This window comes from Arachis hypogaea, chromosome 15 (assembly GCF_003086295.3).
Source record: "Arachis hypogaea cultivar Tifrunner chromosome 15, arahy.Tifrunner.gnm2.J5K5, whole genome shotgun sequence".
Taxonomy (NCBI): domain Eukaryota; kingdom Viridiplantae; phylum Streptophyta; class Magnoliopsida; order Fabales; family Fabaceae; genus Arachis; species Arachis hypogaea.
Window position 1 is genome coordinate 20867444 of NC_092050.1, and position 72089 is coordinate 20939532.

At 31.9% G+C, this 72089-nt stretch overlaps 4 protein-coding genes and 1 long non-coding RNA gene across 5 annotated transcripts; all 5 read right to left on the minus strand.

Moving 5' to 3' along the window:
* Nucleotides 1–9915: 9915 nt before the first annotated feature.
* LOC112746922 (uncharacterized) lies at nt 9916–12139 on the minus strand. The gene is made up of 4 exons (XR_003174671.2): nt 11969–12139; nt 11823–11877; nt 11606–11734; nt 9916–10207 (listed from the first exon to the last, which is right to left on the minus strand). It is a non-coding gene; the product is annotated as an uncharacterized lncRNA (long non-coding RNA).
* A 17647-nt stretch (nt 12140–29786) lies between these two features.
* Nucleotides 29787–33837, minus strand: LOC112749908 (homeobox-leucine zipper protein MERISTEM L1). Its single transcript, XM_025798339.3, has 8 exons — nt 33551–33837; nt 32661–32963; nt 32237–32543; nt 31676–32137; nt 31482–31583; nt 30677–31396; nt 30220–30601; nt 29787–30125 (listed from the first exon to the last, which is right to left on the minus strand). Exons 2-7 carry the CDS (start codon nt 32897–32899, stop codon nt 30239–30241), a joined length of 2193 nt encoding a protein of 730 aa, XP_025654124.1. The 5' UTR covers nt 32900–32963; nt 33551–33837; the 3' UTR covers nt 29787–30125; nt 30220–30238.
* A 10629-nt stretch (nt 33838–44466) lies between these two features.
* LOC112748071 (COBRA-like protein 10) lies at nt 44467–47332 on the minus strand. The gene is made up of 2 exons (XM_025796272.2): nt 46239–47332; nt 44467–45878 (listed from the first exon to the last, which is right to left on the minus strand). The coding sequence occupies exons 1-2, from the start codon at nt 46864–46866 to the stop codon at nt 44467–44469; spliced, it is 2040 nt and encodes a 679-aa protein (XP_025652057.1). The 5' UTR covers nt 46867–47332.
* Nucleotides 47333–55892: 8560 nt separating this feature from the next.
* LOC112749909 (CRIB domain-containing protein RIC3) lies at nt 55893–57553 on the minus strand. Its single transcript, XM_025798341.3, has 5 exons — nt 57174–57553; nt 56820–56951; nt 56619–56728; nt 56437–56515; nt 55893–56350 (listed from the first exon to the last, which is right to left on the minus strand). The coding sequence occupies exons 2-5, from the start codon at nt 56866–56868 to the stop codon at nt 56172–56174; spliced, it is 417 nt and encodes a 138-aa protein (XP_025654126.1). The 5' UTR covers nt 56869–56951; nt 57174–57553; the 3' UTR covers nt 55893–56171.
* Nucleotides 57554–62042: 4489 nt separating this feature from the next.
* LOC112749910 (pectinesterase) lies at nt 62043–65284 on the minus strand. The gene is made up of 2 exons (XM_025798342.3): nt 64083–65284; nt 62043–62885 (listed from the first exon to the last, which is right to left on the minus strand). The coding sequence occupies exons 1-2, from the start codon at nt 65059–65061 to the stop codon at nt 62188–62190; spliced, it is 1677 nt and encodes a 558-aa protein (XP_025654127.1). The 5' UTR covers nt 65062–65284; the 3' UTR covers nt 62043–62187.
* Nucleotides 65285–72089: the final 6805 nt, after the last annotated feature.

Sequence of the window (72089 nt, forward strand, 5' to 3'; positions counted from 1 at the left end):
AATATAAAATTATGACTAAACTAAAATTAAATATTAAAAGAATAAATTTTATTTTTATTTTTAAATTATTATTTATAATATATAATTTTATAAATATTTATGTGTCATTTTGTAAAATTTAAAATAAAATTAAAATTATATCTAAAATTAGAGATTATTATCTAAAATATACTTTTTAAATGTTTAAGGTGAAAACCAAAGATTTGGATAATATTAATTATATTTTCGCAATAACGGGGGATGAAAAATAAAAGTAAACGTGGAATTCAACAATAAACATTGGAAAAAGGTGAAATAAATGTGTTGAATGAAACCACTATATATATATATAGTACAATTATTTTAACTATGAGTGAAAAATAATTGTTGTTCCTACGTGGATAATGAGAGATAACGTGAGAGATAACTGTTTTTTTTTTTTTTTATTATTTCCATCGATCTCTTTTAACAATAGACAAATAATTATTTTTATTTTTAAATTTAAATCAATTCAATTGAATCATAATTTAATTTAAATTTTTTTATGTATTCTGCCTGAGTACTAATTAATTAAATATATCTATTTTAAAAATTTTAAATTAAATTATGATCTAATTGGATTGATTTAAATTTTAAAAATAAAAATAAAAATAACTATTAAGAGAGATTGATAGGATAGTAGGGAGAGAATTGAAATGGTTATCTCTTACGTGGATAGTGGGTGGAAAATAACGTGAGAGATAACCGTTTCAATTCTCTTTTCATTATCTCATCAACCTTTTTGAGTACTAATTGATCAAATATATTTATTTTAATCTCTTTCATCAATCTTTTCATGTACTAATTGTATGCTAAAGTTTGGATTATTGATAATATTAATATTTTTTATTATTTTTAAATTTAAAAAGAATACATGTATCTCGTTTACATTGTAAACGAGATATACACATTTTGCGTTCATCAGTTTTATCTTGTTTACATAAATACATGCAAAATTATAAACGAGATAAGAGAGGAATATTTATTTAGGTAAATATTTTTTAAATTATTTATTTCGGTAATTATTATAATTTATTTATTTATTAAAATAAAAAATCCTGATGCATGTGATAATAATAAGCATACGTATGAGAAATTTCAAATCTGTGGTCCAAATTGACAGATTCTCTGTATGCACTCGGGATGCATTCCAGGTGGAGAGAATCTATCTAGCGCTTGCAAGTTGACAAAATTGATAAGCAAGATACATAATGTGCATTTCACATTTTATCAACGTTTTTCTCAAGAATTTTGCGATTGTTGAGAAATACAAAAAGCACGTTTTAACTCCCAAGTGACAAACGTCAACCGCGTTTGAACTTTAAAGTATTCTTTAATTTCTTATATTTAATCTAGTAAATAAAAAGAAGAAAACAAAAATAAAAGTCTATCTGAATAAGACGTTTAACTCATACCAGGTAATAGGTTAGTATCTTTTTAATTCACTGTTTATCTTTTTGCTTTTTATAATTAATTAACGTGTTAGTAATTAATTTGTCTAATTTGTTTTTATTTAACTAACTTTATCACTTATCAGTATATTTGTTCAATGAATTTAGAGATAAATTTAGAGTGACCGTAAATCTCCTGCTAAATTTCAGAGAAGATGTAAACGAGAGTTAGTTATGTTGGTTAGGAAAGTATAGAAATTCTGTTTTTGTCAATTAGTATTTATTTTATATTTTAATTTAATACTGATTAGCACTTAGGAAAGTATTAAACGGATTAATTCGAAAACTCAGATTTGTGAGTTACGTAATCGTTTTCGTGGCTGTGCTAACCTACTTTTGTATGTGAATTGATGTAGATTTTATTCTATCTATGGATTCCGCTGTCCAATTCGTGTCATCAGTATTGAATTCCCTTCTTGAGACTTGAGAGAACAAATTTGCCACAAGTAAGATTGACAATGAAATGAAGGCCATACTAATAGATATATCAGTAGGTCTATTATTGTGTTACGTGGCCCTCATCTACTTATCTCTGATTTTTTTTTTGTCATATTCGGATTAGTTTTTGTTTGATAGAATTTTCTCTGATATTTTTTGTTTGAGTTGGCTCTGTCCAGTTTTGTTTGGTTGTAATGTCTCTTTTGTTTGTGGTTGTGTTTGGTACTGACCCAAGACATGAGCCTAATTTTGTTCATAGGGACCATTGGGCTTCCGAAATTGAAGAAAAACATCCAGAGACCATGGGGTGAAAAGTTTTACGGAATCCTACAGCAGCTTCATTTTGTTTTTTGTTCTAGCATTAGTTTATTGTTTCCCTAAGAAAATGTGCTATCTAGTATTTACACCAAAAAAAAAAAAAAGTAAAGAAAAATGTGCTTATTCATTACTACCCTAAACAAATGAATATGCATCCGCAAAACTGCAAAAGCTTGTTTCAGATCGGCTGTAAATTCCTGGCTAGCTAGATTTCCACAGCAGGCAGGTGTATGTGCAGTAAAAAAAAATCATTGGAGGTTCAGTTTCACCCACAGATTCACCTGCAACTTATTTCATCTTTCACTGAATTGCTGTATGTGCAGAGTACCGGAGTGTATCTTTCATGAGGTTCTAGCTCTAGCCTCTAGTTGAAAAAGGAGCTACAGACTAAAGAGGCAGCGGCAGGGTTAATAATGTTTTATCATTAATTAATACTGCGCTGAGTGCTGAGTGCTGATGGCATACCACCAACTGCTGCCTCCTCTGTCATGGAAAAAGGATTCGAGATTAAATTTATATTTTGATTGCAGCACACACCAAATTAATTATTTCCGGCAAACGCTATAAATGACTCAGCTGCTGATATGCTACACTGAGCTCCATCCATCCATGCTTATCTATCTAATCATATCTTCCTCTCCGCTCCTCAGCATCTCTCCCACGCACTGCTTGCTCTCTTCCTCGCCATTAAAACATTGTCGTCCTCTCCTTATCATACCCCCTATTATTATTATTATTATTATTATTATTATTATTTAAAGAAAGTGACACTTCTCTTTTTGAGTGAAATTCTATTTTTCTCTCTTCTAAAAAAATTATAAAAAATGTTTGTTAACACAATTTTTTTTTGGTAAAATGTACATTTTTTTTTTCATAACGAAAAATATTAAAAGACTATTTGAATTTATTATTTTTGGTCATCAATTAACCAGCATCAATATTTAAAAATATGAATTAAAATATATTATTGAATTACTCAACTAAAGAAAATAGACTAAAAAAATTGAGTTAATAGTTAAATAATGATGGCAAAAATAATAAATTTTAATAGTCTTCTAATATTTCTCTTCATGTTTAAATAATCTTTTTTTTAATCCATTTTAGAATATTGATATTAACTTTAACTACATCAATGTTAATTTTTTTGAATATCATTAAAAAATTATTTAAGAGTAAAATATCATTTTGTCCTCAAAATTTGGGATAAGTCCTGTTTGTGTCCCTAAAATATCATTCTATTTGTATCCCAAATGTTTATAAAAGTGATTCAATGTTATCCTGTCGTCAATATTATTCTCCGTGCTCTCCGTCCTCTGTTCCACCGATTCGCCATCCTCCTTTTAGCGATTCAACATTCTCTCCTTTTAGGTATTTTTTTTCTGAATATCGTTTAAATTTTGTGATTAATCTTCTGTAACTATTTTTTTAAAAAGAATTACGTTGTTGTTATTGTTATATGAAATGCTGTTGTTCTGAGGTTCTAATTTTGAGGTATTGGTATGGATTATTTGTTTATAAGATTGTCTTGTCTAAAATGGATGATAAGCAAGTGGTTACAAATAACACAAGTAGGTCTGAGGTGTGGGGACATTCCTACTCCAACAAGTGTTATTGCATCGACACCTTCTAAATCAGCAAAGGGAGAAAAATCAGTTACTAATCCAGCCTCAAATGATGCTCCTACTTTGAGGATAAAGAACAAACAGGCTAGCCAGGTAAAAAAAAGGCTAATAGGCTCTCTCTTATTATTTGGGATCAGTTTAAAAAAAATGTGAAAAAAACTAAGATTCAGTGTAAACATTGCTTAAAATGGTTACAATGTCATAGTCGTAGAGATGAGACCTCTAACCCAAAAATTACATTGAAATTTGTGCGAAGAACCTGGATAATCATGTTGATAAAAAATAAAAAATCCTTGTCTACAAATTCTAATTTAGATGAGTCACCAACGTTAAAGGCAATAGACTTTAACTAGGAGCAGTGTAGGCTTTCACTTTGTAAGATGATAATAATTGATGAACTTCCATTTAAGTTTGTGAAAAATATTGGGCAGACTTTTGTGGTAAGATGTAATCTCAATTTAAAATCCTGAGTTGTATGATAGTTGTTAGAGATTGTATACAATTGTATGTAGAGAAAAAGACCAAACTTAAGTCTCTTTTGGAGTTGAACCATCAAATAGTTTCCTTAACTACTGATATTTGGATATATGTTCAAAACATGAATTATATGTGTGTAACTGCTCATTATATTGATAATGAATGGACATTGAATAAGAAAATATTGTCTTTTAGCTTGATTGCTGATCATACTAGTATTACCATAGAAACAGCTTTAGAGAAATATTTGAAAGATTAGGATACTTGAAAGTTTTGTACGGTAACTATAGATAATGCTAGTTCAAACATTATTGTTGTGAATACTTTGATTAAAATCATGCAAGAATGGAATGGTTGTACTATGTTGGGTGAAAAATTTATCCATTTGAGATGTACTATTCATATCTTGAACTTAATTGTCTGTGATGGTTTAAAAGATTTAAACTCTTCTATTGTTAAATAAGAACTTCCTGTAAGTTTATAAAATCCTATCCATCTAGATTAGCAACTTTTAGGAGGTGTGCACTTGAGGTAAGTATTTTTTCTACCTATATGATATTGGAAGTGGTTGAAAAGTTTGAAAAGGCATTTGCTCGCCTTGTGAGAGAAGATGCTCGTATTTTCATGCGGTTTTTACAAATTTTTTATTATGCAACTCTTTTATTCTCTAATTCTTTGAATATCACTTTAAATATTTTTTTCCACGTGTTGGGTAAGATATTATGCACTTTGAATAAATGAATTGTGAGTGATGATTTAATATTGTACGAGATGATATCAATTATGAATGCTAAATTTGATAAGTATTGAGATGATTCTAATCACCGTTACACTTCTATTCCTTTGACTTCAAGTGACAAAGTTAATAAACTATCTCTAAATTACCTATTGCTTGTTATTTTTCTTGATTTCCGATATAAATTGGAATATATTAAATTTATTTTGTCTGAGATGTATGGTAAATGTGAAAAGGCTTCAAGGATCTTTAGAAGAATGAAGGATATTATAGTTAAATTATTTGAGTAATATAGCATATGGAATCTGTTTCCCCCACCCCGCGCAAAGATACTCAAGATGCTCACTTTTCTTTCTATACTACGTCAAATCTTAGTTTAGACACGAGTGACAATAATAATAACATTATGATTGAAGACTTTATGAGCAAGTGAAAACAAACACAAAGGATAAAGCTAAGTGAGATTAAAAAGAATGAGATGAATAGGTATTTGGAAGATGAAGTGGTGGAAGATTTTAGTGAATTTTATATATTGAGGTGGTGGAGAAAAAAGATTGAGGTATCGTGTTTTCTCTTGCATGGCTAGAGATATATTAGTTATTCCTATTTCTACTGTGGCATCTAAGTTAGTTTTTAGCACCAGAGATCATATTCTTGACTTTTATCGTAGTGTTTTGAGTCTTACCACTGTAGAAGATTTAATTTGTATTTAAAATTGGTTGAAGTTGACTAAGATTGTGGTTGAGTTTAATGAAGGAGATGCTGCGATTAATTTAAGTATATAATAAATTGGTTCATTTATTTTTTTTATCATTTTTTATTCTTTATTTTAAACTATTGACTTTCACATATTTTGTTATTATATTAATTGAATAGAATTTTCTAAAATTATTAGTGTTAAAGTTTCTGAAGTTCAAAATCCATTACAATTTTATGTACCATTTTAGGTATTCTCATTAGGTACTTGTATTAGTACATAATATTTAGATTGCTTTTTTTAAATTATTCTAACGTGTTTTATTAATTTTTTTTCAATTGGTATTTGCGAATATATGGCTGCTGAAATATTGAAAGGCTTCGCTAAATGACTTGATGGCTGTTGATTTAAGGAGAAGGGATCAACTTGTTTTAATATTGTTTTATTTGAAGCATTTGCGACTGTTTTAGACAATTAGACTTTTAGTTTGTTTTTAATATTGCTGTTTGATTTTGAGACATTTTAGTGTTTGTTTTTCTCACTTATTGAAATGCTTGTTGAATGGTTTGGTATTATATTTATTTATTTGTATGTTTTAGTAATTATTATTATGTTTAATTATTTTATTGATCCCTATAGTTTCGTGAAATTTTTAATTAGATTCCTATATTTTTTTTCTTTTAATTGGGTCTTTGTACCTAATTTTTTTTAATTGAGTCCCTACACTTTTTTTTTTCTTTTATTTGAGTCCTTGCACCAATTTTTTTTAGTTGGGTCCCTATATAGTTAAACCAATTACTACCAAAAGGAGCCTAATTGAAAAAGAAATTGAGAACAACTAGGGAACCAAAAACATATCAGCCAAAAATCAGCCAACATGTGTTTGGGTTCCATGAAAAATCGGGTTTTGGTTTGTGCTCCGTGATCTCAGGAGCGGTTTTCAAGCATATTATTCAAAAAGTGATTTTAATTAAACGGTTTTGTTTACTTTTTGGCTGGTCACGTTTTGGTTCCATATACTTTTCCAAAGAAATTTGGTGCAGAGACCCAATTAAAAGAAAAAAAAAGTATAGAGACCTAATTAAAAATTTCGCAAAACTATAGAGACCAACAGAATAATTAACCCTTATTATTATTATTATTTATATTATTTTATTTTTATTATTTAAAAAAAATTGTTTAAAATATTTTAAGAATAATAAATAGGTTTAAAAGTGTGAAATAAACATTTTTATTAAATTTTTACATAAAAATATGCTTTAAAAAAAAGGTTTAAGTTATGCGAAATATTTATTTGATATCCTATCCGATATACGAATCGAATCCGACATTAGAAAATACGGATATAATATCTGATTCGATCCTCGTATACTCCTATCTAGTACCCATTATTTATTACGTATTGCTTTAGCTTTGCTTAAGCCTTTAATATATAAGGATGTACATGGTCAAGGTTAATACAAAAACGAAATCTATTTTAGAAATTTAATTTAAGTTAAAACCAAATTGATTTAAAATGATAAAATCGGTTACAAATTTATTAAACTGGTTTTAAAAATAAAAATCAATTTAAAAAAAAAAAAAAACCTTTTTTTTATGAAAACACCGATTTTTGCATGTAAAATCCAGTTTTTCAGTTTTTAACTTTTTACACAAAAATCAATTATTTTTAAAAATCAATTTATTTCAGAACCGGTTTTTTTTTTAAAAGCCAATTTAAAAAAAATAATTTTATACAAAGTCAATTTTAATTTAGAAACTAAATTTTAACATTTTAAAAAATTAATTTTAATTTATATAATATTATTTTATTGATGAATTAAGAGTCTAATTACATTATGAGTATTACGGAGTTAATAAATATGGTTTTAGTTTTTATAAAATATTATTTTATTTAATCAGTTTTTAGAATTTGGTTTTGTTAATTAAAATTCAAATAAATATGATTATGATTTTTGAAACCATTTTAAAAAACTGATTATCCAAAATATAAACCACATCTTAATTAGATTTAAAATGTACAGCACTATTGATATACAATATAGTACTATACCATCTCCATCCATCGACTTCAATATATAATTCATCATTGCTTTTAGCGTGCTTTAACATTGGCACGATACCAGTATAGTAGTGTACAATACCTGAAGCAGCCATTCATTGTTATGTTGTACTAGTAGTCCACTGCCATCAATGGCCTATGTTCCTGAGTTATTTACTACTGTGTTTTTTCTCATGTGTATATAGCTAATAATCTCTAAGCTTAGTATTAATTTTGTAAAACCTATATATGGTTAAATTATCACTTCTATATATCGATAAAATTTCAAGTGCAATGTGTTTTGCCCTTTGTCCTTTTACTTCCAATTATATCTTACCCCTGAGATTTATTTGCATTATATACCTTCATAAGTTGAGACTTTGACCACTACGTCAAATTAAACCAAATATTCAGGACAAGTACACCACTAAGAATTTGTATTTATCTTAAAAGACACAATTTTGTATATGCTGTTTGTTTTTCAAATTAAAGGAACCATAAATTTTCAGCCTCCCTTTCCTCTTGTCGTAAAGAGACTAATTACCTGCATGATTTCACCTATCTCTTACAATTAATATCTCATGCAATTGGTAGCCCACACCTCTTAAAGAGACATCACCAACTTAAGGGCCCTCTGCATCTTCATTTTTACATTCATTCATTCGTTTCACCAACTCCCTGAGGTAATTTTATTAATTTATTGTACAGTTTTGTAGTCTTAATTAATTTTAACAAAAGGCATTTTCAATTCTTATGTTTATTATAGCTCGTATTCGGTTGGCCATTTGCTTCATTCTTTTAAAATTTTGAAACTTTGCGCGGTTTAAGAACCAATTTTTTCGTCCATATATCAATCAATTTTTATTGTTTAAGAAAACAATTTTGTTAGATAATCAATCATGATACTACCAGTAAATTCCAGCTAACTACAATATGATTTGCAACAAAAGTCTCAATAACACAAAAATAGATTCCACAATCTCTTAACTCTATTTCACTTTTTATTATTACTCACACTAAATTTGAAAAAAAAAAAAAAAAAAAAACACACCACTCTCCTCTTCCTCTTCCACTACCACCTCACCTTCTCCTTCCTCTCCCACTCCGATTGCCATGCAGGGATCAGTTACAGTGAATGATGTGGTGGCATGCGACGGTAGCTAGACATTGCAGAATTCTCAAAATCTTATTTTTTGAAAAATTGTTTAAAGTTGGTTGATAGTGAAGTTGCTTCCATACTTTTTCTAAAGCAAAATAAAGTCTAAGGAACCAATTTAACTCTATATACAGCCAAACAACCATCTTTTCAAAAAACACTGATTTTAAAATTTGAAAAATTAGTTTTATGCTCAAAAAATGCTCGCCCTCCCACCCCTCATCTCTCTTCTCCTCTCCCTCCGCGTCTCTTCTTCTTTTTTCCCTTCGCGCCTCTCTCTCAGTGTCTCTCCCTTCGCGCCGCCTCTGCCTCCACGTTCTTCTTCTCGGATTACTTTTGGAAGTTCTTGTACAATGAATTTAATTAGATACTCACCTTTAAAAATTTTTGTACAATGGTTTTAATTAAATATTTCTTTTTGTTAGATTTTAGATATTTTTTTCAATTAGTTTGAAATTATTTTTGTTAGGTCTTGGATTTAGATATTTTTCTGTTAAGTTTTAGATGTTATGTTTTAAAATATATAAAAAAACAAATATTTAAAATTAAAAAATATCTAAAATAAAAAAAACACATCCAAAATAGAAGAAGAAAAAGAGATATGGAATTGACTCTAAACGGCCGGCGGGGCTAGGTGACGTGGGAAGAGGGGCTATAGTGCTATACGTACATGAAGGAAAATTTTTTTGTAGTTTTTCTTTTACTGTAAATAAGAACAAAAATGGCATTAGAATTACTCTTGTAACACCCTACCACACAAAACTTTACGCTTAAGTCGTAAAACGGAGGTGGTGTGGTATTACGACCTCTAAAATAAAATGAGTACATATAATAGCCGAAGAATTATAATATGCTAGGAGCCTTGAAGAATAGAGGAAATAAAAATCTTAAAATAAAAGCACAACGCTCAAGGAATGAGTTAACTTGCATGCTAAGAAAACTATAACTACTAAACATAAGATGACAGAAGTAGGAGTAGAGTGCCAAAGATACAAAATAACAAGCTCCTAACTCAGCCTGCGAAGTCAAGACTGGCCGGAGAATATTTACACATATATACATACATATCCAAAACCCAAAAGTACATATACACAATCATACCTCTCCATAAACCTCTAAGAGGATCCAAAAAGAACAAGTTATGCGAAGAGAAAACTAAGTACATATATATACATCACTGTACATCAAAATTACCCAGTAACCACTCCGCTTCAAGATCCCAGACGCCTAACGAGATGCCTCTCGACCTGCATCTGAAAAACAACAACATAGTATGGAATGAGAACCGGAGATTCTCAGTATGGTAAAAGTGCCACACACATAATATATAAGGTCCTGGGAATGCCAGAGGCAATCCTAGAACGCCGACATTCAGATTATAGAGCTTAAAGTATTAAACAGGAGCCATAAAAGGTGGTTTTCTAAGCATATTTAAACCTAACTTAACTTAACCTTAAATCTAAGTCCCATACTGCCATCCTTCCATACCTCCAACTCCATCATGCATTTTCACAGACAAATAAACAGGTAAAGGCAAGCACAAGAAGGTTACAAATACTGCAGGTAACAAATACACATTTAACATGACAAATACATATAGGCACAGCCAATTAAAGCACAAGCAAGTAATTCAAGTAATGTGCATATGATGCATGCCTATCCTATGACTGATGAGGCTCATCTGTCGGTTATCCAGCCAACTCGACAAGTCTGAATTGAACTTAGACTGTCCTCCGACGTGCATCCCCAAGAGTCTATTCATAGCTTTTTCTCAAACAATCAATATTGCTCAATGGGGTAACATTCCCGAGAATTTATATAGTACCCGGTCACACTTACGTCGTAGGGTCAACAGAGTATCGAGTTTTCTACCTGGTACACGTGGTGGCAAGCCACGGCACTTCATCCAGGGAATCTCGTATCTCAGATTATTCAAATTCATAAGCCTTATAAATAATTCAATTATAATTCATCAACATCCACATCATTCTCAATCGCATCTCATTCATCATCATACATCAATCATATTCAATCCTTACCCTTCATTATCACACCTCCCATTCTGTCCATCAATAGTTCCAATTCAAAACATAATTCATTCTTTTCTAAATGAATCAAACTTAAAACATGCTCATTTTCTTAATAACTCAAAATCAAACCATATAACCTTTGAATCTAAATCTTTTTAAATAATCACATAAACAAAATCTCTAATTTTTATAAAATTTCGGCAGCATCTCCTCTAAAACTCGGACTTTGCCACCCTTTTCGGGTCCAAACCTGCATTCTTTTCAATTCAACATACCCTTCCTCATCATCATAACAATCACCACAATAAATCTACCTCAGATCAACAATTAAACTCCTACAATATTCAAATCCAACAATCAAAATTCAACTAAGAATCATAGTTCACAAATCTTAGGCTTTTAACACAAAGTACCACATTATCACAACAACCTCCACAATAGTTATACCTCAAATCAATAATTCACCAAATCACCAGTTAATCAACAAGCACCCAACCAACCATGTTCATCAACAGGATACTAAGTATTAAATATACACATGCAATCCAACTTATCCTATGGTCATCTAGCCTAAGTTTTCACAAAACATTATATATTAAATGCAAGAAACCTAAAACATACCTTAGCCGATTCCCAAGTATTATTCCAAGATAATTTTTTCTAAAGAACACAGCCCTCAAAACCTTAACTAATCAGCTTCCTCCAAGTTCCAGTATTCACAATTTCAAGTTCCAATTATTTATTCACAACCTAATACACATTCATAACACATATATATCCAATTTAATACTCAAAGCTTAAATTCAATGAAATTAAAATAGAATTATCCTATCCTCACCTTACCCAAGTCTCACATAAGTAAGAGTGAACATTTTCCTCAAGCTAATTGGATCCTAAAATATCAGAAATAAAAAAAATTCAACCTTCCTATTCATAATTCGAAAATTGGGGGAAAGAAGAGACTGAGGTGAAATAGCAAATTACCTATGAAATTGTTCCGGTAGAAACGTAGAGCTCGATGCGGTGAATGCGTGGCCACAAACGGTGCGGCAATCGGAGCTCGGACGGAGAAGTTACGGCGTACGGAAGTTTGTCGTAAGGGTTCGGCACTACTTCTCTTCCCTGGGTGCTTCACGCTGCTATCGGGTGAAATGTGGGAGAGAGAAGAGCTATTGGGCTCATTTAATGTGATGGCCCGGTTGGACCGATGGTCCGGTTTGGGTCCGGTTCAATCGGTTCGGCCTGTTCGGTCTAATCTTGGACTGTTTTCTTCGAAATTAGTGTCAAAATTCTCGTTTTGATGAGCTCTATTCTAATTTGATATAATATTCGCATTTTTAGTCTTCCTTATTAAAAACTAATTTACTGACTAATTATCTACTAATTTAACCGGGGTTTACAACTCTTGAGTTAAATTCTTTTTTTGTTAGACATTTTTTATTATTCATACACTAATTAACATCCTAATTAATTATAATTTTATTTTTAAAAATATTTTATTTATTTTAAATTTTAAATTATAAATCATTTGTCAAACTCCAAACTCAAGTGGGTACCAGCACATTTTCACCCTTTATTTACAATTTGCACGGTTAGGGGGTGAGTTAACATACCTCTCACTTTTATGCATGGGCCACGACACGTCAAGTTCACAAAGTTAGGGTTTAGGCATTTAGCGAGATTTACGTAATTAGATATACCTAGAGTACCAGGTAAAGTGTACTTGGGAAATGTATATATGTTTATCATTCTTGATACGTACGTCATATCTCGGTCACAAGACGCTATAAGTTTGGACATGTGAGCCATAAATCGCGTAACAAACAACATAACGACAAAATCTCAAAACCAACAACACGATGAGGGCAGAACTTACCGAGAATATTGACTGGCTACGAGCCCAGCACAACGAACTCTCTCTCTTTAAAAAGGAAAGAGAACAGCAAAAAGTTCATCAGGGTCATATCCGTTTACTTTTGCTTAGTCATCTTCTCATCACACTCTGATTCGCTTGTTTCATTTGTTTTTCTTTATTATTGTTGACACTCTCCTCTAACTTGAGTGTCGGAGTATCTTTTGCAGATGTTTCCGCTCGAGGTGTTCAACACAAATCGATGTATAGCTCTCCCAGTGAAAGCAGTTTGTCGCTCTACAAGGAATCACTATAGCTTGGCAAGACCATCACGAACAGAACATTTGGCGCCTATCGTGGGGGCCAGAATACTAACCCCACCATATTAGCTCTCTTTTATAATACACTCTTTTCACAGGGTCTTCAACAATGGTCGACAATAGGATTCGACAACTGTCACAAGCCGAGTTGTCGGTGAAAAATGCAAAACTCCAAGCAGAGATTCAGAGAATGACTGACTTAATAGCCCAAAATGAAAAGCAAGACAAAGAGGATCCTAAGAACACAAACTCAAACGACGAGCCTATGCTAGAAGTTTGTCCAGAGGAGGCAACTCCTTCGAAAGAAAAGAAAACTGTAAGACCCTAGAATTTCATAAATTAAATTATGAGTTAATTGAAATTATTGATATTTATTTATGATTTATATTTTCTGAAAATTATCTTATAAAAAGGTAATTAAGACTAAGTTACGAGGTTTTGAGTTTTAAATCAATTAGCACTCATGTAATTTTTATAGTAATTGAGTATTTTTTATTTATATATTTAAAGTTTTAGTAATTGAAAAACAATGAGAATTTTATATGCTATATTTTGAATATTTAGACTTTGAAACTTATTTATGAATAAAGGAGAATGAATTTGATTATCTCCAATTTTTATTGAATTAGCATTTATTTGAAAATAATTTACAAGTTGATAATTAAATGGTACTTCAAAGATAATTATTTTGTATTTAATTTGATTTTAAAATTATTACTCTACCTTTTTATTTTTATTAAAATTCTTGCTCTACAAAATCCCAAAATCCCCAAAACAAACCCTAATTTACACTACTCCTAATCCTAACACAATACAACATACTCACCTCACTAGGTGGAGGGCGAAGAAGGCCTCCTTCCGGGGGGCCTGGGCCATCAGTGAGATACCACTCTGGAAGAGCTAGAATTCTAACCTTGTGCCAAGACCTACGGGCCAAGGGACAATTTCAGGTAGACAATTTCTATGGGGCGTAGGGGCAATGGCTTGACAGGCGCGGAAGCCTCTTCGTACCTATATAGTGAAACTCATTTTGTTCTTCTGCACAAGCGCAGAGTCACTTCGTACCTCTTTGAGCGACCCCTATTAAGTTAAGGGCCTCCCTAGCCACAACCCCTTACCCACGAAAAGAAAGAAAGGAAAAGAGATAAAGAGAGAGAATCGGCGAAGAAGAAGAGAGAAAGAGAGGGGAGAATGTAAACGGCAGGGCTTGGTGCCACCGCCGTCGTGTCGCTGTCAAGCCCGCGTCGAAGAGAGGGAGGCGTTGCCGCTGTTGGGGAAGCGTCACCGTCGCAGAGGGAGCCAGAGGAGACAGAGAGAGAGCTCGTGAGAGAACCACCGTCGCCGAGCTTCCATCTCGCCGCCGCCGTTCGTGTCGTCACCATTGTTGGAGCCGCGACAAGATGCTGCCGAGGTCTTCACCATTGCCATCAATGGAGGTCCGTGAAGAGATAGAAGATGTGTGAGGGAGAGAGAGTCGCGGCCAGCTTCATCGCCACCGCCGTTGGGCCTGTCGCCGTCACTGCCGGAGCTTTCTCCGCCGCTGCTACTCGCTGTTTTGAGCTGCGCTGCTGTAGCTTTCGTAGTCAGAACCACCGTCGGAGCTACTGCTATTCGGTTTAGCCGATCCTCTTTAGTTATGGTAGCCGTTTTCATTCTGGAACCCTTGACATCAGTATTTTGTTATATCTGTTAGAGATTCTTAGGTGTTTGTGATGTAGGATCGAGTTTCGATTCTTGCATGTTGGGTTCAATGGTTATTGCATGCAACATCAAGCTGCTGCATCGCCGCCGGAGCTCACTACTGCTGTTCTGTTCGCCGGAAGTCATCATTGGAGCTACTGTTGCTCCATTATCTTGCTTATTCGTAAGTTTGGTAAGCTGTTCCTTATTCTAAATCCCTATAGTCATTGTTCTGTTATATATTATTGAGTTTTACGTGACGTTAATATCTCAGGGTTGAGTTACTGTTGTCGCATGGTCCTTTTGTGGCTGTCTGCTGCAAAAGATAGTCGAATTTGATGCTGCTGATTGCAGGCCGAGAGAAAAGGGTTTTTAGGCGCGCTTGGTTTTATGGGTTTCTACTATTCGAGGTAGGTATTTTTCTTAAAACATATTTTATATTATAGAATTGTTATAAATCGATATTGATGCGAGAAATACATTTTTGGTGATTATGTGAGTCTTATAGATTGAATAAGTTATTTTGGATGAACGTGATTGTTTACTTGACTGAATTCTTGAATTGATTGGGTTGGCATTGTGGTAGTTAATGAAAGATTGATTTGAAAATCTGATTTGTATATTTATATTGAGAAATGGTTTTATATTGGAAATCTGATTTATATATTTATATTGAGAAATGATTTTGTATTAAAAATCTGATTTATACGTTTATATTGAGGAATAGTTTGGTTTTAAAACTGTTGAAAAGGGTTGAGAAGTGTGATTTGGATGGACCCTTGAAGGGTGGTAAAGTCCAGATTTTAGGGGAGGTGTTGTCGAAATTTTTATAAGTTTGGACTTAATTAAATGATTGATTTAAGAATAAATAATTTTTGAGTCTTTTGAAAGAAGTTTAAACTTCAAATGGTTTTGAAGTTAGTTCGAGGATTTTGGTTAAGTGAAAATGAGTTTTTATAAAAGAGAAATAATTTTAAGTGAAGTTGCTTTGGAGGTTCCGAAAAATGTTACAAAAGAGGTATTGGTTTTAAAGGAAAATGATTGGAGAAAAAGTGTTAAATGATGTAATGTAAAGAAAGTGGGTTTTGTGAAGAATGAATTTAGACAAAGGTCTATTTTGAATGTGCTAAGTTTTTGGATAAAAAGTGATTCTAACTAGATTCGATGGGTCATAACTTGGCCCCCGAACCTCGAAAGTTTATGAAACTTATTTTAAACGAAAATGGGGTTTGTCTATTATATGCCGTTCAAAGGACGGACGGAAAAATGATTTTGATCTTGATTTGGAGTATGAATAAGTTTGACTATACTTATGAGTAGAATTCTAAAGTGTGCCGAGCACCATGTCTCAAGAGTGTGCATGGGCACTATATCCCAGTTAGTTTGTGATTATTATTGAAATGTGATTGTGAATTGGCAAGGACGGTGGTTAATCCCGCTTACTCGTGATTTTTCTCGGAGGAAAGATATACAGGGCACTCAACCCTGCGAGGTGCATAGGGCACTCTCCTTGCGATATGTTAGGTTCAGCAATTTAACCAACACGTGAGCTCATGGCCAGTAGGACAGGCATACATCATATGCATCTATGTGATATTGTTTGGATGTGCATATTGTATTTGGTTTGTCTATGTGAATATTTCTGATTATTTGCTAATTGCTATGCTTGCTGTAATTGCTCTTGATTATGTTTGAACTTTATTACTTGTGATTATGACTGGTTGGTTCGGATTATGGTGGTTTGAGTGTTGATTTGATTTTGTGTTAGGCCGGAGGCTATGATTTGATTTGTGTTGGGGCTGAGGCCTTGATTTGATTTGTGTTAACCGAATGCCGTGATTTGGTTATGTTTGGGCCGGAGGTCGTGATTGGATGAATCAATGGTAAGTTTGGTTAGTATGGTCCTTTGATAAGTAGTGAAATGTTATAGAATGTTATGTTTGATTGGAATTTTTATAATTGAAATATGAATTAGGATTTTTGATAAGTAATTGTTGATTTTCGAAAGGATTCATAAGACGAGCGATGATCACTGAGGTTGAAAATAACTTTCTTTTATATATCTTCTTATGACAATCTAAAACTCCTCTAGTGAGACCGTGTGGTTAGGTTCTCACCCTCTACAGCCTTATCTTTTCAGGAAACGGATGAAAAAGCTTATGAAGAGATTAATACGCTTTTGGTTATGCGATATTGTTGTATTAGCTTAGTTATTACTTTTCCCTCGCCATTATTATTATATCTTTGTAAAGAGGGATAGGAGTTCTGATTTTGTGATAAGACTTTGTATATATTTATATGTTTTGATGTAGATGTAATTGTGTTGTATGTCTCTCTCTCTGTGTGTGTATGTATATATATATATATATATATATATATATATATACGTTTGTTAAAAAGAAAGAAAAAGTATCAGAGTGGCATTCTGGTAGCGTGACATTCTGGTAGTAAGGGAGTTATATTATGGTATCAGAGCAGTCTTTCTTGTAGAGCATGAGAAATGGACTGACTATGCTTCAATTGCATATTTTGAGCGTCTGTCATGCTGTAGGTCTCTTCTAGATGATGAGAGTTAGAGTTTTATGCACATGACGGTCTAATGATTAGTGTCGTTAGTCTATCATTACATACTTCATGGTATTAAGTTTGGCCAGTTTAACACTAATGGGAATATAATGGATTATTATAAACGATATATGATTTATTATATTTATAGGTAATGCGAATCATGGGTTTTGAGAAATGTTAGAAGTTGCGTCTCAAGTTTACTCGGTTACGTATCTTGAACTCTGTTAGTGTCATGTGACTTATTCTTTCATATGGTTTGCCTTGAGGTTCTTGTTTGAGATTTCTTTCTTAAAAAGTAGTTTGATTATTTTCCAATACTATTCTTTAATTCATATGCATTCTTGTTTGATCTTAATTGTGTATGTCTACCTAAATTCCTTAAGATATCTATTTTTATTTGTTTAAACTCCTCTTCTTGACTCATGTAATCTTTGATGTAATTTTGAACTATTTGATGCATTAGAGTCACCATTAAAATCTTTGAGAATTTGCTATTGAATTGAGTTGTCTTTCTTTACAATCTTTGTAATTCCTTCGGATCAGCTGAAAACTTGTTGGATTTGACATGCTTTGTGAATTCTATCCGAACTCCTTTGATTTAAGCTTCTTTCTCGAAATGTAAATTTATTTCCTTCTCTAGCATATCTTAATATTCTTGAATATCCTTATAAGGTTATAATTTCAAGTAATCTTTCAGAGTTTTATTTTAAACCTTTTTAAAGAAGTTTTGGTTTATTCTTATGCAAGGTTCTCCTTAACTTTGCATTCCTCTACTTGAGTTGTGCAACTCATTGTTGTGATTTGAATTCGTTTGGGTGCGACCCATCATTCCTTGTAATTTCCTTCTAAAGCTCTTGTTTCAGATTCTTTTTGAAAAAATATTAGTTCAATTCTTCTCTAGCCTATTTATGTTCACAACTATTTGAATTTTTGATAAGATTATTTTTAGCTTTTGCATACACTTCTTTATATGAACTTTGAAAACTTATGTATTTTGAAACCTTACCTCAGATTTTCTTTTCTGAACAAAATTTGATTTTCTTCCAACCTTATAAGATTATTTTTAGCTTTTACTACATGCTTTTATTTGATTAAATACCTAAGTATCTCTCAAGATTTTTGAGAAATTATTTTTGGCCTTTAACCCAATTAATTTTCATTTTTCAAACCTCACATATTTTATCTTTAATTTAAAAGTTGTTTTGACGTAATACAACATTTATGCTTTTAAGACTTCTTTTGGAAAAATATGTCTCACATCTTTTCTTTGAGAAGGTAGAATGATTTTTTCAATTTCATCCATTGTTAATGGATGCCTATTTAATTACGTTCCATAACATCCTCTTAAAAATTTTGTGGACATAGCCTCGACTTCAGTTATCTTCTCCTTGTAACCTTTATATATCTTTGATTCAACTTGAGCTTGTTCTAACATGACACAATGTTTATGCTTTTATCGTTATTGCAAAATGATCGTTGCGTACCTTTTCTTTTAAAACGTGAAATAATTTTCCTTAAGTTTTTCATCTTTTTATGAATAATGTATTCAAAGGTATTTCTAATCATACCCTTAGATTTTATGAACGTTACCATTGGCTTTAGTTATACTTCTTCTATAAATCTCATACTTCTTTGAATCAGCTTGAATTCATTTCTAACTACTGCACTATTTTTTCTCTTATGGTTCCTATCAGATTTCTTTGATTCGGGAGTTATCATTAAAGTTGTTAATTGATTTTCTTTCCAAAAATCTTCATTTCTTATACATCCTCGATTGATTTTGATTTCAACCATTTTTTCAAACTCTTATGAACTCCTTGTTACTTGTCCTCCTTTTCTAAGGGGTCGTATTCTTCTGAGTAAACTCGAAGTTTGTTTTGGGGATACGTGCGACCTTTAGACATAGCAAGCGATATGTTAGTTCTTTAGACATGTGGTGGACGCAGATGATGAAACTTGTAAGTGTGCAACGTCACAAAAAGTTGTGGAGCTTTGGTTCTCGTGAGAGAGTTTTGTGGATGAGACTTATGACCGGTAATAGGTTTGCAAAGTGATTGATGAGGTTGAGAACTTTCGGATGAGTCGTTCGATGAAGTATAGTTGGGAGAGGATTGCGAGAGGTTATTCCTAGAGCTAAAGACTATTCTATCATCACTGCTCATACTTCAAAGCCCGAAAGTTGGTAAATCGTTATATATTTATTTATCTGTTTCTAACCATGCTATCAGTTCAGTTCTTGTTGTTGAAACAGAAAAAATGCAAAGGCCGGTATATTTTGGCAGTAGGATTTCATAGTTGGTCGAGTAAAGATACCCAAAGATAGAGTAGCTAGCTCTAGCCTTAGTAACTACTGCCAGAAGATTAAGGCACTATTTTTAAAGTCACACGATCATTACACGGACAGATCAACCACTTTGACAGATCTTAACTAGACCAGAGCTCATCGGAAGATTAATTAAATAGTCTATAAAACTTTTAGAATTTGATATCCAATACCAGTCAAGACCAACATTAAAGTCACAAATATTAGCCGACTTCATATCAGAATTCAATACCCTTAACCCACAACCCTAAGAACCTACTTAGAAGCTATATGTAGACGGTGCATCTAACAGCGAAGGTAGTGGCGCTGGAATCCTCCTTGAAGATGGAGCCACGGTAATAATTGAATAATTATTGCGCTTCTCTTTTGATGCAAGCAATAACCAAGTAAAATATGAAGCTCTGATCACCAGCCTAAGGCTTACATACAACTTGCAGATATCATGGCTCATGGTGTACCGTGACTCACTCTTGGTCGTGCAACAGATCAATGGATCTTTCCAGGTACGAGATCCTCTGCTAGAATAATATTGGCTCATAGCAAAGGATCTCATTTCAAAATTTGTTAAATTTGAAATTATTCATATACCTAGGGAACATAATTCTTGAGCTGACATTTTGTCTAAACTAGCGACCACCAGAAAGAGCACACACCCACCAACATTATCACAATTAACGCTCGAAAAACCTAGCGTTGATTTAATATGCATATTAAGTATCACACAGGTGGATGATTGGCGATCCCCCATTATCAAATATATCAACGAAGGGGTCATCCCTCCAGATGAAACAAATCTACAGCTCTTCCGAAGAAGGGCGAGTACACCATGATATGGTCCGACCTATACAGACAAGGATTTTCACAACCACTACTCAAGTGTCTCAGCAGTGAAGAGGCAATATCAGTTATGGCCGAGGTCCATGAAGGAGTATGTGGGAATCACATCAGAGGACGAAGCTTAGCAGCCAAATTGCTTCAAGTAGGTTACTACTGGCCAACACTGAAAAGAGACTGTATACTTAAGGTGCAAAAATGTGATAACTGCTATAAGCATGTTGTAGTCATACATACACCCGCCGAAGTATTGCACAACACTGAGGTAAGCTGGCCATTCTATAGGTGGGGGTTGGATATCTTCGGACCCTTCCCAAAAGCACCAGGCAGGTAAAAAATTTTTTAGTATCAATAGATTACTTTTTCAAGTGGATCGAAGTACAACCACTGGCATGCATAACAATAGAAAATGTACAATCATTCCTATGGAAACAAATCATAAGCAGATACTGTATACCTGGTGAGATCATTTTTGACAATGGTAGACAATTTATTGACCATAATCTCGCCTTTTTTTTTTTACAGAATTTTCATATTAAACACCATTTTAGTTCTGTCGAACACCCCAAACCAATGGGCGAGTAAAGGCAACCAATTGACTCATACTGCAAGCAATTAAAAGAAGGCTCAGTAACACAAAGGGCCAATGGGCCAACCTTATTCCTGAAATACTATGAAACTATAACACCATGGTTCAATCAACTATGGGAGACACCCCCTTCCGATTAGTATTCGGGGCAGACGCAATGATGCCCATGGAAATCGTCCATCCTACTTTGAGGGCCAAGCTGTACAACAACAGTAACAATACAACCGCAAGAACAGCAAACTTGGACATTGCCGAGGAAGACAGAGAATTCGCCACCCTGAGATAAAGGGCAATGCAACAGTTGATTGAACGGAAGCATAAGAAAAGAGTAGTTCCTCAAGCTTTCCAGGCAGGCGACCTCGTCCTCCGATGAACAGAAGAAGCACGAAGACCGCCAGGCCATAGCAAACTAGCTGCAACATGGGAAGGCCCCTACCGCATTGATACAGTACTCGAAATGGGGGCTTACTTGTTACAAACACTAAAGGAAGATCCAATTCCAGGAATGCAGAATGTTTCATCACTAAAGTTGTATCAAAGATGAGTCCAAACATTACGGTGAATGAAGATACTCTTTTTTCCACTCATGAGATTTTTTCCCACATAGGGTTTTACTTTGAGCAGGTTTTAATGAGGTCGGACGCCCAACCTGTTCATGTATCTTTCAATCAGTGTAACAAGGCAATTTTGCAATTCAACTATCTTTGACCATTTCCAAAAGGCAATTACAAAATTACTATCAAAACATTTAACCTGTTAATCAAACAGTCAAAGGTACCAACCGAGCTTCATACTCGGATACTATAAACATATAAACAAATCGATATATAAAATCGGCAACAACGAGTCCAATCAATTCAAAATAAACAAAGTTTATCAAAATTAAACTACATGCTATTACGGGGGCAAAGCTTAATCCTCTTTTTGGCCAATGTTGGAGCTCTCGACTTTTCCTTCGACCATAGCGTCATCATCAACCAACTTCCCATCTATAACCACTTTTGTCGCATCCAATTTTTCAACAAATGCTTTCGGAAACACTGCTTGAACTTGAGAAACTTCTCGATCAAATCCTTGAGCAAAAGATTCATAGACTTCAGTCTCCAGCTCCTTCACCCGAACGGCTAGCTGTTCTTCTCTACCTTCAGCTCCTTCAGTTCACTTTCCACTAATTGTTGATGACCTTTTATCACAGTGAGCTCCGAATCCCTTACCTTTAGAGAAGAAGAAACTTTAGCAACTTTCTTCTTGTTCTCATCCACAACCTTAGTCAACTCCTCAACAGCAACAGCATCCCTCTTTTTTTTTTCAAGAGCAAGCTCCTGTGTTCAATCAATTGACACCAGTCGAGTTCTAATAACCTAAAAAGCAAAAAATGAATGAGTTAAGAACTCACAACAGTATGAAAACTTCAATGACAACCATAGATAAACATACCTGAAGAAAGCGGCTAACTCCTACATGGCCAACTTCATTAATCATTTTTATATCAGCAGGAAACTGTCCAAACTGATCTGCAAGAGCCATAAAAGGAAACAATTTGCTCCAAATGGATTTTGCATGTTCATCCTCCAGTTACTCACGAAGCCTTTTCTGAGATGCATAGGTAGTCTCCACCAATTCCAGATTAACGTTGTTCTCATTCTTTAAATCAATAATCTTAGACGGTTTGATAGTCAGCTGTCGCCTTTTTTGTTTCCCCCTAGTTTTTAGCTCAAACTGTACAACACCAACCCTAGTTTTCTTCTCAACATTCATAGTCGAACCCTCCTTTTCATTTTTCTTCCTTTGACTAAAAAATGACTTCAGGCCAGCTGTTGTTATGGTCGATGCTTTCTCTCCTGCATAACCATCAAGTACAAACAAAATCATGTTTACATACAAAGTACTGGCATCAAGCATATCCCTACCAAACCTACATTTACCTATATAATCCAGCACATCCTACCTATCTGTATCCCATCTCAACAGTTCAACAACAGACAACAACTTTCTAGATTCCATTTCAGAAATTAAAAAGTCCATTATTACATTATCATCAACACACCTATCCTCGACATCTAAAACTTGCATAGGTTTAGGAGAACAAGAAAGGGGGAACCTTTCTTCTAGAAATTCATTCAAATAAAATGAGAATTCATCCAATGCACTTCTAATTTCTATGAACATTATTTTAAAGTCTTTCAACGCTGATTTATACAAAGAAAATATTGACCTGCCAGGATAACTACTCAAGTTCATCCACAATCCCCTCCTAACCCCTTTGGATTGAAATAATGAGAAAAACAATCTTAGCGATGGAGGTTGCTCTAACAACTCCATCAAAATTTCAAAGGCCCTGACAAATCCCCAAGAATTTAGATGTAACTGTGTTGGAGCACAGTTCAACCAAAACAACACCCTACATTGGAAGTCCGAAAATGGAAGCCCGACACCTAGTTCTATAAGCAAACAACTATACATGTAAAAATATGGCCAGTCGCTCAACTTCTCGCACACACGATCACTCTCCCCAACGACAACACTTCTATTTTAATTCCACTCCCCCCCTGACCCACACATCTAAACCAAGCACATTTACCGACTCAATATCGTTAAAATGGGAGACCTGACTCTTCACATTCTTGTCTACCTAACAACAAGAATCACCTTCCTCCACCTTCACTTTTGGCTTCCCCATTGACCAAACACAAATTCCCGCAAAACAAACAAGAAAAGAAGACAAACGAAGAAAGTACAAACTAACCTTTTTTACTCATTTTTAGCAGACACAAAGAGGGAAAGGGGTCAAACTCTTTTCCTTTGAAACTTCCATACAAATTCACTTGGGAAAAATAACAATCCTTAAGACACAAAATGAAACACTCAACGGTTAAATACCCCATGCGTTTTTTCATCATAGTCGTTCATCAAATAGAGTTATTTTATCTAACGAAGGGGAATCCATCGAAACTTGCGTCAGATGTCATGTCCATTATTTCATTATGGGCGCGTGAACCTAGGTCTCATTTTTATAAAATTAAATTAAAAGGGTAAATAACCTTTTTATATTCACTAGTGGAACCAGCTCGAGCATGGGGCTAGGGAACTCCATCAAATGGCCGAGGTATAAAAAAAATCTCAACCTATTCCCTTTGTTTAGTAACAAGTCAAGTTTGGGGACAATGATACGTACGCCATACCTTGGCCACGAGGCACTATAAGCTCGGCCACGAGGCGCTATAAACTCGGACACGTGAGTCATAAATCGAGTAACAAACAACATAATGACAAAATCTCAAAACCAACAACACAATGAGGGCGGAACTTACCGAGAATATCGACTGGCTACGAGCCCAGCATAACGAACTCTCACTCTTTAAAAAGGAGAGAGAACAGCAAAAGGTTCATCAGGCTCACATACTGATGAACCACTATTTCATGGTTTATCTTGTGCTAATTTGAGTGGTTTTTATCAAGTCTTTGCTCACTTATTCATATGATTTGCATGGTTTTACAAATCTTTCCTTATTCTGTGATATAGTTGAAAACATGTTTCCTAGACCTTTAAACTGTTAATTTTGAATACCCTTTATTACCATTCGATGCCGTGATCTGTGTGTTAAGTATTTTCAGGCTTTATAGGGCAGGAATGGCTTAGAGGACAGAAAGGAAACATGCAAAAGTGGAAGGAACACGAGAAAATAAAGTTTTGAGAAACTGGCAGCGACGCGCATGCACGAACGATGCGGACGCGTGCCTAGCGCAGAACACAAGCGACGCGTACGCGTGATTGACCCGTACGCGCGACAAGGAAAATCGCCAAATGATGCGCACGCGTGGCCTACGCGTACGCGTGACAGACGCCACGTGCAGAAAGTTGCAGAAAGCGTTGGGGGCGATTTCTGGGCTCCTTTTTGGCCCAATTCCAAGCCCAAGAACACAGAATAGAGGCTGGAGAATAGGGGGAATCAAGAATAATTCATTCATTATTCACAATTTTAGGTTTTAGATGTAGTTTTTAGAAAGAGAGGTTCTCTCCTCTCTCTAGGTTTTAGGATTTAGGATTTCTCTTAGATTATGTTTACTTCTTCTCCATTCCAGGTTCAATATTCCTTTAATTTAATTTCTCTTATACTTTTATTTATTCTATTACTTTAGTTTGTTTATTTTCCCAATTTGGTTTATGAACTCCATGTTAGATTTGATTTCTTTATTTAATGCAATTTGAGGTATTTCAGATTTATGGTTGCTTTCTTCAATTTATGTGATTGATGCTTTCAATATTTAGATTTCTCTCCTTTTGGCTCTGGTTGAGTAATTGGTGACACTTGAGTTATCAAACTCCCTTGTTGATTGATAATTGAAATTTGCTGGTTGATTTGGATCCATCTAAAGCTAGTCTTTCCTTATGAGTTGACTAGGACTTGAGGAATCAAATTGATTAGTCCACTTGACTTTCCTTTATTTAGTAAGGGTTAACTAAGTGGGAGTAATGAACAATTCTCATCACAATTGATAAGGATAACTAGGACAGGATTTCTAATTCTCATACCTTGCTAAGAGCTTTATTAGTTATTACTTTAATTCTAGCAATTTACTTTTCCTGTTCATTATTCAAAAAACTCAAAAAGATACAATCCCATAATCAATAATAAATACACCTCCCTGCAATTCCTTGAGAGACGACCCGATGTTTAAATACTTCGGTTATCAATTTTATTAGGAGTTTGTTACTTGTGACAACCAAACTTTTGTACGAAAAAATTCTTTACTGGTTTAGAAACTATACTTGCAACGAAAACTTATTGTAAAATTCTTTACTGGCAGGAACCCGTTCGTCACATACCTTTACTTTTTTTTAGTCATCTTCTCATCACACACCGATTCGCTTGTTTCATTTTTTTTCTTTATTATTATTGAAACTCGTTCTGACTTAAGTGTCAGAGTATCTTTTGCAGGTGTTCCCACTTAAAGTGTTCAACACAAACCGACGTATAACTCTCCCAATGAAAATAGTTTGCCGCTCCAAGGAATCACTCTAGCTCGATTGGACCATCACAAATGGAACAATTCTACATATAGTATTTTGTGGTTTTATCATGAATAATCAACTCTTTTTTATAATTAATAATTAAATAGTAAAAAAAATAGCGAATGACTGAAAATTAAGAAATCGAGTTATTATTATGGAAAAAAGGAACATTTTAAAAATAAAAATATTAATTAATTATCAGCTAAACAAAAATTAATTTTATTTTTTTCATTATACTTTAGATTTCAAATGTGACATTCGTCGCTATTCATCCACTTTAAAATCGCATAAAATGGGTTGAATTATCTAAAATTTAACAAATATTTAAAAACTAAAAAAGAGTGAATGTTAAAAATTCTATTAGTAAAATTTTAGGATTAGCAATTTTTGAATTTTAATTTGTTTGTATCTTTAGTAACTTCATCCGTAGTGCCTATCGGTGGCTATAAGGTGATCCTCCAATAAGGTACTAACAAGTGGAGTGTTTCTAGATGTCATTAATTTGTCTATAAGATATTAAACACAAATTTTTCATTTGTTATCGCGTAACCACTGGAAATAGATTGATAAACAATAAAAGATAACTAAAAAGATTAGAATTTAAACCGAATAAAAAATATATTAAAAAGAATAGATTGAAGTTAAATAAAAATATATTTTTTATTTTTTTATCTAATTTTTTTGTTTCAATAAAAAGGGAATTCTTTAATTTAATTTATCCATATCATAGTTTAAAAATTAAATCAAACGGATTCACTCAATTTTTTATCTAATTTCTTGATATAATAAGAGAGGAACTCATTCAATTTCATTTGTCATTTCATCACGAAACCAAAAAGTGTTTTGACACTCTTATAATTTTTTTATGTTACGATTACAATAGTTAACGAGGCATTTATAACTTTTTATTAGGTTAAAATAAAAAAAATTCTAAACCCGCAAACATAAATCCTAATTTAATAACTAAATAAACAAAATCAAAATACACCAAAATAAATTGAACATTCTAAAATATAAAGTAATAACTTCTATATAATACTGGAACTCTTCATATATGGAGCATGTATCATAGATTATCTCCTATGATATACGGACACTGACACAGATACGGGATACGACATGACACACACGGGACACGTCGATACGCGAATTTTAAAATCTTATGATACGGGGACACGCATATATATAAAATATAAAGTATTTTTTAGATAAATTGTAATGATATTTTGATATTTTATTGATATTAAAATATAAATTAAAATTTTTTATTATTTTTAATGTCTTATTTTAATTATATCAAGTATTTAAAATATTTTTTAAATAAATAATAATATATACTATATCTAAATTTATTTTTAAAATATATATTAAGAATAAGACTGGACATGCTGACACGTGATGGTATTTAGGTGTGTTCGAAATTTTTTTATTAAGACACGGTTGGACACAGCAGACATACGTGTCGAATAAATGTGGTGAATGTTGTGTCCGAAATGTGTCTAATATGCAAATACGCCAACTCAGCAAAATATCCGTGCTTCGTAGATTATTTCCGATCGTTAAGAATGTTAATTCGTACAATGGGTTAGATCAACAAAAAAAGGTTGTCGGCTGATGGTGAAAATGGGCGAGCTGTGAAGACGTTGTCGTTGGAGAAAATCTGCTAGTAGTGGGTTGATTATGTGTGGAAAGTTGTCTGCTCAGCACTGATAGTTATGACCTCAGCTAGAAGCCGATTGTGTTGTTAATGGGTTGGTAATCACTGACGAGGGGGAATAAAGTGAGATTTGTGCATGTGAAGGGCAGTACATAGTAACGTGTATTATAAGACCAGACTGTTAGAGTTAATGGTGTTTGCTTCAGAGTTCAGAATCCGAAGCAGAACATGGTAACTATCACAAGTGGCCATAGTTAGTGGTTTCGGAGTGCACCAGAGAGAGATTGAGATTGAAGAAGAGTAGTTTGAATTTTTTTTCCCTTTTTTTAGACTTTTTTACAGTCTATTTAAAAAATTTTAATGGTATAAATTGAATTGAATTCTAATATTTGAAATAAATTAATAAAATTATAGAATTGAATTGAATTCTAATATTTAAAATATTTATCAAATGAATTAAAGTTTTATATTAGACAACCTTATTCTTTATTAATATAACATTATATTTAAATAATAAATATATTTATATATTAAATTATATGAAATAATTAAAAAATTATATTTTTTAATTAATTTTTTAACTAAAATTTGCTCACCTCTTTAAAAAAAATTATATTAATTTAAAAATATTAAATTTAAAAAATATTATTATTAATTAAAAAATTAAATGGTTCTTTATAGTTGATTCCAACAATAGACCAAAAAATAAACATGAACTATCAAGAATTAACTTGTTGAGTGGTCTAGTGACATCATAAGTAAAAAGAGTAGTTATTAACGGTAAATTATATTAACTAATTCATGTTATTAAAATGGAACAAAATTATGCTACTTTTTACTAGTGTCATGATTGATACAATTTTAGTTGAAATGTTCAGACTTATTGGCAAACGCTTGGTGTTATTAATCTAAATTAAACACATAAAACTTATACATATGAATAATTATTTTAGATCTACATAGTAGACCTTTCAAAAGAAATAGGTATATATTATATTAAGTGATTCAAAAAAAATAGAAAAGAAAGAGAAGAAAATGAAAGTGGTAAAAGAAGAGAATATATGTATTGAAATGTAGGATACATCAAGAGAATATGAATGAAAAAAGTTAACGAGTAATTAGATAACAAAAATATTTTAAATATTTTAAATATTAAATAAAATTTCAATGAAATGGAATTTTAAATTGAACCTATTTAAATTGAAATTGATTTTGAAATAAAATAATAAAATTAAATTAAATTTTATCTAAACTAATTTAATTATTTTTGTTTTAAATACTGAAATTGAATTCACTAAGGAGTTTTTAAACACCTTGTTAATGATTTTTTTTTTTTTTTTTTGGTGCTGTACATGGGTTTGGTTGTTTTTGTCAATAGTGGAATAACATTTTTATTTTGATTTTTTTTTAACAAAAAATTCCATGATTTGAGATCAAATTACACCAGCAAATGTTTACCATCATTTCTGCTTAATGTTTTTACTATTATTAACATGGAACCCAAAGTCAAAAGACTCCCAGCCATCCATGTGTAAAAGATTAATTGGTGAAAATCTTATAACCATTGTAACCACAATAAAATTGTAACCATCACAGAAAGCACTTTTTAATTTATCAAAAATATTTAATAACAAAAAAACATTAAAACCGTCATAATTTATTTTATTTAATATTTATTAATTATCACAATAATTAATAAATATTAAATAAGATAAATTTTAATTATTTTTTTTATTTTTTTAGTATTATTATTAATTTATATTAAATAGTACTTTTAGTGAGTATGTTGAACGCTTTTAGTCTAGTACTCTAAATATCATACTATTACTCTATTAACCAATACTTTTAATTATTTTTAACTAGCTATTGACCAAAAAATAATAAATTATATTAAACTTATAGCATTGCTGGTCACCAAAAAAAAACTTATAGCATTGCTGATCTTATGAACTTAAATTAAAAATATTAAACACTAAAAGTAAACACTTTTCACAATATAAGAACAAAAAAAAGTAAACCAAACTAGAAAAGTTAGATCATCACCAAGTGTACAATACGAAACCGATTAATTAAAGTAGTCTAGGCTAAACTAAATTAAGCATGGTAAAATCCAGAGTTACTCTAAGCTAAAACATCAGGGAGAGAGAGAGAGAAGGGGGGAGGGCGGTTGATGGTTTTTCAGTATTTGAAAGTCAATACCCGAACCTAAGACTGATCCTTCCTAGTTGAAGTTGTAACTTCGCAAAGATACTCTAAGGTGCGTTCATTGACTTGTTCTAAAAGCTGCTATCTTGATTCTTCTAACTGCAAAGCACCAAAAAGAAAATAAATATAGCACTTAGCTTGTACTGCTATGTGTAATTAATAATGATAATAATATAGTAAGTGCTTAGTTTACCATATAGCTAGCTAGGTAGCTAGGAAGCAAGGTTGTGAAATGAGGTGGTGTCAGAAACGACAGCAGCTTTGATCCTTTCAACGGTGCACTTAATTAAAGTGTTAACAGTGGCGACTGAACCCAGGGATAGCTTGGCGGTTGGGGCGGAGTCAACCAAGATCTGAAACGCAACCGTGAGGAGAGAGCCTCCAGAAGATGCAGCAAGGCCATCAGGAAGAATCGCAAAACCCGAGGGAAGCAGGGCCAGGTAATCTGGATCCCCGCCACTAAGAATTATATTCATGGCAGCCATGTCCACGGGTGCATATACCACATAGGATCCACTGCAGTCTGTACAACTCTCCTGAAGTATCAGCATGTTGCTTTGGCTCGAATTCACACTCTACAGTACATATATGCAATTAATTAATTGTATGAATAATGAAGGCAAGGCAAGGTAATTAAGAAAGTTAATTACATTGACGCGAAGCAGAGAGAGCGCGTTGGAAGAGCTTGCTATGTGTGTGATTTCTTGAACAAGGCCTCGGTTGGAGAGGATATCCCACTGGCTTCGGGAGTTTTGATCTCTGAGGAAATGAAAGAGAGTGTTGGGAGGAACAGGGAGGGAGAAGGAAGTGGCAGCGCAGAGGACAATGCCAGGGGGTCTGCCAGGGTCGTCCATGCTCTTCCTGGTCATAACCCTCACATCATCCATATCCGACGACAGAGTCGTCCATGCATGTGCCGTGGAAGCTCCCACTCCAGTGCAGAAGCTCATCACCATTCTCTCTGCCAACTTCAGCATGCTCCTCCTTCCCTCCGCACTCGTACCACACAGCTCCCCTGCTCCTCCTCCTATGTAACTCGCAACACGTTCGCATTGTCTCTCTAACGTCGCCATCCACCTCTTAGCTCCAAAGGCCAGCCCGCACTTCACCAATGGCTTGTAGAGGGTATGCACGCCTCTATCATCCACTTCTACATGCTCAATCCATGTCACCTTGGAGTAGCCGTTTGGGAGTTCTTCAATTAAGCAGCCAGAGGGCCTTCTTCGGCTGCTTCTTCGGCTTCTGCTCTCATTCTCCAACGACACATCTACCACTGTCCATCTCCCATCCGGATGTTCCTTGCAGTACCTTACGAAATAGTTCTCTCTGCTTGGAACAAGAGGCGATGCCACCTGGAACTCAGCCGACATCTGATAATAATAATAATAATCAACATCAAATTAATTGTTTCATTTTCTTAATTAATTAGTAGTAGATGAGTGTATATATATATACCACTTGCAACGCTCCGTTATAGTTTCCTGCCACTCCGGTTGAAAGCACTTCAAGTGTCAACGCTCTTGACACAATACCACAGAACATTGTTGACCATTGGTTCTGAAAAAATGAAAGTTTAATCAATTCATCAACATATTCCAATCCACAAACAAACTAAAATGTTGGGGTTGGGATTTGGGAACACTACTCACCACATCCATTAGTATCTCAACCAGTTTAGTGTGATTCATGATAATCACCGCGGATTCTCTTGAAGATTCAGATCTCAAGCCCAACGCTTTTGGGCCTATAACTCTAGGCGGAAAGGTCCTCAAGTATTCATCTTCGTTTAGAATCTCAGTACAGTGCTGGTTGCTTTGGACCCACAAAGGATCTCCAACCTGAGCTAGTCTTGTTAGTTCCTCCATAGCTGCCACAGCAAGCTCCACAATCCTGGGTTTGTCCGAATCACAAGGAACTGGGAACGGCCTCAGAAGCTCACTGCCGCCATACATCTCTCCAACCATGCCGCCGGCTGAGGACTGTGATCCTCCACCATAGCTACCAACTCCAAGATCAAGCGACCGAGAATGTGGAGCCATGTGATTGCTATTGTGAGAGGAAGTCACTGGCTTCCCAACATATTTCTCCGCTATTCCCGAAATCCTATCAATCTGATGACCCAAGTATTGAACAGGAAATTAAGAATGAAAAATTTACAACTAAGTAGGAGCTGATGAGGAAGATGCATGATATGATGTAGCGCAGCGTACCTCTTGCTTGAGACGAGCGTTCTCAATCCGGAGGTGCTGCTCGTCAAAGGACATTTCACCAAGGGCAGCAGGTCCTCCACAGTTGGGGCAAGTAGCATTGCTTAGGGCCTCCTTGTATCTGCTGTTCTCGGCACGAAGCTTCTCATTCTCAGCCTTTAATATAGCGTTCTCGTGCCGCTCATGTTGTGCCTTCATCTGTGTCCGCTTGTTTTGGAACCAAAACTTTACTTGCAATGGCTCTAATCCCAGCTCACGGCTCAGCTCCTTTCTTTGCTTGTCATCTGGGTGTGGACACTGCTTGAAGAACCTGACAGACGGAATTCAAGTTCAAAACAATATGCCAATATTATATCAATTAAGAAAACTGAACATACAAAATAAAATGGAGATCAAAATCTGTGTGTGTATATATAATGGTCCTCACGCTTCCATTTCGTGTATCTGGTGCTGTGTGTGGCGATGGTAACCCTTCTTTTTGGGTCGTTGGTTGGGATCTTGCTCATCATCACCGGAAGGAGCTTCCATGATGATCTCAGTAGCAGATTTAATGTCAAAGAACTCATCATCTCCGGTCCTTATTCCCAAATCACTCTCATTGTGAGACGATGACATATCAAGCATCATGTGCTGCTGATGAGAATCGAACACGTTCGTGGGAAACATGGACTCCGCAAATCCTTTAAATTTCAGAAATGATCGAACAGCCACCGGTTTTCTTCTTTCTAATCTGATGCCATATATAACAGGAATAATGAATGCATATGTAGGTTCTAGTATATACACAGAAAGGAAGAAAAATGTTTTTTTTCTACCCACGACTCAGTAAATGGTACTACCCATGCATATAAAAAATAAGAAGGAAAATGTTAGAAATGCCTGTTCAATTGCAAGTTAAGTTGACGATTATATGAGCTTGGGGGCCGGGGAAGGAGGAATGGGTGCAATATGATGCTAATTAGAGGTGCCGGGCCAGAAATAACTTTTGGCTTGTCCTTAGCATTACATGCAAGCAATCAAGACTTTGAAACTTGAAATAAAAACAAGGTATGGCAATAAATCAGAAAAAGACAACAGTGTGAAAAGTTGACAACTATAGACGATGATGACGATACGACTATGTGTAACGCTTGGTAGCTAAGTGGGAAGTGGCAATAATAAGCAAGCAGCGTGAACCGCTCTTAAATTCTCTCTCTACATAGATAGTGCGTAATACATACGTAATGGTAACCTAGATACATATGGAGTTAAGAAAGGCAAGTCAAAGATGAATAGACAATGAATGCGAAAGCAAAATGGATAGGGAAGAGAGGGAACCTTAAGTGTTAATGGAGGAACCTGAGAGACGTTGAAGGTTACCGTTGTGGGTCACCGGAGATTTGTTGTGTGGGAATTAGGGGACTTGATGGGGTTATTATGTTGCTTTCTCCGGGCCGGGCTGATTGAGACGTACCCACGAATAACGCACACACGGATACAATAACTCTTCTCTCTATGTAGCTAGGGCTTAATTAAGAAGAAACATAAATTTGTGGGGACTGAGTAGTGAGGAGGAGGAGGAGGAGGAGGAGGATTGAGGAGAAGAAAAACAAGAAAGTAAAATTAAATGAAGAAGCTAAGTTTGGAGGATGGAAAGGAGTATTTGGCAGGAAAGGAAAGAAGTAATTAATTGCAGAGGGTGTAAATGCATTTATGGACAGACGTATGGTATAAATGATGCAGATAGATAGACAGATATATATGAAGAAGATAGATAGAAAAACAAAACAACGAACTTGTGGTGAACTCAATACCTATTACCTCCAGCAACTTATTAGTTCTTACAATTCTAGATACAAGATATAAGATTTCGTAATTAATTTTTCAGAAAATGATAGGTATTGTGTAACTATTGAATCATTAGTATTATTATTATTATTATCAAGTCGACCTACTCAATCAAATATGTTCGTGGAACCGGAAAGAAATTGGCGCATAAGATTCTCTTCGAATTCATATCATGACCTCTGATATTTATTTTGTCCCCACTGAGTTACTTGCAGCGACAACGGCGAAGGCTTAAGCGAACGTACCAATCATTTATTGTTGCCTCTTGTACGTGCCCACTAAATATTTCTAGAATAAAAATCTTAGTACACGGTCTTCGTTAAACAAATAATAATACTATTTGGTTATGTTTAGCAGTTTTTGTACGTGATGGAAAATAAAACATGATTTATAATAGGAAAGTATAGATAAACAAAGAAATGAATGAATACAAAGAATTTGTGTTTGGATGACTAAGGAATTAAGGAATATTTTTACTTTTTTTTAATTATTTCCTCATGTCACTAATTTTTTGCCGCTCCCACCACTTTTATTCTCTCAAACATACATATTAAGCAAAAGAAAAGTACAGGTAACTAACAATATTTTTAAATAATGTGTAAATAATGTGAATTAATAGAGTTAAAAGAATAAATTAATCTTAAATTTAATTAATAGCATTAAATTAAGGTGTAGTGTATTTTTATTTAATTGGTAGTTGTTTTTGTTGTTCAACATAATCATTATTTACCTAACATTCCCGGCAAAGCAAATAATATATAGCATGTTGTCCATCTCAGAAAACACTAACAACGTAACAATATTTGGGCTGTATTTCTAAACCTGTTCTCAGCTCATGTTGGTGTTCTCATAATCTATCTCATTGCAAAGTTTTAAATTAAATTAATGTACTTATTAGGAGAGGAAAGTGAATGAAAGAATATTGCATATGCATATAGGCTATAGCTTAGGGAGGGATATGACAGAAAAATATACAGATTTCGTATCTTACTTCATTAGTGTAGTTACGTACTTACGTGCTTACATTTCATTCCATCATCTTCTTGTACATGAGGAAATTATCATGCTGGGCCACTTCTTGAGTTGAGTAGGTGCTTCAAAATAAATTTTTAAACCATTCTTTTTCTTTCATTAAATTGTTGCTAATCAGAAAATAAAAAATAACATCTGGTCCGATAGTTTAGCGGCTCTTTCTAAGAGACGGGAATGTAAATAGAAAACATCGCCTGGAAAAGTCTCACGGCCTGGTGGTCGGCATAACAATAATGACATTTGTCGATATGCCACGGCCTGTTTACTAAGATCATCATAGATTATTAATGCGTGCATTCCATTATCGCGGAAATAACTTTATTACAAGAAAAACATTAATTATTGTCGGATTTAACATCGAATATTATTGATGATTTTACCAGTGACTTTTAGCGATAGTTGCAACACTAAATTTGTCATCCACGAGAGGTTACTATCGGATTTATATTTTCGAATCTAAATCCAACAATAACAAATGGCACGAAAACAAATATAGTTGGCGCGCATTTTAGAGTTGGATTTAAAGTTGAAACAATCCGACAATAAGACTATTAAATGAAATAATGCGCCGTTTTGGTCACAGACCTAACGTTATCGGCAAAATTTTTCGCCGATTAAATAGACCCTAAATTCGAATTTGCGAATTCTTCATTTTATTTCTGCAACACCATCAACATCACTTCTCTTCCGTTCTCTTTCTCCCTCGCCGTCAGCCCCACCATCGTCACCATTCGCGACCATTTCGCCGTCACCAACCGCTCCCCACGACTCCAGCCATTGTCGCTGTTGAGGGGCATCCACCGGGAGCTTGTTTCTGCCGTCGAGAAGCTTGTTTTTCGCCTGTGACTTGCTGTTTCCGTCGTTTGCTGCCACCGACACTTGTTGTCGTCAGTTGCGACGCAACCCTTCCTCTTTCATTCAGGTATGTCTTCTTTCCTTCCTTCTTCCATTTTTTTATATTATTGGCATTTGCTAAATCTTAACTCTACAATCCTCTGCCCCAGTGTCTACTGGCGCTGCCACCACACCGGAAAAGTTTTCTGCGCCGCCATTATCCGAAGTATGTGAGTTATTATAAAATTGTGATATATGATAAATTTAAAGTACTTAGTTTAGAGTAATTAGTTTAGAGTAATTATGTAATTTTATTTTTTAATTAAGACATAGAAATTTAATTCTCATTTATAATTAATCATATGTTGTGAAATTGTGATATATGGTTAATTAGTTATATTTAGAGTAATTAGGATTTAAATTATATTAGATTAAGATTTAGGGTAATTAGTATTTAAATTATATTAGGTTTGATTTAAATTATATTAAGTTGATTAATTAAGTTACTTTATAACTAATTAGGATAATTAGTTAGATAAATTAGTTTAGAGTTTATTTTAGAATTGAAGTTAGACTAATTTAGACTTGAATTTTTGTTAATTAAGTTAACTTTATTATTAATTAGGATGTTGGGATTAGATTAATTAGTTTTACAAATATACTTATTTTTTATTTAATAATTTTTATAATTTACTAACTTTATATCTATTTTAGAATTTTTTTTTTGTTTGAACTTCATTTAGTTTTAATCGTGGGTTATTTGTGCTAAGATATATATACATGGGTTGTTTATGCAATATTCAAGTTAGTTTTCTGTCTCTAAACATGTTAAATTATTTAAATTTTATGCTGGACTTACTTTTTTTAGGATATAGTTTTAGGACAGAAGTGGGAAAAGGTTGTCTAATGGTGTCTTCTCGAAATTTTTGTTTGCTGAAAAATTACAGAATAATTAGAGGATAAACACAAGAACGACTAGGATTTAATGTTTTATTAAATGTGTGTATGTTTTAATTTATGCTTTTAACTATTTTCTCGATGAAAATTGATAATTTTTTTTGGTAGAGGTCTCTGAATTAAGGAAAAAATTTACCTAATTTTTGTTAAAATTATTTAAAAATATGTTTGATTTGTGAAAAAATAAAAATTACTTTTGGTAAAAAAATGTTGAGGAAGTTACCTCGAAAGAAGACGATGAATTAGAGGAAGAAGATAATGAATTCGAATAAGGGTAACCTAAGTATTCTTTAACTAGCTTGTTATATGTTTAAATTTTAATTGTATTGTTATATAATTACAATGCATGCTAGCCTAATTAGTTATATCTTATGTGTTTTTTTAATTAAACTTTAATTAGATTGTTATATAATTACATTGCACACTACCTACATAACTGTTTTTATTCTTGTTTTAAGTAGACATGATGACAGATAGAGGTGTTGTGAGTTGGCCTCGTAGTCGGAGTAGAAGGAGGGTGACTACTAACACCTATGGGACTTCTCAATCATCGTCCTCTACCTCGTCTACCCCTGGGATGTCACATGTATTGAGTGTGCATAGGATCATCCCTTCATCATAGTCCCTAATCCTAATTACATGGGTCTTCCTACACCACCCCTGCCTCCATGAAGTCGTCTTGCTGCTTCACAAAAGTGGACTCCTCCACCTCCTCTACCCGTTCAGTAGCCCACTACTTCGACGATGACACCTCAGTGACAAACACTGCAGTATCGAAATCCTCTCATGAATCCCAACTAGATGTCTCAGTACCGCTGCCGATCATTAGGATGGCGATTTGGCCTGATAATTTGACCGCGTGAGTACTATTTTAATTGCTTTTAAACACTACAAGAAAAACGTTAAACACCGGTAAATTTACCAAAAACAATTTGCTGGTAATATGTTCATCGTCGGAATAAATCCGACGATATAAACCTCGCCGATAGTTGTTTACTGGCGGATTTTTTTTATCTGTCACTAATTACCGTCGAAAAATTTTCGTTGGTAATTTTTACCATCGAATTTTTCTCTCGGTAAATCTGACAATAATATATTATTAATTAATAGTTACCGATGAATTTATTCGACGGTAAATTTAAATTTTATTTTTTTAAAAAAAATTGTTAATCCTCATGTATTAAAATATGCTCATCAGCTAAGAGCATAGCTTCTAGTGAAACATGATATAATGATAACAAGATAAATAACAACAATCCTAGATTCCTAGTTATTTCAATATGGGCAGAAAAGCATAGATACTAACAGATGACAATAATTAGCAGCATATATTTCTTTAGTCTCAACAAAATAGAAATACACTTAATTTTCATAAACGAGAAATCAGTAGTTACCACCTAATGAACACCCTTATCAGTAAGGTCCTTATCTTGAAGTCGGTATTCATGCAAAACCCAATCAGTTCGATCTCCATTAAGTGTTTTACCCTTGAAACACTAGAGTCTTTATCATACCCACAACAAGCTTTTTGTCTCGACGAATTTATACAAAAAAATGACTATGTAAAGGTAATTGAATCAGTCGCAAAATATAATTGATTATACCAAATACTTTATACATAAATGTTTCATGTATAACCAAATAAGAGTGTAATCTGATCACTGAATGGAATCTATACTAAAATTTTAGTTATAAAAAAGATAGAACAATTTTTCCAAAACATAAATCTAATTTCACTTGCAATTGCTTTTCTTTAGAAATAATTAAAAAAAAAACATGTAAAATAGGAGGTTGTAGCATCTATATCAGCTTATTTTTTATTCAAATTAGATTGTAATGCAAAAAAAAAAAAATTAATTTTATCTCAAAGTTAAAACCAAACTTAGATAACTGTTTAAAGTTTCATACATGACCATGAAAGACACAACATAAAATTGTACCATAATTATGAAAATAACCTAAAAAATCAATCAACAATTATGAAACAAGTTAAAAACAAGTAATTAATTTTTACCTGCCACTACCAGCGTTGCTAACTTAATTGTTTTGAATCTGCAACGATAAAAGAAATTAAAATTCAAACAAATCAAAAATAATTTGAAAAATAATTTAAATTTTTTTAAGACAAATATTGAATAATATTCTACATAAATAAACACTCACAACTGTAACAGATTTGTTATTTGGATGCTCTTTCTTGTACTGTTCTCTGAACTTAAACTTACAGAATGAAAATATAACAAAATATCTCAAATAAAAATCAAGAATAAACTAAAAAACATAACAAAAATCAAGAATAGAAAAAATTAAGAACAAATTAGAACAAAAATCATAAAGAAAATAATGAATTTATAAATTACAAATTTCAAAATTAAAATAAAATAATGAACCCAAAATAAATTCTAAAATTGAAATAAGAATAAACAAAAAAAAAGAACAAAATCAGAACAAATTCTAAAATCTAATAAAAATAGAACAAAATCAAAATAAAACAGGAACATAGGTATACATCATAAATTAGGGTTTAGGGTTAGGGTTCAAAAAGGGGTTAGGGGTTTTTTATTTAAAATGAAGTAAAAATGGGGATGGAATAGGAAAAGAAATTAGGGCAACCTACCTAGAGGAGGAAGGAGAGACACAGGTCAGCGATTAAGGGAGCAACGACAGCTGGAGCAGTGGCGGGAGGACGAAAACGGCAGCGACAGAGCAACTAACGCGTCGCAAGGTACACCTAACCGAGTTCACACAGTCTTTGGATACAGTTTGGTAGTGGTCGACGCTGGCGGAGGCACTGCCAAAGGTGGTTTGGGAGGAGAGAGAGAGAGAGAGTAGTTCGAAAATGAGGGGAGAGAGGCTTTGCGATTCAAATTTAGGATAAGATTACTGGCAGAAAAATCCGATGGTAACGCTTTGAAAGTGATCAAAACACAGCGTTGCACTAATTAGGGATTACCAGCGGATAAATATGACAGTAAATCCCATAGTAATCTCGGTGGTAATTTTTCTTATTTTTCTCCAATTATTACAGGCAAATTTATCGTTGAAAAATCAAATCCGTCGGTAAATTGCCGGTAAACTCGCCGCTAAAGTCCGACGTTAAATCCGATGGTAAATTCAATGATATTCAGCATTTTTCTTGTAGTGAAATGCACTTTATTTTAAAGTTGTTACACAATATTTGTGTCTACTAATCTTAAGTTCTCCATTGTTAGGTTTGCACCGGATAACAATGCATGTACACAAGAGTATACTCATGTCATTAAACTGATATACAACCACTCATGGCCGAGCTACAAAGAAGATCTCTGCTGAAACCAAAGAGCGATAGTTTCATAAGTGAGCGGTAAGATCTTTACATATTCAAACTTTAGTTAGTTACTATCTTCTGTTTTGTTTAATTATGTATTTAATTTTAATTAACTAGTGCTAAATATTTTTTTTGTGCAGGATAAAATTATATGAGAGAAGACTCATGATGCCATTATCAAGAAGATTTTCGACTATCGCATGGCTAGGCGGCTTCAGCAGATGCTTGAGGACATATGTCAGAGGCACGACTACTTTACTCAGTTGCTCTGCCCAGACATTAAGAATGTCCTCTACTTATATTGAGAGACTGATGAAGGGTTCAGGTATCGCTGAGCCACAAATAGAGCCAACAGGACATTGGTCAGGTTGCTCAAGTATACTGGCGGGTCAGCGATCTTCACAAAAACAAAGGACAGGTTGGTATGTAAGTTGTTTTATTATGTTAAATTCGTTTTATCTTTGATTTTTAAATTAATTATCACTTGATTTGACCTATTGTTTCAACATGTAAAATCTAAATCGTTGGATCGTGAGGAGATGATAGCAAATACCTTCAAGTATACTCACGCTTTGAAGTTAAACAAGGAGAAATTTACCAATCAGCGGTCTGCAAATTATTATGTAAGTAAACATTGTGGTTTTTTCATAACATGTATTCGTTTTCAATTAATTGTTGTCTCAATCACTTTTTTATATAATGTGATACATAGGAATCCTACACGCAGAATTTGGAGGCCACGACCTAGCAATCTCAACAGAGTGGGGAGGATGACAACAACTCTGCTTTCATCGTTAATCCTGATGTGGTGTGGCACGAGACCGCATCTGAACCGTACAAGAATTGTGTCTACGGGTTGGGGTTATTTTTCGCCAGTAACCTCCATACCTCCACCTTGAGGGTTTCGTCCATCTCAACCACCAGTCCTGTCAATTCCGAGGATGTCGATTTGCGCGAGTAGGTTTAGAGCCTCACCGAGAGCCTTCAAGATTAGGGTCAGTAATTGCATTTGACTAAGGAGATGTATAACAAGCTCCTCGCATGCATGAAAGCGAGGGATTAGGGACTCCTCGTCATCTACACAGGAGCCAAGATAGGCATCGATCCTATCACCTAGATCGCTGCCTCAATAGGACTAGATGAATGACGACAACGATTATTATCAAGAACCGTAGTGATTAGGGTTTTGTCTTGCTTTGTTTGACAATATTTTATTTCTTTAAGTTTTTATAAAAAATATTACTTGATTTTCACTAGTTGGGATTCGACTATTAATTATAGACTATCGGATTCCAATAGATTAAAAAATAAAAAATTACATTTAGCGTTGGTTAATTGGCCGGTAAATTTTATTTAAATAAATATAAAATAATATATTACCATCAGAGGTAATGCGGCGTGAAATCATAACGTATGGTGCTAAAGTTGACGGCGGATATTATTATCCAACCATAACCACTTTCGATTTTTCACCAATCATTTAATGGAATATGCCGATCCGGCAAAGACTACTATCAGATTTTGTCCGACACTAAATCCGACAATAATAAATTTATTGACTAATTTTTTTTTGTAATTCTACTAATAAATTAGACAGTTTCTGACGAATTTTTTTTTGTAGTGCTAGCTTCAACATCCCAATAATCAAATAGATTATAGGTAAGGTCAAACTTCTTCAACTGTAGAATCAATACTAGGTAGCTAATAAATAAATGAATAACAATAACAACAACCAAGAGATTAACCTTACAAGTTTGATTTACTTTGTATGGTTATTGTTGGTCAGATTATTTTTTGACCAAATAGATTGGTCAAGCCGTCGAACTGAGAAGAAGGAAGTCGACATTGAAAGTGTTAATTTATTCAAAGTTATTGAAGGTCGAGGCAAAGAAGTCAAAATATCGAAATCGAAGACAAGTTGTAGTGCAGAAGTAGTAGTTATTTGAGTTTGTATTTAGCGAAAACAGCTATTTTGCATTTGTTTAAAGATGACATTTGATAACATAGAATTGGATCGAATGATTCTATAAATAGACAAGACTTAGAAAAAATAAGGGTTAAAATTCTTCTTCAAAAAACACTCTTACACTCTCATATTTCTAACGATTTTTTAAGTTTGCTTAGATATTTTTTTCTATAAAATTCCTTCCATATTTCTACATTTTCTTTGGTTTTCTTGTAAATTTATTTTCTTTTCGCAAAGTTTTCTTTCTTTTCCTTTCTAATGATTTTACATTGTATTTACATTCAAAATCTTTTACTCATGTCGAAAGCGTTTTATTACTTACTTTAAATTTTTTGGTGTCTTACTTACTTTAAATTTAACTCATTTACTTTGTTTTCTGTATTTGTTTTTATCCTAAACCTCTTAATTTTATTTTTTATTTCAAGTTTTTTTTTATTTGTCCGAAAAACGAAATTTTTGGTGCACAATTAAAAATTAATACTCACGAAAAAAAAAAAAAAAGATTTCGCTCCTAAATATTAATATCGAACCAACAACTATTTATTAAAAATCTGCATAACTGAAAAATAAAAATTCAATTATTCAAATACATACGTGCTCATTATTATGTTCTACGTGTTTCACGATCGAGCGAGCTGGAGCTGTTTCCTCACGTATCGAAGCTTCGACCACATACAAGATTCTTAGTTGTGATGATGATTGAGATAATTCTCGGTGTCCTATAAAACATTCAGTTTCCTAGTTGCGACAAACTTTCAACCCCGAAATCTGTCTTGATGAGAAATTATTTCTTTATTGTCAATTTACATATTTCCCTCAGATTTTTTATTTTTCTTAATTGAAAACTTTAAATGACTTAAAGTTTTTCAGTTATCAATATTTTTTATGAATTTTATTTTGAGAAATAATATTAGGTGACTACTATTATTTTTCTCTGTTTGACCAATATTATTAAGAATTTAATTTTAATGCCAATTCTGTGATGACGACATGGCTATGGTGGCTATGCGATGGTGAGAATTTACAGTGCGACATGTGACTGTAGCATGCATGTGATTCCTAACAGGGAACAAAAAGTTAAGCATCTTTATGTTGTAATTAACGTTAACAAAGCATATTTTAATTCAAGGATATTCAAGCAACTTTGTAGTTGACTGTAGGTGCAGGTCGGAAAATCCCAATAAAGCCACTGTAAGTGAAGGTTGTAGCCTGCATGGCGCGAAAACATGGTGACAACTAACAAGGTTTTCCAGAATTTTAAAACAATTAAATGATAGTCATTGTTAAATTTGTTATTACATGTTAATAAGATGAGATAATATAAATAATTAAATTTTTATTATATTTTTTCAAATTTATAGATATAAAATTTTAATATTATATTATAAAATTATTTTTTAAAAAATTAAATTAATAAAAACTAATATAAATAATTATATTTTTAATAATTTTTTTTTGAGTCAACAAGCCTCCTTCTCTCTAAAGAAGCAAAATGAAACACATTTATTTAACTTAATTTAATATTGAATTTTTACGCTAAATAACAATGATACCCTTGGCTTAATTACAAGAAAAGTGTGTAACAGCCGTACAGTCACCCAATTTGCCATTCACTTAAAAGGTCAAATATGCAGACATGACTCATACACACGTCATGTTGTGCCACAATGTCTTAACAAATAGCCACCTTAGCCATCTGATACAAAGCCACCACACCACTAACAAAGCTTAATTTTTTAGAGAAGTTTTAGGTAACTAATAGTATTTTTTTGGTGACGAGGTAACTAATAGTATAATTCAATTCAGTTATTTTTTTTAATTTTAAAAAATAAAAATAATAAAAAATTATTTTATTTTTTATGTAATTAGTATGTTTTTTATTAGTTAATTATAATTGGTTATATTCTAAATTGATTTGTTTTAGCAAAATCTCTAATTTTAACATAAAAAATTGTTTAATTACGTATTACTATATTAATAAAAATAACTATTTTATGATAATTTAAAAAATAAATATAATTAAACAATAATATAAAATAATTTAGGCTATCAATATTAAAATTAAACTATATTATTAAACTATTTCCCTTTTTATAAAACAATATTTATTCTTAACATTCTCTAAACTTACTTTATTAATTTATAAATCTTCTCATTCTAAATGATTTTTTCATTAAAATTGAAATCTTATTTTATTTTTTTTTTAAATACTATTTTTCTTATATTGGCTATAAAACAAATTAAAGCTGAAGTTAGTAAATATACATAAGAGATATATAAAAGGTGTCTAATTAAACTATTTCGTAATAATTAATGCAATATTTGATTGTTGATTGTAAGAGCTAAAACTAAGACTAAGATATGGTTTAATAGATGTACAAGAGGAGTATGGTGATTTGCACTACGCAGAGGAAATTGAGTAGGAAGGGAACACTCTTCTCCATTGAAATAAACTCTAGAAGGGAAGCCATCGCCTTTGGCGATTTTGATATGAGGCGTATTCTTCTTGCTAAAGGAAATAACCGACTGTTGCTTACCAGGCACCTTGGGATTTGTGTCATTGTCGAGAGATACCAAATAGGTTAAGCCCGGTGGGCCGTGCATGAAGATGGTGTGGTTGAGCCGCGGGAGGATGGTGGCGTTGAAGGAATACACATCCTGAAGACTAAGAGAAGGGTTCTTGAACTGCAACGCCATGAACCAGTCGGGGAAGTTGAATGTCTCCCAGTTGAAGATAATGATCCTGGCTGTCCAGCCACCCTTGAAGTCAGAAAGAATATGCCAGTTGATGCTAACGCCGCAGTTGTCGGGGCAGGGCAGCTTGGTTGGCAAGGGAAAATGCTTCAACTTGGCCCACGCAATCGACTTGCGTGTCCTGTTGTGGAAGGGCACAAGAAGAGCCTCGTGGGGGAGAAGTAGTGCCCTTGCGTAAGGGTTACAATGGCCCGCTGGTTTGGGACAACCGCAGGCGCAAGTGTTGCAGGGAACAGCAGAATCGTTGTAGAATGCAGAGAAAGACACGCAGCAGCGGTTGTGTCTCTTGGTTGGCGTTGTGATGTTGCACACTACTTGCCAGCTTGCAAGGGCGATAACTGTCGCCCCGATCCCCCTGGGGTCCGGGGATCTAGAAGGTTCCACTTTCAGCGGAGGGCTGCATTTGTAATCGGGATTCAGGACTCCTGAAACTTTCCATTTCTCCGGAGGGTAGATGGAAGTCTTGGTGATATCGGGTGGGATCTTGAACACTTGCATCATGAAAACTGACTTCACTTGGTTTTTGTCCATCAGAGGGGACAATATTGAGCCATTTTTGCAGCAGAAAGGGATGTTCCCTATTTCCTTGTCACCCAACTTGTCAGGGGGCAAGTCGCTGATCACCGGATTCTTATGGCAGTTCATTACTTTGGAGAAGTCCATGTCTGTGTAGTATTCCCCGGCGGGGCCGTAGACGCAGTCAGAGGCGTCAATCTCGCGCGTGAAGGCGCCTCTGATGTTGTATATGAACTCACCTCTCGTCCATTCCCATGTCAGGTTCCAACGGTCTAGGCGCCCCAGTGGGTTGCGGTTCTCCATCGTCACCTGAGCCATGTAGTTGTTTGAGTATACTTGCACAACGTCGTACATTATGGAAAGATCCCCTTTCTGCCTTGCTTGGTATTTCTTGTTCGACGTATCAGCCTTCGATTTTGGATCTCTTTTGCAGCATGCATACATGGAACTCTCTGTCACATACAGCACCATTTCATTTACTTAGTTACAATGCAACTTACCTTGAAGAACAGTCAATCCATGCATGTAATTTGTATTACAAATATTCCACCTATCATTTCAAAATTTTAGAAATTCCTGCATGACAATTAAACTTTGAATGAATGCTATTATATCTACAAAATGCATTATTGTATTACATATATATGATACATAAAGTAACATTACATGAATAAAGAGTTTATAACAACTGTAAACTAAGATAATTAAAACTCAAGACTAAATATAATTGACCGATTAATTATTACTTGGTTTCATTAATAACTGAAATGGGAATGGAATATAATTAGTTAAAGGGTGGGAGGAGGACTGACGTTTTAGAGTTGGTTGGGGGCATGTGTATCCATCAATGACCAATTTGATGGTTTTAGGCATTGGAATGGCAGGGGGCTTAACACCGAACTGGGTGCCAGCAAGATTAAGCACAGCTTGAATTTGGTTCAAATCTTGGGCAGTGTTGATGGCGGTTTGGAGATCAGGGAGACCAGCTCCAACCAAGTAGGTGCCATGTCCCACATAAGCAGGGAAATCAGCCGCTTCGAAGAGGTATGCCCCCGAGGCAGAGACGAGAATCTCATCGTGTTGGAACCCAACGTACAGCTTCCAACCCTTGACCACTTGGGTGCCCGTGTTGAGCACCGTTGCGGTGGCATTGAAGGCCCACGGCTGCGCTGTGGCGTTCTTCAGTTTAGGGTACTCCTTCCTCCTGCCAAGCAGGTCATAGGAGATGAAGATCCCGTTGCAGTTGTCTGCTTCTGGAGGAAAAGCCGCTTCGTGCTCTGCAGCCGGCGCTGTAGTAGTCTCGTTGGGACCTTGAGCTTCAACTTCTTCAGGTTTAGGTCCCGGTTGAATAAGCTGTTGAGCCTCACTCAGATGAGATCCAAAGGAAACAAACAACAACAACAACAATAATAATAATAATACAAATCTACTAATTGTCATGTCTTAATTTAATTTGCATTAGGAGAGGAGGATGCCATGGTTTAATTTGTTGTCAGCGCTCACGCCGTTATGGTTGGACCTCCTTAACTATAATTGTATGGTAGGAGTGTGAGCTGAGTAAATGGGTTGGCATGCATAGTCGGATGAATATGGAACGAGTCAGAGAAAACCTCAACCTCTCACTTTACGATGCATTTGCCGGGGAATCTGCTTATGCTCAACGCCTCAACCTCTCACTTCTGGCTACTCTTCCAGGTTTCAAACTCTCCCCTTTCTTTTCTCAATTAAGAGGAGTGCTAGGAGCAGCAACTTTTGTGTTTTGTAATCATTAATTAACCATCAACAGTATTTTTAATAGTGTGAGATTAAATCCAATAATAAAAGATCACCTACTTTTCTTTTAATGGTTAAATGCTACACAACACAAAAATTTCTTGCCCCTAAACTTTCTCTTCAATTAATCATCATTTTCATACTTCGCCTTGCTAGATAATTATCCCTCACAAGCACATTATAAAATATGAATTTTCGATGCATATAATAAATAAAGTACTACAACTTCAATTTTTTTTTTATTTTCACGTTTAATGATTTAAATATGAATAAAAATTATTATTCAATTTTTGTGATGTATGTTATCATGAAGAAAGTCAAACCCTTCTAATAAAGTAATAATATAATAAAATGGCACTATGTCAAAATTAAAGCCACCACTCACATAAATATCACAAAAATAACTTTTTCTAAAGATGCCTATGTGGCAAAATTTAAACCATACATTCTAAAACCACACTTTTCACTACAAAACACTTAAAACCGTAGCTTTTTATAAGAAAAAGCGTTACCTAATGGAAAAAAGTAAATTAGAAGATTTAAGAGAAGAAATTATTAAATTATCAAAATTAATAGATCAAAAACTAATGATTTTAACTAATATTAATTGTAATGACACCGAATTCCTAAAATCAATACAAAATGATTTTTCTCAAAATCTTTATTTTACTATAAGTTTTATTGAAGGACTTCAAAAACCTGAAAAAAGTTATATTTCACACGGAATTTCTAAAAAATGCTACCATGGAAATGATTCCCCACATCTTTATCATACTTTTAACCCACAATTAAATTCTATAGTAGACATGCTTGAAGAAATTTTAGTATCCATAAAATTTCAAAGGAATAAGGAAAAAGAGGAACCTAATATAAACGAAATCAAACAGATATTAAATAAATACTTTCAGAAAGAGAATCCCAAAGAAGAAAATTTTCAAAATATAATCAACATAACAGAATTAAAAGTAAAACCACCATTGAAATTATGAATATTGAAGAAAAATTAGAAGAAGTTACAATGCTTTTTAAACAATTAAAAATGGCTCAAGAAAATAATATTATGGAACAGGGATTTCAAATAGAAGAAGAATTAGTAAATTCTGAAAATATAGAAAATGAAGAACACATCCTAGATTATTCAAGTGACGAAGAACCAGCAATTCCAATACAAGTAAAAAACGAAGCTGGAACATCTAAAGATAGTCAATCTCAATTTAAATGGGAAACAGGTTTTGAAAATTTTGCTTTTAAAAAGGGATTTATAAATAAAGATTCAAAATATACAAAAATACCATCAAAATACGTTCCTAAAATCCAGGAAATGGAAGGAGAAAGAATGCTCGATTTAGATTGTAAAAAGAATGAAAAAGAAATTTTCGAGAACTGGTTGAATTCCTTCTTATTAGAAGCCTTTACTAATCCAAAACTTAGTGAATTGTCTGGAAGAGATATTTGTAATTACATAGGGTTTCATACTAAAGGAACTGTAAGAGATTATATGACATCAATAAAAAACCAAATAATAGAAGAATTAGCAATAAAAACAACAGCTTATGATAAGATATTACATATGATGATGATTCTATATAAAGAATTTTTTGGAAAAAATATTATAGATCATAGACAAGAAGTCTATAATAAAGAATATCAAGAAGCAAAAAACCATTTAGCTAATATTCAGATATATGATTTATGTAATGTGGAATCTTATATATGTGAATATAATACATTATTATAAATTAAAAGAAGAAGATAAAGATCATTATCTTAGTATGTATATAACAAAACTTCCATATCCTGCTAATGAATTTATAATGAGAAGATTATAAGAGAAATAAATAGAGGGACAATTGAAAATAATTTTGGTGGAGCAACCTCTGCAATAAGAGAGGAAATAAAAGAACGTTGTATGCAAGAAGCAACTCAAAAAAGATTTGCAAATATAATTAGAATTTGCTGTCAGGATAATGAAGAGATACCTCAAAAATATGGTCTTAATAAAAATTTTCAAAGAAAAAGAAAATATCAATTTAGAAAAAGAAAATACTATCCAAACTGGAGAAAAAAAAGAGGTATTTTAGAAAAAGAAATAGCAATAAAAATAAAAGACAAAAAAATGACTATTGCCAAAATAAAAAAGAAAATTGTAAGTGTTGTTATTGCGAAGAAGAAGGACACTATGCAAATGAATGTCCAAAAAAAAAAGATAAAAAGGACCTTACCAAACAATTAGAAATTGCTAAGTCCTGTTTTATGGAACCATTAGAGGAATCAGGTGATAACTTAGACTATATTTTTTAATATGTCTTAGAAACAGACTCAGAGACTGAGTAATAATGTTACATTTATTACTATAAAAATAATAGAAAAGTTTTTAAATGCTTTCATAAATACTGGAGCGACACAATGCTTTGCTAGTTCAAATATAAAACTTGATTGGAAAAAATTAAAGAAACCATTAAGAGTTAGAATAGCTGACAAATCAATACATAAAATTGACCAAAAAGCTGAAATGGCTGAAATATTTATTCAAAATTATAGATTCATTGTTCCATCCATATATATGCTAGATTCTGGAATGGATTTTATCATAGGAAATAACTTCTTAAAGTTATATCATCCATTCATTCAAGAATTAACATATATAGTTTTAAAAGCTCCACATGATTCTTCAATAAATCAAAAATCAAAACATATAAAAATACCAACTACTACTATAGATAAGATCTTAAAATTCAAAATATTTTCTATATTAGAAACATGTTATTTAAATTTATATTTTCAGATAAATATTCCAAAAAACAATCTTGAAATAAAGATAGAAGAACTTTTGGATGAAATTTGTGCTGAAAATTCTTTAGATATTAAAAATACAAATAAAGAATTAGTAAACATTAAATTAAAAGATCCTACAAAAGAAATAAATGTTCCAAATAAAATTCTTTATTCCGCAAGAGATAGAGAAGAGTTCTCATTAGAATGTAAAGATCTTTTGGAAAAAGGAATTATAAGATTTAGTAAAAGTCCTCATGCGGCTCCGGCCTTTTATGTCGAAAACAATAATGAAATTAAAAGGGGAAAACGAAGAATGGTAATTAATTATAAGAAGATGAATGAAGCAACTGTTGGTGATGCTCATAAACTTCCAAGAAAAGATTCTATTTTTTCTAAAATCAAAGGAGCAACTTGGTTTTCATCCTTTGATGCAAAATCAGGATATTGGCAACTTCGTTTAGACGAAAAAACAAAGAAATTAACTGCTTTTATTTGCCCAACAAAAGAATCAACAAGTGTGTTACTCTATGAATGGAATGTATTACCATTCGGATTAAAACAAGCCCCATGTATTTATCAAAGATTTATGGAAGAAAATCTAAAAGAGTTAAATGAATTTGTTTTAGTTTACATTGATGATATATTAATTTTTACAAAACAGGATAAAGAAGAACATCTTCAAAAATTATTAATAGTTTTAGAAAGATGTAAAGAAAAAGGATTAGTTCTTAGCAAAAAGAAAGCAAGAATAGCAACACAAGAAATAGAGTTTCTTGGATTAATTCTATCCACCCAAGGAAAGCTAAAACTTCAACCAAATATTTTAGAAAAAGTAAATTTATTTTCTAATAAAATAGAAGATAGAAAATAATTACAAAGATTTTTTAGGGTGTATAAATTATATTTCTGATCAAGGATTTTTAAAGAATATAACAGAATATACTAAAAACTTATTTCCAAAAATAAGTACTAAAAAAGAATGGAAATGGGAAGAAAAAGATAGTATGCAAATTCAAAGAGTCAAAGAATTATGTGAAAAGCTTCCAGAACTTTATATTCCAGAAGAAAACGACTACTTAATAGTAGAAACAGATGCTTCAGACATAACCTGGTCAGGATGTCTAAAAGCTAAGAATGCTATAAAAAGTTTGGAACAAGAAAAAGAATCACTAGATTCTAAATATTCCCCAAAGAAATTACTTTGCAGGTATATTTCAGGGACTTTTACTCCAACAGAACAGAGATATACTACTCATGAAAAGGAAACTCTAGCAGCAATTAAATCTCTTAAAAAATGGAAAATTGATTTACTACCCAGAGAATTTACACTAAGGACAGATTCAAGTTACCTAACAGGTTTCATACGATATAATTTAAAGGTTGATTATAATCATGGACGATTGGTAAGATGGCAATTATTTTTGTTACAGTATCCAATAAAAATTGAATATATTAAGGGTGACAAAAATGTTATTGCAGATACATTAACAAGAGAATGGAGTTCGTCTACAACGCATTAGATCAAGAGATTCAAAAATATGAGTAAGAACTCAAAAAATGCAAGCATTGTCAGCAAATAAGGACACAGATCCAATCCTTCAAGAAGGCCATTGAAGCAATGAAATCAACACAACAAGCAAAACCATCAGAGTTCAGCCAGCTAAGCATGGTGGACAAATCAGGTGAAGAAAAAATTTCAGAAAATAAAACAATTGCTGAAATTATTAAAAAATCCACCCAAGATAAAAAATATTATGTAATTTATAATGGCCCCATGAAAGGAGTATATGATGCCTGGGAAAAAGCAACACCATTCACACATCAATCAAGTATAATTCATAAAGGATGGTTTTTAACACTGGAAGAGGCAAAGGAATCCTTCAGGGAATATGAAGCTCTTCATCCAGAGCAAACCCTAAAAAGAGCGGATAAAACTCCAATTCAAACCCAGAGAACAGGGATAATAAGAAACATTCCTACAAGGGCTGAAATCAAGGAAAAGAAAATGGTCTGTAGATCAAATCTCAGAGAAACCCTTAACATAGTCCTGAATTGGACTGAAGAAAAAAGGGCAATTTTGGGATATTATCCTATTGCCAAAGAACAGCTAACAAAGCTGGTTATATTTCCAGATGCTTCTCCATCTGACACCTATCAGTTTTTTCAGTATGGATTAATTGATACAATTTTAATTTTTAATGATCTAAAAATTATTAGTGAGTTTCCTGTAGGATTCGTTGATGCAGTAAAGAGATTTAAAAATATGATTGACAATGTAAATCCAAGGGATATATCCCTAAAATTTATAAACAGTCAACCTATTTTTAATGAAGAAGAAGAATGCTTGGTTCCAGCACACCAAGTAATATTCATGTCCGTCTTCCCAGGAAATTTTCAGCCAATTGATCAGATTCAAGATTTAACAATTTACAGTCATGAAGGAAGGCTAGCCAGCACATTAGCAAGGGTCTTTGAAAGAACTCAAAAAATAACGAAGGAATCTCACACAAGGATTAATTATAAAAGTAGAAATACTCTGCTTGTGTCTAGTAAAAGAAATGAAATTAAAGAAAGAGAGATGAGACTCTTGGTGGAATTTGAATCAGCATTCTACAACCTATCTGGACTCTTAGAAAAACTCCCTGAAGGGATAAAGAGGAATCTCTGCTATTTGATAAAAGATAAAGAAGACCACAAATGCCAGCTATGTGCCTCAGAAATATCTGAAGAAAGCAATAATGAAATGGAATCAACCCACATGATAAAAGAAGAGGACAATGCATCTGAAGCCCACATGATAAAAGAAGAGGACAGTGCATCTGAAGCATCCCTCAATATTATTGTATAATGACGTAAACGCTTAGGTCATAAGGCACCATCAATGTAGCTGGTACAAGATAATAAATAATGACGTAAGCAATGACGTCATAAGAAGGTAAGGACGTGAATTGTCCATCAGACCCAACCATTATAAATAGATTGCTTAGGTAATTGTAAGAGGCATAAGAAAACAGAAAGCAGAAGGCTAAGAGTACTCATATGCTAGGAGAGCAAGGAGGAAGCTGCCGAGGCGATTCTGTAGTCTGACAAAGAATTCCCTTAGGGAAAAATAGTTCTAAACTCCCCTCTGGAGTTAGTATCTACAATCTCCCCTCTGGAGATAAAAACACCTTATGTAAAATATACTAAATAAAAGAAGTTTTTCTCCAGAAAGGTACATCTTCATCCTAGTCTTTTAGTTATGAATTATTTAGAAAGTTTAGAATTAACGGAAGAATCTGATTATTATAGATTAACTGCTTTATTAGATAATGAAAAACAGGCTGTTCTAAAAACAGAATTAAATCTCAAATCAAATAAAAATTTTAATAAACAAAATCTCTTAAAAGAAGTCTTTAATAGAAAAAATATAATATACTATGAAAAAATTCAACTTGAAGCCCCTATAAAGATAAAATCTGCCAATGGAGAACTTGAAATAGCTTTGATAAATGATGAAGAATTGAGTAAACAGATTGAGAAAATTAAGGATCAACAAAAAAGATCTAAAATTGGATGGATTCATATTAGTACTATACAAATCTTAATCAAATCTACATATATGAAAGGAATTAATTCACCAATAAGTTTAGTAATCTGTGACAAAAGAATTACTGATGACTCAATAGATCAAATAATTAGAATTGTTCATGAAAATTTGGCAAACGTAAATGTTAAATTCAATGCCCATCTTGGATATGCTATACCTTTATCAACAGAAAATCTTGGAAGATCTATAAGTTTGGCTTATAAATTTCACAGAAAGAATCTAATGGAACAAGATGATGAACCATTTTCAATTACATATGCAATAAATTATGCTCTAACAAATAGCCATCATAGTATAATATTTAAAAACAGAGAAAGAATTTATGTCGATGAATTATTTCAGAAAATTGTAAAAACAGAAATACCAAAATATAAAGCTATTGAAAACCCAGTTCTATTATTAAAAGAACCATCAGGAAAATTGGTTTCATCAAATTTTCAAATAAGAGAATCTAAAATTAATAGCCCTTTAAGTTTATCTAAGTTAAAAATTAAAGAAGAAAATTCTGAAATAAAAGAATTAACAAAAAAGGTCGAAAAATTAAATGAAACCCTAAATACTAAATTATGACAATAAATAAAGAAGAAATATATATAAATTATCAAGACAAGAAACAAGAGCTCTTTGAAAGAGAAAATCGTTTGAATTATTTACAGTTTTCTGAAATAAATCAAAGAGCATTTGAAACTCTAAAAATAATCTATGACAAGTTGAAAAGAGAAGTTGAAGAGCTAGAAAAATTAATAGAATCTCTAGAAAATAGTGATGAATCAGTTTCCAGAAATTCTAAAATAAATAATGAAGCATAAAAAGATTGAAAAACCAGAAAATAAAATAAAAAGGAAAAGGGCGAAAAAATTAAAAAGTAAAATAGAGGAGTATAAAAGGGAATTAAATAATCTTCAGATCGAAATTGATGATCTTATAATAAAAAGCATAGAAATAAGAATAAATATAAACAAGTTGGAATTAAACTTAAAAAATTTATAAATACCTGGAAAACCATATTATGATTTAAAAGAATTAAAGCTGTTGAAGGAAAAAATGGAGAATGAAGTTGAAAAATTAGAAAGATATTTAGAAACAAGAGAAAGTGTAGAAATAAAAGAAGTTTTTGAGGATTTGAGAAATTATATTAAAGAAAAAGACAAACAGATAAAAGATTTTATATACAATAATCCATGCAAAAAAGAATATTATCATTATGATAGGAGTTAAAAAACTATAAATATGAAATTAAAATTATAAATATACATCAAAGATTAGTAATAAATGATCATATAACAAATACAAGAGAAATAGTGGAAATGGTCAATACTTTAGATTATGAAGTTGCAAATTATTTTTATCAAAATCCCTTAAACAAAGCACCACCAAGTGAATCTATACAAATTATAAACTTATTCGAAGCAAAATATGAAGAGTTAGTAGAAATTTCGAAAAAGAAATTAAAAGAAAAGTTGAAATTGAAAAATTGGTATCAGAGACAAGTTTACGATTAAGGATAACACTTTCTCTTTAAAACAACACTTTTAGTGACACGCTTTTAAATCAATAACAACCACAAAATAAAAAACGTCTTTACAAAAAGTTGAAATTGACAACTTTATCAGAGTGGCCACCCAAAATTAAAACCGATAAAACTAACATTCATTTTTACAGCTCAATATTATTCTTGAAGTGTAATTATTTTAAGATTTCAAAATTACGTAGTGTTTTTTTTTATTTTGTAATAAAATAAGAAAAGAGTAGGGCTATTATTTTGGGGTTTGAATTCGCTGGTCTATATAAATGGCCAATAAATTGCGAAACCAATACGAAAGGTCGATGGTAAAATGCTTCTTGTAATTTTCCCTGCAGTTATGTTCTCCTGGTCATAATTCGGCCGTATCGTTTTTGTTTTGTTGTGGTCCGCCTCTTCAAATTGCGAACGTATCAAGTCCAAAATCTTGAAAACGGACCCTTTCGGCCTTTTCTGGCACAAACAAGTTTTTGACTTTTCTGGGCCGCTCTGTCTGTTACGAGATCAGCCCAAAAAAACAAAACAAATCTGAAATGTATTTATTTATCTCTCTCTAGTAGAACAAAAGATGTTGCTCTTCCAATATTAAAAAAAAAAAAAAACCAGGTATCTTTTTACCTAAATTTCACTAGTAGAATTCAAATTAAAACGGTGGATTTCACCTTATTCTCTCCTCAATCAATTACAAGTTTATGTTTAACATTTTGAAGAAATAATGTAATATACTAAGATTCCACGATTTGAAGTATTTGTTAGCACCCAAGGATCGGATATAACAGTGATCTTTATGTCGCTAATAGAGCAAAATGAAACAAATACTTGAACATTATCACCAATTGATGATAGCATTTTATAATGTTAACCCTAAAACACAGACATTGGCACGCACAAAATAACTCGATCACCCTAAGATAATCACATCTTTGTTTACAATATATTTTTTGAATGAGTTCCAAATTTGTATTGGTCAGTCTAAGCAAGTTAGGAGGATTCGCTACTAAACAAGATGAAAAGAGTTTCCTTTCTTTCTATAGTGTATACCAGTTGATAGCTTCTATATATTCAGTATTCACATTGCTTCTATTCTCAATCAGTGGCTTGAACTTGCTGCTGCATTTTAGTCTTTGACTTTGCAGGTTTTGAGTGCTTGGATGTAGAAGAAGAAGGCGATGACTTGGGAGAAGAAGTTGACTTAACCTTTTTCCGCCTTGGCTTCTTAGCAACATTGGCAACCCCTGTTGTTTGTTGGGTTTCTTCTTGAGGCTCTGTTGATCGATATGAGAGGGTTCATTTATGTAAGTCGCTATATATATTATTATGAACATGGATCTGATCTAGCTATCGGAGTTACCTCGGATGGACGTAGTATTGGGGTCTCTTCGGGGACCAATCGACGTTGAAAAATCAGGTGCCGATTTAAACTCATTCATCTGTATTTGTTTTTTTTCAACAAAGAATTCACACATTTCATTTGATAATAATGATAATAAATAATATAAAGTAATGATGCGAGATGGAGAGGTGCATACACACCCAACTGGGTCCACTCTCAGAAGGACCATCCCATCCGATGTGAGCCACATGCTTAACATCTGTTGGTTGCCCAATTTCCATTTCCATTTCCACCTCCCGCTCCTTCACAACTACAATAATCGACATCCAACTCCAACTTAGCACAACAATAAATTTATTTTATTGTTACATTTGGGTGTACAAAACAAATATAAGCATTACCAAAAATTCCGGTAAAGAATTTGTAAATCCCTTTCATCGCACTTCCCATCAAACGGCGCCGCCAATGTAATAATAAGGATATCAACAACAGGAAGCAAAGCCTAATTCTTTTTTAGCTACAAATGCTTTTGCCTGTCAAAAAATGGATACACTTAAAATTACATGGAATTGATTTCTCATATTTTTCAAATACTAAGTCTCATTCAAGAGGGCTTCGATCTGATTCAGGAATATAATGAACATTATTCGTATCTGCTTAATTGGAAACAAATAAAAGACGATCTCAATTCGAAATTAATATGATGAGGTTTTATTATATATATGAGAAAATTGGATTAAAAACAATGTAAGTACCTTAAGAGGATTATGATGAAGGTACTAGAATAAACATTGATCCTCCAAGTCTAGCCATTTTATTAGGGTCACCCTTAATTTGTCATCATTCTGGAAAACTTTGTTTAGCAGGAATGACGACATATGCAAAGCTTCTGTCTTTCCCTCTCAGGTTTGTGTTATTGAGTTATTAACTATTCGATATATATATAAACCCAGCAACACATTATCATGGGAAAACTGAGAAAGAATAAACAGAGTTCTGAAAATTTTGATATTTTTATTGATGGGATGATAGGGAGGGTAACAATGCGGGTTGAGTGGAAATGGAGAATAAAACTGCGGTTTCTTTCAAGGAGAAACAGAAGAATAGAAAATGGGGATCCATTCAAGGATGAAAAGCGAGTAAATAAAGGGTTGACAGGGAATACAAAAAAAAGAAGGGTTAAGACAAATTAAAGAAAAAAATATTTAAGAATGTAAATTGATAATAATAATAATAATAATAATAATAATAATAATAATAATAATAGTGATTAATGAGTATGTTGTGTATGCATATATGTTGGTTGATGTATGTTGTTATGCTTGGTTGTTGAGCGAGTAATTCGGAGTTATTGTATTTTGTTTCTTCTAAGATGTTCTACATACCTTGTTATATCCAATGAAAGTGAAGATTTCGTAGTTGTGCTCTAAAATTGCGGATGAGATGGACAAACAGAGAAGCTATATTTCTAATTCAGTGTTTTGTCTTGAATTAGCTAGTATGCCATTATTCACATACAAGAACAACAACATTCTACGGTGATATATATGCTCATTAGTCCAAAAAAATAAAAAACACTATAGGCGTTTATCATTACTCATTCGCTTCCCAAGAATGAATAGTTTATGTGGTAACTCGTTATTTAACAGCTTTCCATTAGGTGCTTATTGGCCACAGAGAAAATTTTCCCGCTTGAACACCGATAAATATTTAACGGTAATACTAGAGAGACAAAAAAAATCGTTCGAACTTACCTTATTCAATATTTATTAATTATCATAAAGTAAATTATGACTATTTTAACTAATTTTCTTTAATTATCAAACATTATAAAAGTTAGATATGTAATAAATTAAACTTCAACATGTCAGAATAAAAAATACGATGTAAAAAAAATCTTTTTATTTATAGTCAGTTAAAAATCAAATTTAAATATGTTATGTATCATCATTTTATTAACTTATATGTTAACTTAAAATGTGGTCGTTGTAGTACGCATCATGTACATTTTAATTTTTCTTTTGTCTAAGTAAGCAAAAAAATCAAAACAAACCTCTAACCTAAATCAGAACTGATAATTTGCAGTAGAACAATATTAGATTCTGACAAAATCACATTATTAAAATTATTTTTTGTTCTATATCAAATTATTCAATTCACCACTTTATTTATTTTTTTTTAACTATTCAATCAACTTGAATGTACCAAGGTCTTGATAAAAATTCTTGAATTTTGTGAACTAAATAAGCAACTTCAAATGTGTAGTCACCACTAGAGTTATGCAAAAGATGCAGGACGTCCAAACAATCCGTTTCACATAGGATCTCTCAAACAATAATCTCAGACTAAGACAAATTTTTTTTAGACTGTGAAAAGCTTAAATTTGGTAATAGACTAAGGAGAAGAACTACTAGAGCAGTTCAAGATCCAACTCCCATTAAAGTCTCTAATAATACCGTCAAAACCAGCAAAATTCGAATAAAAAAATAAACTCACATTACCATTAAGTCTCCACAATCACCACACTCTGATCTTAAAAAATCTTTTTATTTTATTTTTTTAAAATTTCAATTAAAAATAATAAATTTATAATAATTATATAAAAATAATTAATAAATCAAAATAAAATTTCTCTCTCTTTTCTTTTTTGGGCTTTATCAATTGATTTTAGATATTATTGTAATCTCTAAAGATTAGTATTTGATTATTAAAATATTAAATAATTAATATTTGATTTAAAAATATAAAAATTAATAAATTTAAATATTTAAAATTTATTATAAAAAATAAACTGGACAAAATTAGATACTAAATAAAAAACACTATAAAATTAGCCTTGACTTTAATTACTTCCCGCAAATCCAATCGAATGATGCACCACTGGCAATAGTTGGCAAGTACTCAATATAATGATAGTTGGTTGTATTAGCCAATTTTTACAATATTAACTTATTTGACAGCTGGATTAATTCAATTTTATATGTTTCACATCTATTTACATGAATAATCATAATCATATTGCCATTCTACCCTAATAATTATTCTCATCATCCATCCTCAACTTGCACCTCGCTATGTAATCTTTTCTACTTCTAGCGTATTTGCTTTTGTCTATTCTTGATATGATCAATAATGATATTTAAGCGCCAAAGCTATTTTACTATACCTAATTAAGTATAGATTTATCAAAGAAAAGAAAAGGACGACCGCGACAATGCAAGTAGCCAACAGTACACAACAAAGCCGTGAAAGCACCCTTTCTTTCTCCTTTCTTTTCCCCCCTCTGGTTATTTATTTTTTAATATCAATCATATAACTTTATTTCGTGAGGTCCCAGAATTCAGATGCATGTATATAAAAGATTCTTACATATATATGCACATTGCCGAAAAAGCTATCAGTTAATTTAATTTATAAACACAAATTATTAATCTCTTTCACATATTAACAATACATTTTTTATATGTAAAATATGATTTATTTGGTGAGTTTTTAACAAAATATGTTTTTTTGAGTTTTTTTTAAATCTTCTAAAAATATAAAAATAATATTATATTTAAATATCTTATATAAAAATTTTTTTTATCAAAATTTTAAATATCAAACCGAATGAATTAGTTTAACCGAATTAACCGAGAATTGATTATCTGACCAATCCAATTGACTTGCAAAACTGTTCTGCAAATAAATATGTGACTGTCTCATCTTTCTTACATTTTTATCATATGCTAATATCAACTGTATAGATAATTTGAGTTTCTCAATAAAGTACAAAATATAATCACTAATTAAAATAAGATATTTACATCTGATCGCATATAAAATGAGTATTTCATATTTTGCTTATGCCCCTATTTTCTTACTCTTTTCAAAAGTAAAAAATTATTAGAGATATAATTATTTATATTATTATTTTTTATTAATTTAAATTTTTAAAATAAATAATATTATAGTATAATATTAAAATTTTTTATTTAAATAATTTAAAATATTTAAATTTTTAGTATGAATGATATTATAACAAAAATGAATAAACAAACAAATAATATTATTTCACTTTTGAGATAAAGTTTTCAAGGAATAAACAAATAATTATAAAAGTTATATGAACAATATTATATTATATTATATTATATTATATTATATTATATGATGAAGATGCATTTAGCAACTAGTTAACAAAATTTAGATTGATTAAGTGATTAATTTATTTTTTTTGTTTAAGTAAATGTTAAAATTTTTAATTTTGTTTTGTGCATATCATAATTTATTAGTTAATAATAAATATTTAAATAGAATTTAAATCTATAACAAATTAATCTTTAATCGATTGAACTGAAAAATAGGGGTGAGCACGTATCGGTTTGGTTCGGATTTAAGGAAAAATTAAAATCGAACTAATTAAAATATAATTGGTTTAGTTTGATTTGGATTTGTGTTTTTTTGTGTATGTACCCGAATTAAACCAAACCGATTAAAAACGGATTGATTCGGTTCAGGTAATTGGGTATCCGATGACTTTGAAATTCTTAAAAAATCTAAATTTTTATCTTAAAAATTCAGCAAGTACAATAAACATGTAACATCAATAGAAATAATCCAAACATGTTAAATACCAAATACATTAAAAACTAAATACATTAAAATTCAAGCATATTAAACACTAAACACATTAAAATCCAAACATATTAAATACCAAACCTATTAGAAGCTAAATACAAAAGTGTAATAAAACTATATATTTTTTATTTAATTAATATATGATTGGGTTCACAGGTTAGTTTGAGTTTCGCACACTCAGAATTGAAATCCGAAACAATCACTATAAATAATCATCGATTTGGTTCGAGTTAGACCCGATGACCTGTTAGTTCCAAAATCAATTTAATTGATTTAGTTCGAATTCAAACCGATAATTGAGTACCCACTACCCACTGTCCGTGCTCACCACTACTAAAAAATACATTATCCAATTAAAAAAACACAAAAAAAACCGTCACCTAACGCAACATACAACTTGTAGTAATTAATATAAAATTAATTTGTAAAGTAGGGGATGGCATTATTGTCTCCAACAAGAAAGTTGGGGAAAAGGATTAAATAAGAAACATGTAGCAGTGATGTCAATATTAAAATAAACATAGTGCGGTGATTAATTTAATATAAATAATATAAAATGATATCCAAACAATATAACTAGTTAATTAAAAGATTTTAATATAACTTAAATGGTATAATTTTTTCATATTTATTGAAAAAGTTGTGAATTCGAATCTCTATTTTTAATTAAAAAAAAAATTTGTTGGTACTTTGAATTTCGCATGGAATCATAGCAAAGATAAGATCGATGTTTTTTTTCTGTAGTTTCAAGTCAATAATGCATAAAACCAAAGGAGCATGACCATCAGGAAATACAAATAGTTCGGTAAGATTAGAGAGAGAGAAAAAATTAAATTTATTTTATTTAATATTTATTAATTATAATAAATAAGATATATTTTTACTGTTTTAGTTGATTTGTTTTTTCAAAACATTATTGAAGATCGAACTGATTTTTTTTTCCAATAATTATTGAAGATCGAACTGATTTTTTTTTCCAATAATTATTGAAGATCGAACTCGGATAGAGCAAGGCACAAGTTTATTCAGCAGATGCGATGCATTACATGCTTGAAGCCCTAATGAAATTAAACTCGATCGGTTACAAGTTGGAAAGGAGATTTGGGAAATTAAACCTCACACTAGTGTGGCATGCAGATGCAGTAGTCTCTAGAGGCCTGTAATGAAGTTAACACCGGTGTTCTTCAACCAAACATCGCCTTGGATTAGCTGAGCCACTGTGAACTTGCTAGCCTCTGCGGCACTGGTGATGATGTGGTAACCAGGCCACGTAACCCTCTTGCTGGTGCCAGCACCAGCACCACTGTTCATATACTCTCCATAATACAGCGTTTCCAAATAGTCCTTTGTCTTATCATCCCATTCAGACCATCCTGCGGGGTCAATATGCCCATCTATTGAAGATTGCATCACAACCGTTCTTGAATACTTCTTCCATGGCCGCCCCAGATAAGTCTTGATGGACCCCACCACGGGCTTCAGATCCGAACTCGCTGTTATTTTGCACTGCTGAATGGAGGTCCCTGTGTTTTGGTTGGGGTCTTCGCGTCCTTGGGCCGTCACCATGTTCTTTTGGTTGCTCATGGGCTTTCGGGCCACCAGGTTGCAATTCTGGAACACAACAGCAGCATTTCCAAAGATGAAGTCGATAGTGCCAGTGATGACGCAATCACGGTAGAACTGCCTGTTGCTGTGGGTGTACAGAGTGTCCTGGTAGGCATCGATGCGGCACCGGTTGATCACGGAGGTGTCGGCGCCCACACGGAGTGCCACCGCCTGGTGCTTCTCTGGCCCTGCCGTGTTTTGAAACCAAATGTCTTGCCCTATAAACCCATCACCAACGGCGGCTGCTCGTACACACAAACGCTCATTAATGCATCACATTACTAAAGAAAAATGATCAAACTAATTAACAAAACAAAAAGGATTCACGTGTTTCTTTTTTCTGATTTACTTTATTTCTTTTATTTTTTCATCACCAATGAGATTGGAGTTTATACATATTATTGTTTCTCTGGATCTAGAATCTTTGGCTTTTAGCTGGGGACAAATAATTAATACTTGTTTATTTATTCGCCCACCTATTGTAATATTCCGAAGAGCTAGTAGCATTTAATATGTTGGGTGCTAATAAATTAGGTTTGATTTGGGGCCAATTAAAAATCCAACGTAGCAGATCATGATAGTTAATAAGTGTTCAAGAATGGATAACAACGACAAAAGCAAAAGGAAAAGCACGCCAGTAATTTATTAAATTTTGGAAATATAAAATTAGTAAAAAAAAAATAATTTTATATTATTAAAAATATTATTAGTGACTACTTGATTATTATAAATTACAAAAATTATTAATTTTCTAACACTTCTTAAAATAAAATATTTTTATATGCTATAATTAGTCATTAAAATTAATTAAAATATATATTAAATTATAAAATACAAATTTAAAATGAGTTACATTATATATATAATAATAATTAATTTTAGTAATTAATTTTTACATTTTAATTTAGATATGAAAAGAAAAATGGTGTAGAACTCAGTTATAAAATGTATAGATACTTTACGCAACTGTAACGTCAGGGGCAAAAAATAGATCATCCCATTATATTTAAAAAATTAAAAAAATTTGGGTTGAATTTGTGTACCCCAAATTTTTTTAATTTTCTCTTCCATACTAATCTCCGATTAATAAGCTTAATTTTTTTAAAAAAAAAAAATCGAATGGTCCAATTTTTTCATCCTTTGTTTTAAAAAAAAAAGTTGTTCGACATTCATATCTAGCACCCACATTTTTCACAATAATATACAACACACATGCTTCTCATATAAAAAAATGAATCATTAATTTTGGTATATAAATAATATTTTTAAAATAAAAATATACAAAAATATATATTATGAACTTGACATGTACAATGTAGATAAATATGGCTAGATCAGAGCAGAGAATTATATAAAGAAAGAAAGTAAAATTAATTTAAGCATTATTAGAAGGTAAATAACATGAATAGAAAGAATCATGGGAGAGATGTATATATTACCGACGGTGGCGGATTGGAAGGTGCCAGTTCCATCGACAAAGTTCAAGCTGCCGGTGATAATTGTTGCATCCATACCGTCACCAACAAGCATGACGTTCTTCTTCTTTGAACCGATCTCAACATTCTCTTTGTACGTTCCCTTCTTCACATATATTACGTACCTTGTTTTACCGTTATCAGGTGCAGAAGCCACAGCCTCCGCCACCGTCTTGAACTTGCCGCTTCCATCCTTGGCCACCACAACATTAGCCTTTATATCAGCAGCCACAGACTCCAAAAGCCTCCGATCGGTGCGTGTGACCCATGAGGGAAACTCTCGGTTGAGTGGCTCCTCAAGGAGTTGGTGCTGATGGGTCTTTGTTGGCAAGACTGCAACAAACATGGCGAGAGAGGTTCTTGCCCTGGACATGAGGTCCGAGAGTTGAGGCTCCATAATGGCACGAGCAGAGCCATCTAAGCCATCCAAGCAAGTGGCATGGTTCGTGAGGACGCTGCTCAGCCACGTGTGCGCGTCTTGCAGGGAAAGAGTGGTGCGCTTAGTGAGAGCCACCACGGAGTCATAGACTCTGGAAATGGACAAGTCCATGAGGTCTGCACAGACTTGCAAGGCTGCTTCCTGGCGTGGAGTGGCGTTGAGGCGGACCTTGACGGCGTTGGCTGTGGCCATGGCTTCTTGGATGCCTGAGGTGGATTTGACAAGGAAGGATTGGAGAAGATTGTAGTTGTCTTCTGTGGTTGCCAGGATGTGACCTTGAGTTATTTCGGAGACATGGGCCAAGCAGGTTGCTCTGTTAACGGCGTGTTGACAGAGATCGGCACTGGGTTTGGTGCTGAGATATGAATTAGCAATAAGGGATGATGAGGCAAGGACACCAATTCCAACTACAACTACAACTACTACAGTAGTGAGGAGAAGGGATAGGAATTTCGGAGTCTTATTATTATTGCTTAGAAGAGGTTGTTGTTGCTGGTTAGCCATAGTGATTAGTGATTAGTGACTACTGCCTTTGCAAGCATGCTGCTTCTATCTTCTTTATATACACAATTCATAACCTTCCGTTCCTTCCAGGAAGTGAATAACATACAATTTTTAGATGCTTCCACATTATTAAATTTATTAAATAAACCTTTTCCTTTTATTTTTTCATATTTCCGCACATTGTTTTTCTATTACAACTTTAGTTAATAGAATAGGAAACGCCACCTGCATGAGACTCCCACTTTACACACTTTATTTATTTTTCATTATCTAAACCAAAAGATCAAAGCACTGTCAAAATTTATTATTTTTATCGTCAGTTAATTATTAATATTTAAAAATATAAAATAAAATATATTATTAATTATTAATTAAATAAAATAAATTAAAAAAATTAAATTAATAATTAAATAATAATTAAAACAATAAATTTTAATATCTCTAATATTTGTATATCTAAATTTCACTTTAACAGTACAATTTGGCTTAATTAACCACGGTATCTATGGTTCTACAATCTACACCCCTGATTCAAATAATAATTACTATCAACAATGTATGTAGTCGCTTCGTTTGACTTCATGGCGCCTTAATCCCCGGCCTTTTGAATTCACTGATTACGCAACTTTCCCGAATTATCTATGGCCATCAGCTCCACTTGGCAGCTACTTCTGTCCTTTGTCAATGTGCGTCTTATCAAACAAATTATGTATATATATTATTAAAAAAATATTAAAACATCATCATATATAATTTATTATTTTTATTCAATAATTAATTATCAATATTTAAAAATATAAATTAAAATATATTATTAAATTATTAAATTAAATAAATTAAATTAATAACTAAAAATAATAAATTTTAATAATTTTTTATTATTTTTTTATTATTTATTTATACCCACCAGGATTCACCCACAACTATCTTCTTCCTCAAGAAAAAAAAAATCTTTTTCAGTAAAATTTTATACAAGTATATGTGATTTTCGTATACATAGTTTTTTTTATAAAAGTAATATACTCATATTCACATGCTCTCTTGATTTTATTGAATTGAAGCGGATAACATGATGATTTTTTTTGGGTCTTTGTCTGTTGTTATACAAAATCCTAGTAAATCTAAATAATTTGGTTTAAAGACTTGCGACGACATCTTCGATTATATTTAAGGCCATTGAAAAATATATAAATTTGTTTACTACTTGACCAATTTGATGTCAGTAGATTTTTTGTGTGACTATATTAGTAGATTAAATTATCGGTTTATATATTCGTGTAATTTTTCAATATTAAAGATGACCAAAAATCATTTTGAAATGAATTTTACTAGTTTTTAGTTGAAAATGTTATATCATTACTGTATATTAAATGCATATTAAAATCAGTTATTAATATAAAATATATATTAAAAAATAAAATATATAATAAAATAAATTATATTATATATATTTATATATAAATATATATTAATTAACTTTAATAGTTAATTTTAATGTATAAATAATATTTTTATATTTTAATTTTATATAAATTTTTTATTTAAATTATTTAAATACTTTATTTAGTAAAATATTTAATGTGTAAAAAGTTTATCGTTTTGTATAATACATTATATATCGAATACTAAAACTCATCTCAAATGAAAGCTAAATCTCAAATATTATGCATTTGAGATAAGAAATAATTTATTTTTATCAGATCTCGAATACACCTAGAATATATAATAAATGTAAAATCAGCTGGTGTGCAATGGGAATATGATAGAGAAGTTACTCTATCCTTAACACCAGAGATTAAGAACAATGGTGCCTATATGGCGATATATATAAAGGATTTTACTAAGTAAATAATGATTTTTGTGAATAATGTGAATTATAGATTTTAAAATTAATTCAATAGAATAAAAATATATTACACTCTAAATTATCTATTTAAATCTTAATATTAGGATAATCATCTGCACATCTAATAAATTAAATATATGATATATTCATTATTCACATTGTTGAATATTTTTATTGTATATTTATACTTTTTCATATATAAAAGGTTCAACTGAGATTAATTTTCGTTTGAAGAGATTTTGGTAATTTTGGAAACTCCTCTTGCACATTTTTTTAAACATTGATACTATAGAGACAAAAAAATTAGAATTTATTTTATTTAATATTTTTTAATTATTAATAAATATTAAATAAAATAAATTTTAGTTGTTTTTTGTTAATTTTTTTTGTTATTAAATATTTTCATTTTTTTAAATACCTTCAATATTAAAAGCATATAGCAGGTCAACAGGTTTAGTTTGGTAAAGTTTTTACCTTTTAAAAATAACTTATAAAAACTAACTTTTAAAAGTTAACTTTTTAAAGGTTGTAACACTCGTGCTTAATAAATTAAATTAAAAATAATTTTTAATAAACACAAGCAACAACAATATACGTTTAGTAAAATAGTTTTTAAAATTTAAAAATATCATAATAGACATTAATGTAAGAATTAAATTTGAATATTAATTAGTGTACAAAATTATATTAGACTTTTTAATTTTAATAAGTACAAGTCAAATTTAAAAGGCACAAATCAATTTTAAAAAATTCTCCTTTAGATACTTTTAAAAGTACTCATATTTTTTAAAAGTTGTAAGTATAAGCATATGAATTTTTTGATTTATTAAACGCAAAACAAAATTACTTATACTTTTAAAAAGTACCAACACCTTTTCACAAAATTTTATCAAATTAAACTTATATATGTTCAGGAGACATCAACTGACTAAATGTCATGTGACACATACTCAGAATATTAAATTTTAGGATTAATTTGTCTCTCTTTTGTTTTAATTTAATTATTAGTTGACATTTTAAGATATTTTAATTTTGTTAGTTACAAGATAATATATTAGAATTTTGATATTTTATATTATTTTAATTAATTAATTAGTTAATATATTATAATATTTTAATTTAATTAGTTTTAATTGATATGTTAAGATATTTTTATTTAGTTAGTTAGAATACGTGTTAGAAAATTTATATTTTAAATTATTTTGACATAATTAATTACTTGATATGTTAAAATATTTTGATTTATTTAGTTATAATTAGAAGACATATTAGAATAGAGAGTAATTGTATAGATGTATGTATTATGATTAGTTTTGGAAGCTTCAAGTTTTTTAGGTGTTTTTTTTTGACGTAATGATCTAGAATGCGGAGTAATTTAAAACACATCTCAAGTACATTGAGCTAATTTTTTTTGGATTAATCAGCGACCGATTTAAAAAATTTTATTAGAGGGAACAAAAATAACATATAAAAAAGATTAAAAATTTAATATAAATATATTTAGATATTGAAAATTTAAAATATATTAATAAAATTTTAAATAATTAATTAACACATCAAAAAGTATATTAATTTAAAAGTATTTTTAATTTTCATATTAATTTAAAAATATTTTTTTGTCACATATCTTTTATATCTATCAACTCACATTTTATTGATTATTTTTTATATAATACAAAAGAATTTATAGCTTAATAATTAAAGGATCTATAAAAAATGTAAAATTAAAAAAAATATAAAAAATTTAAAAAATAAAAATTCAAATCAAATTACCACCATTTTTTATATATATAGATATAAATAATGTCTTTTCTTTTATCAAGTAATTATTTAAATATTTTTTGCCATTTAATTAGAGAGTTGACACTCTATGATATTCATGGTAAAAAATTTTAATTTTGACGAAAATAATTATTATACATAGTACCAAAACTAAATTAAATAAAATAGTAAAAAAAGGATATATAATACATATTATCTTAATTAAATTAAAATAATTATTAAATACTAATAATCTCATTTTTATTTGAAAAACTAAATTTGACTTTAGATAATTAACTAATTAAATTATTATTATTATTATTTATTCGAGCATATATATTTATTTTTTAATATAAATAGATTAAATTTATATAATTCGATCATTTTTATTATTGTGTTGTTATTTAATAACCTAGATTTTTCATACATATATTAAAAACAAAAAATAAGTATGAGGGCAAACCTATTATTTTAAGAAAACATTTTATACTTATATATATTTACTATTTGTTTTTTTTTTTAATTTAATGGAAGCAATTGTCACCACATTTGCAAGTAAATTCGTCTCTGAACCTAATTTTAGGTGCACAACATTCTAAATATGTACCTCTATAATTCTACATAGATGTAACATATACCAAGTGCACTTAAAATATTTTTTTATAAAAAGTGTTATACATCTCGAATATGCAATACTCAATTTTTGTGATTATTTATCTTCTATCTATGGTATCCGTGATATATATAGAGAATATAAAAATACAAATATTTTTCACATCGTACATTTTAATAAATAAAATATTTGTTTAATTAATTTAAATAAAAAATATTCAACTTTATATAAATTATTTTTGTTGACAAATCATATAAATAAAATGACTATCACTCTCTTTCGATATCGTTTTAGTATAATTATGTTACCGTAATTATAGTAATTAAAATAAATAAAATGATTATCACTCTTTATATATATATATATATATATTTTAATATTATTATGTTGAATAATAATATTTTTAAAAAAATATTTTTTAACAATAAAAAAATATTATTTTAATTTTAATAATATTTACGTAATTACAAACGGTAACATAGCTTTTCAAATTTCAATAAAAAGCCAGCGTGCAGCTAAGGCGGCGCATTAGCAAACATTTATAAAGGAATATCTGTATCGTAGCCCATATGCAAGGAACATGAGTGGTCGGGTAGCACTTTTGTTTTTTTCCCTCCTGTTTTTATTTTTAGAATAATTATATAAATCAATCACTAAAAATTTTAAAATTAAATATTTTTATTTTTAAAAAAAATTAATATACAAAAATATTTTTAAAATTTTATTTTAACAGATAAATTAATTTTTAATTTATTTTTTGAAAGAGTAATTATTTAAATTAGTCCTTAAAAATTTTAAAAATACACATTTTTGTTTCTAAAAAAATTAATAAACAAATCAATCTCTAATATTTTTTATTAGAAATCACAGTCATCTATCCATAAAAAAATAAAATAATAATTATTATTAATTATACAATAATACTTGTTGGTCGAAATATTCTATTTCGAAAAATATTGAGTTTAGAGGATAATAGATTTCTATTTCGAAGAATGAAGGATTACATCAAGACAGATTTATTGAAGAATGAGAAACAGAGATTAGTCGACGCACTCAGTTGAAGAAGAGAGGTTATTCGAAGATGATTGATAGAACCGCTTGAACTTAAAAAGGGGGATCGAATCAAGTTATTTCAAAACTGAACTTCTTTTGCTCTGTTTTTGCGGAAGCTCAAATGCAGGAGATTTTTTTGTTTTGTCTCATGTGCAGAAAAGAAACAGAGAAGGAAAGAAGAGAAATAGGCCAGTATGTATCCTGGTTCGGATTCTAAGTGCCATAAATCCTACATCCAGTCTCCACCACAACCATGGTGAAATTTTTACTATAATCCACTTATTACAATCACCAATACTATTGAATTACAACCTAATTCAACTAGTATCTACCATTAAGCTTTTTTCACCAAAGCTTAGCTACCTAAAGTGTTGTCCCAACTTGGAAGGGAAATCTAAATAGATTCAAACTCACCAAGTGCTAACCCAATTTGGCAAGGGGAACTAGTCCTAGTTCAACAACTTAATTACACATAATTTCAGTGGCTCTTTCATGCATCTTTTTGCCTTTTCTCTCATGGCTTTTCACTCACATTTTCAGCCTTTTTTTCAATACAAAAGATGATTCAAGATAGCCATAACAAAAAATCAGAAATGAAACTCGAGTAGAAGAAAAAGAATTCAGCTCAGTAGTTGAGATGATGCTCTTGAATGTGCTCTCTTTTACCTGACTTCAAATGTTGAGGTGAGGCTTCTTATATAATCAGCTTGCTCTTCTAATTTGCACTCCATTGCCTCTTCCAATCCTTCGTACCATCAACCCGTTGGAACTGTCTCTGAGGGCATGCAGTCCTTGCTCCATTCTGCTGCACTACCACTGCTTGTCGAGGAACCACTCTACCACCTCTGCTGTCCTTTGATTTGCTTTCTTCTATGGCATGTATTTTCTTTTCTCTCTGCTCCATTACCTTTGCTATACGAGGAGCTGCTCCACTACTTCTACTATTGTGCAAGTTTGTGTTTTGCTCTCTCATATTCTGAGATTTGCTTTACTGATGTTCTTGGAGTGATGTGTTGATGTCCTTGTGTCTTGAGAGTGTCCCAGCTGTCCTTTATTATTGACATATGTCCTTTTCTTCTTTATGTTCCAACCACTAACATTCGGTGCTCTCTCTCTTGGCTCATTTGGTTACCCATTCAAATACAAAGGGTTGATGCATTATGAACTTAAGTGTTGGATCTGTAGCATGTTAAGTAGCTGAAGCAATGCTAACTTGGGTTGAAGCAATATGAACTTGGACAATTGGGCCTGCATTACTTAAAACACACATTAAACCAATTTCAGGCTCTTACCCAAATAATATTTGTCATCATATATTAGTCCAAATTTAAACTTATCTCAACAATTTCTCCCTTGATGACAAACGTGATAAAAGATGATAATTGAATTTAAAAATTAATTTAAATGAGTTGAGAGCACTTCCCTTTGAAGACTATCTGAAGTGTGTAGTACTCCCCCTTTACTGTTAGCATTTCTCTCCCTTAATCATGGCTTTCCTCTTCAAGTGGATAAAACTTAAAACAGCTAAGAACAATTTCTAAAGCAATATATCACAGTAACAATAACACTAAGCACAGAGCAATCAACACAACCAAAGCACAAAGCACAGGCAAGTTAAAGTTAAGCATAGTAATAAATAGTAAGCATCATTGTCCTTAAACTAGGAGCAATCTGATGGCTTCCATTCGAGCTACAGGTGCAAAGGATTCATCGAAATCAATCCCTTCCTCTTGATCATAGCCTTGAGCAACCAAT

Coding starts and splice junctions, on each gene's coding strand:
- LOC112749908 (XM_025798339.3), bottom strand. CDS start 32,899: ATGTTTCCCACGAACGTGTTCGATTCTCATCAGCAGCACATGATGCTT. Junction 32,138..32,236: donor ACGCTCGTCTCAAGCAAGAG/GTACGCTGCGCT, acceptor TTGGGTCATCAG/ATTGATAGGATTTCGGGAAT. Junction 31,397..31,481: donor ATAACGGAGCGTTGCAAGTG/GTATATATATAT, acceptor TATTATTATCAG/ATGTCGGCTGAGTTCCAGGT.
- LOC112748071 (XM_025796272.2), bottom strand. CDS start 46,866: ATGACAATTAGTAGATTTGTATTATTATTATTATTGTTGTTGTTGTTG. Junction 45,879..46,238: donor CCCCCAACCAACTCTAAAAC/GTCAGTCCTCCT, acceptor TGTATGTGACAG/AGAGTTCCATGTATGCATGC.
- LOC112749909 (XM_025798341.3), bottom strand. CDS start 56,868: ATGGGAAGTGCGATGAAAGGGATTTACAAATTCTTTACCGGAATTTTT. Junction 56,729..56,819: donor ATTCTTTACCGGAATTTTTG/GTAATGCTTATA, acceptor CGATTATTGTAG/TTGTGAAGGAGCGGGAGGTG. Junction 56,351..56,436: donor CAATACTACGTCCATCCGAG/GTAACTCCGATA, acceptor ATCGATCAACAG/AGCCTCAAGAAGAAACCCAA.
- LOC112749910 (XM_025798342.3), bottom strand. CDS start 65,061: ATGGCTAACCAGCAACAACAACCTCTTCTAAGCAATAATAATAAGACT. Junction 62,886..64,082: donor CTTCCAATCCGCCACCGTCG/GTAATATATACA, acceptor GTGTACGAGCAG/CCGCCGTTGGTGATGGGTTT.